The following is a 72,089-nucleotide window of genomic DNA, read 5'->3' as shown; positions in this document are numbered from 1 at the left end:
AGGACATCTCCCTTGCTATGACAACAAATAATAATCAATGAAAAGATGTTCTGCTTCATTTGTACAAGGAAGGGGTCAGACCAAATCTCGAATACCGTATGCAGGTTTTGGTCTTCCGTTCGTTTATTCAAAGTGGCTCAGAGAAGGTTTACAAGAATGAAACCTGGAATCAGTGGGTTGTCTGAGGAAGATGGATTGGGCAGGAAAGAGGGAAAAGGATTTGTCAGGAGCTGCTGATTAAAACAGGAAGCTGACGTGAGCCAGGATATACGGTGTATTGTATTTATAAGGTGAATTTATTCAAACTTGTGCCACAAACACGCGGAAGAGGTCTATAAGACTAGCTCAGAGACACTCTTCCATTTACAGCTACTCAGAAACAGCATATTAAGGCATTTCACGTCAGAATGGTTGCATGTAACATTGATATAAAATAAATTTCTATGTCAGTTACTTACTACAAAACAGGATGCAGTTCAGTTTCTGACAAAGTTCTGAGTCCTCTAATTTCAACAGGACTGCCACTTCCATACTATCTTCAGAGCTTCTCTACCCCACCATCAGCTCACAGCTGGGTGAGTAATACTTACAAGACTATCATAAGCTATACAGACAGTTTCAGAGCCCTAAGTAACTGTTGATGGTTCGCTGTTATGGACCTGCAGTTAAACTGTCTGTGAGATGTTAATGTGAAAACATCCCATTCATTTATATACTTCTATAAATTAAAGTCTTTTGTCTGCATTTGATTCCGACACAGAGACTTTAATTTATAGAAGTAAACTCTTACCTATCTACACATCGGTATGCAGACACTGCCCTGAAGCTTCCTGCCCAGCTAGGAATTCAGTGTAAAGCTTTTGTAACTCCTTTTCTTCTCACACATCGGTATGCAGACACTATCTTAAGCTTCCTGACTGAATTAAAATTAGAATCAAACTGTTTCACATAGGGGTCGGTGGGGAAATTTTCTAAAGGTGTGAAACCTCTGAAGCATGTAACTTCTGTCGCTGACAAAGGGGCCAGGGCACTGACTTGGTTCTAGCCAGACACACTGGCAACTTGAAATCAGAATCTGTCCTGGAAAACAATTCGAAATCGCCTCCTGCAATTAGCAGCTGCTTCACTAGCAATCGATTCTATATCCTGGTCTTTTATGTTGTTGATGTAATAATTGCTTGGTATCCTGTTTTTGTCTGTTGTAGTAATCGTTTTATGCATCATGTAATTGTAAGTTGTGAAATCGTTTTATGTATCATGTCTTTTGTAAAGTATAAAAAGCGGGAACTGTCCGCTGCTCGGGGAACAATACTTGCAAGATTCTGCACTCTGAGTACAGTGATTCTCCACAGCTTGTACTTGCTTGGTAATAAAGGGATTTGTGTTTTTCTAAACAGGTCAGTGTCTTATTATTGCAGCAAGTCCGTGAGGGTCTCCAAAAACGAACTTGACATTTGGCGCACGAGCAGGGTTCCAACATGTGCAGCAGTCTCACGTGGAGGGCTGAATAAGTGATCGCTCGAGTGTCGGTGGAGTGAGACGGATGGGCCCGCAAGGTACGATTCACCTTGGTCTCTCTCACTAACCTGCCATCCGTGCGACCCCTCGTCCCTGCGTGTCTCTGTACTGACGGAACCCGGGACAACTCACGGTCTTGAACACTGCTAAATCCTAACGGCTGAAGGTTCGAATCCCCAGGTGAGTAAAGAAATCCGGGAGGTTCGAGTCCCCTGGTGGCCGGGGTTAGAGTCCCCAGGTCAGATAACTGGTAATTTTTAAAATCCGGGAGGATAGATTTCATCCGGTGACCGAGGGTGAAATCCTGTGTCGGGCAATAGGGAAAAGGTAGGGCGTTTGGTGTAAGATCTAGGTACAGTGTAGTTACAGTGTCTGTCTGTTTCAACCATCCTGCCTTAGACCGGTTGTTAAGAGGGGAAATCCCCCATGCGAAGGTCAGGACCCTGAAGTGGGTGTTGAGACTAAGTACTCTGCAGTAGTATATAGGGATAGTAAAAAGTGAAAGCGCGAATAAGAAAAAACAGCAACGGGAAAAATGGAACAAATATTGGATAAATCAGGTGTCAGCACTCCTTTACATCGATTATGCCGGGACATTCCCGAAAATGAAGTACAGTACACACGTCTGTCAGCATGCTTAAACAACAGATTGGGAAATGTGAATTGGCCATTGGGGAGAACGCGGGATATAGATCTATGCACTAAAGCAGAAGAGGCACTGGAAAGGGTTAATGTCATTCTGGAGAAAGAGAGCTGAGGAGCTGACTGAAAAATCACAACTGGCCAGTTGGGTGGATAATGCACGTAGGAGAGGGATCAGTGCCTGTGATAACCAAAGACTTGGGAAGTTTTAAAACTGCAGTGTGAGGATCATGAGACGAATGAAAGGGAAATAGTTAACCAAGAAAGGCAGGAGAGAGAACAACGAGGCAAAGAACGGGGGCGAGAGCGGCAGGCCGCGTTGACAGAAAACAAAAAATCGGAGGTACATCCTGACATATCTGGCGTGCCGATGTTGTTCCAAATTAATGACACAGATGAGCAAGACCGAGGAGGACTGGGGAAGGCATCCCTCTGCCTCATCGGGACTGCTACCCACTCCAGAACCCTACCCGTCCTTGGCGAATCTACATCTGCAGGCAGCCCAACACTGCCATCAGTCCCAGCAACCGCCACCGTACGCTGACCAAACTGAACCTCCCATAGAATCTCCAAACCCTTCAGTCGTCAGCCCACATGGATCCCCTGGCAAGCCCACGGCTTGTACAGACCCTACCTCCTGTCATACCAGATCTGAAACAAAACAGGGAAACAGGAAACAGGACGCAGGCCAGACGGTTAGTGAACAAAAGGAGGGACGACAGGATCCTTTTAAAACCCATGAGAAGCCCAGGAAGACATAAGTCCTGTGTGCAGCCTACTTGACCCTCTAACAACTGTTTACTGTTTCCTGGCGACTCCACAAGTAGCGAAGAATATGATCATCCCAACTCACATGCAGAGGATAGTGAATGTGAGGACAGAGTTTGGAAGAGATCCTCGAATAGCCATCCCCTAAAGAAGGACCCTAATCATAAAAAAATCACCGGCAGTTCCCTAATCGCATGGTCCCTCACCTGAGCCCAAAACAAGGGGGTCAAAATGCAATGCAAGTCGATGCCCCTTGGAAGCCACAAAAGATGTGTTTAATTATGTCAAGGGCTCCTGATCGAGCCTGTGCTGGATCTTGCTGTGCTCTCCAGCCCTGGGGGTCATCCCCAGGAACTTGACCTCCCTCAACCCTATCTGTGCCGCCTTAGGGTTTAACTTGAACTCGCTCTTGCACAGGAGTTGTAACAACTCACTCAGGAGGGGGCCATGTTCCTCACTATTGTCTGTGAACAACAGCATGTCATCCACGTACTGTACAAGCCTGTGTGGCTCACTGAAATCTTTTAAACAGTCTGCCATACACTGCTGGAGGATGCTGGGGCTGTAATGGAAACCCTGTGGCAGACAACCCCACGTGTACTGTTGTCCTGTAAAAGTAAATGCGAATTTGTACTGGTCCTACCGAGCCGGGATAGACCAGAAACCATTCGAGATATCCAGCACTTTGAAATTCCACCCCCCTCCCCCCCGCTTTAAGGCAGGAGAGCACCTTTCCATCAATGGCACACGCCATTGTTTTGAAATTCACGCTCACTTCTCCAGGTCATGGACACCTCTTGAAACTTGCAGTTTCTCCCACGGCTGTAGCTCCGCAGGGTCCTCGGACCCACCTGCAACATTAATTCTTTTTTCCCCAAGAATTTCTTATTTTTGTGTCTGGTAAATTTGTTTTTTTTAGCATGTATAAATCCAACTCTTGCTTAGTAATTTTTTAAACGAACTGGAGTTTTCTTCCCCTCCTGCCACACTCTCTCTGGAGTTCAGGACACCATTGCAATGTTAGTGCCCATACTGTCTCCCTGGTTCAGTTTGGTAAATGGGATGTGGTGACACTGTGCCAATGAGACATGACACGGGGCAGAGATTCCTCCTGCGTGCTCACCCTGTTGCCCTTCCTCCTGACTGACAGCAATCATCATGCGGAGTGGGTACTGAAACTGCCCTACCCCGCGTGGCACTACATCACTTACACACGCACAGACATCATACTGAAACTGACAGGTTTACAATAGGCCCTTTAAACTTGAATTAAAACGACCAGTTGCCTACTACTCCACTCGCCTGGACAATGTATCTCAGTGATTACCCCCTTGTTCCCAGTTTCTCCCTGTGATTTGTTCCTTATCTCTTCCTGCTCCAGCATTAACCCAGTCACATTTCTGAGCGAACCCCAACATGACTGCCTGCTGAGGAACCAAGTTCTAACCTCTCCACGCCTGGCCCTTACTGATGCCCCACTCCCTTCTCCAAACCCAGTGTGGATTTTAAACATCCTCAGGTACACCCATCCAGGATTCCCTGTCTGTTGAAAACCTCAAGGCAATCCTCCTCCCTAAAGAGTTTCACACTTAAAACTAAACAATTGGCTATTATCAAATGCGCTGCCCATGCCTCTGATTCTATAGTTACTCGGGGCAGTGCTCAGGCTGATCTGGCTGCTACACAGGCTGCTGCAGACCAAATTTTTATTATACCCTCTATGAACAAGCAGGCAGTAAATCGCATGCATTCAGACAAGCCGGGCATGCCAGATATGGTCACTGTTCGGCACTTACAGAGGGACACCCCTGCTTCTGAAAAGAATATTTGGAAGGCGCATAGATGTTTGCATTCTGCATCCTCAGGCCTTTGGGTTACACCAATCGGCCAAGTGTGTGTCCCTGATACCTTGTTACCGATGCTTGTTGACTGTCTGCATTCTGACACCCACCTTGACAAGGAGGGAATGAGTGGTATTATGCTCCGTACCTGGTGGCAACCCTGAATGACTGAGGTAGCCCAGTCTCGTGTAGCATCTTGTCTCACATGCCAGCAAAACAGTGTGGGTCAGGGGGTGAGATGCTCACCAGGAAAATCACCCTTGCCAGGTGGGCCGTTTGAATGCATTCAGCTGGATTTTATTGAACTGCCATGCGTAAACTGTTACAAATATTGTCTTGTCATTGTAGATGTATTCAGTAGGTGGATAGAGGCTTTCCCAAAGACAAACAACAAAGCCTCAACAGTAGTAAAACTGTCATTAACCACAATAATACCAAGGTTTGGAGAACCGTCACAAATTAGTTCGGACGACGGCTCTCACTTTATAGGGAAAATTAACAAGGAACAGTGTGGTACATTACACATTCAACAATTCCACTGTCCCTGCCATCCTCGGGCAGCAGGGATACTAGAAAGAGCTAATGGAACACTGAAAACCAAACTAACCAAGTTGACATTAGAATCCGGCCTTAACTGGTTAAAGGTTTTGCCACTAGCCTTGTATCACATGTGAATAATACCCCACTCCACTACTGGACTCACAGCAGCGGAAATAGTCTATGGCTGACCCAGGAGAACACCATGGGATGCCAATACCAGCCCACCCACCAAAACTGACCTAAATGTGATGGGAGAAGAAATGCAAAGGTACTTCCGACAACTAACATCATCTTGAAAGTTTCTCCATTCGCAGGTGAAGTGCGCCTTCGGACCACCTCCGCAGACACCCCAAGCTTGGACCAAGGTGGAAAGGACCGTACCAAGTGTTTCTTCAGACTCCGACAGCTCTTTAAGTTAAAGGACAGAATCGCTGGATCCACTTAAGTGACTGTAAACAATGGATTTCCTCATCGGCGTGCAGTTAACCATTGGACTGAGTGTTATTCTGACCATGCATGGCCAGCAGGACAATTTGTTTTATAGAACACACATCCGGCTGCACGGGAATCGGACAGCATGTTACCCAGTTGCACGGTCCGTAGAAGCGTTATTTGTGGTGACACCTGCCTGGAATCCTAGTCAGCTTTATGAAATGGAGTATTCCGGTAAGCCTTGCCGAAGGGAGAGGGGAACTTGTACAGGGGTGTGCAGGGTGCATGTGTGAAACTGGTAGTTAGTGGTCTCTCTGGTTGTGTGGACTCTAGACCTGGGCGTGGGAAGGAAGGGGCTAGCTGTACAAATCCCAACAGCTATCCGTTTTGCTTTCATGGAACTGGGACTTGTTGTGTGCCTGCTCTCGTTACTAATCACCCCCAAAATGTTTCCTGGCCCCATCGGTGCGTAAAGAGAAATTGCTCCACGAAAGGCGGATTGTTGAACTGCCCCTGCTCGAAATCTAAGCCCATAACTGTGACCCCGGGCATACAGTAGAGTTGTGGGTATTGCAATAGCACCAATGTAAAAATAAAAAAAACGGACTATGGGTCATGTCCATTTAACTCTGCAAACTTCCATGCAAGAGTCAGTCCTCCTGGCACAGCTATCAAGAAATATGCGAGTCTGGTAACTGCTACCGGGCTAAAAAAGGGATTAGCTTTCCTCCTTAATGGGACCTTCACTACTGCCACTCCAACCCTGCTGGTGCTGTTTGCTGTTTGGACCATTGGCCCCTCACGGTCCCTTGTCCCCAACAAGCACGAATTCAATGGCGAATTTTCACACACTACCTGATCCGGGAGTTTTGCGCTGTATCGCAGAACCCAGTTGCCCTGGGCTCTTCCTTGGGATACGGCTTCGTGGGAACTGTCGGCTTGGGAGTGACCCCTGGGTTGGGGGCCACGAAAGAAAATTCGAAATTACCTTGTATGTGGACTCACCGCCCTGGGAAACAGCACAATGACGACATTGGAGGCAGTCAACCAAGAATTCGCCGAACTTCGGCTCTCTGCTCAGCAAACCCGGGATGCAGTGGACTATCAGCTGGCTCAGCAAGGAGGAGTATGCGCTATTATCGGGTGCATTACCTATGTCACCAACGAGTCCTATAACATTACCCAGGCTATCCAAGCCATACAGGGGCAGTTGGAACAGCACAGTGAGGGACCCCGGCCTGGACAGGGTTTGTTGGGATGGCTTATGGGCGGTTCTTGGGGCTCATATTTGCTGCATGGCTTCGTTGTTCTAGTGGTTGTCATAGCTACCTGCTGTACATTTATGGCATGCCTGAGCCCTTGCTGCAGATTTGTGATTGACAGGCTGGCAGCTCCCCTCTCGGCCCCGTTATAGGTTATCATGAAATGATAAAAGGAGGGAATGAGATGTTAATGTCATAACATCTCATTGATTTCCATACTTCTATAAATTAAAGTCATTTATCTGCATTTGATTCCTATACAGAGACTTTAATTTGTAGAAGTAAACTCTTATCTACCTACACATAGGTATGCATGCACTGCCCTGAAGCTTACTGCCCAGATAGGAATTCAGTGTAACGCTTTTGTAACTCCTTATCTTCTCACACATCGGTATGCAGACACTGTGTTAAGCTTCCTGACTGAATTAAAATCCGAATCAAACTGTTTCAAATAGGGGTAGGTGGGGAATATTTGTAAAGCTGTGAAACCTCTCAAGCATGTAACTTCTGTCACTGACAAAGGGGCCAGGGCACTGACTTTTTTCCAGCCAGGCACACTGGCCACTTGAAATCACTATCTGTCCCAGACAACAACTCGAATTCGCCTCCTACCATCAGCAGCCACTTCACGAGCAACCGATACTATATCCTTGTCTTTTATGTTGTTGATGTAATAACTGTTTGGTATCCTGTTTTTGTCTGTTGTCCTAATTGTTTTATGTATCATGTCTTTTGTAAAGTATAAAAAGTGGGGACTGTCTGCGGCTCAGGGAGAATTACTTGTGAGACTGTGCACTCTGTGCCGGGTTGAGTACAGTAATTCTTCACAGCTTGTACTTGCTTGGTAATAAAAGGATTTGTGTTTTTCCAAACAGATCAGTGTCTTGTTATTGCAGCAAGTCCGTGAGGGTCTCCGAAAACGACCTTGACAACATTACGGCTCCGGAACTCAAACCCTCTACCAATAAAACCTAACACACCGTAATCCGCCTTAACAGCACGATCAACCTGGGTGGCAACTTTCACGGATCTATGTAGATGGACACCAAGATCCCTCTGCACATCCACACTACCAATTTTTTTTTCCATTGACCCAGTATTCTGCCTTCCTATTATTCCTCCCAAAGTGAATCACCTCACATTTATCCGTATTAAACTCCATTTGCCACATTTCAGCCCAATTCTGCAGTTTATCTCAGTCTGCATGCAACCTGCAACATTCTTCCAAACTGTCCACCACTCCACCGACTTTAGTGTCATCTGCAAACTTACTCACCTATCCACCTATGCCGGCGGCCAAGTCATTTATCAAAATGACAAACAGCAATGGTCCCAAAACAGATCCTTGAGGCACACCACTCGTGACCTTACTCCAGGCTGAATATGGTTATGGGGAAGTCTGTGCTATGATGGAAGGATAAAATAACAGTAAAGTACATGAACGGAAAGCGATTGCAGAACATGGTGGTGCAGATGTATTTGAGTCCTGGCACGTGAATCCGAAAACTTTAGTCTGCGCATGTCGCCAGTGATGAAGAAAGTATATGGAATGGTGCTGTTTTATGCAAAAGCTGTCTGTGTAATCATTGGATTGTTGTACTACATCCGTACTGGGCTTTACTGAGACCACTCCCGATATATTCCGTGCAGTTACAATTCCCTAAACTGAAAACAAAATGCAATTGCTTCAGAAGCTGATCAAATTTATTTCACGTTACTCATTCCTGGAAGGAAAGCCTTGTTGAGCCGCAGAGTCATACAGTTTAGGAACACACCCTTTGATCCAACCCGTCCAAGCTGACCAGAATTTCCAAACTGATGTATTTCCACTTGCTAGCATTAGGCCCATAACCCTCTAAACCCTTCCTATTCATGTATCCATCGTGGTGCCTTTTAAATGTAGTGACTGTACCAGTCTCAACTACTTCCTCTGGCAGCTTATTGCTTACACACAGCACCCGCTGCATGCAACAGTTACCCTTCAGGTCTCTTTAAAATCTCCTCCATCTCTCAATAACTCTATGCGCTCTATTTTTGCACACCCTCACCTGAGAAAAAATGACCTTGGCTGTTCACTGTATCACACAATATTCAGAGAAAAATTGCCACCTCTCAGTCCCCGAAGGAGTCTGTGTACATGTGTGGGACGACAATTCAAACTTATGCTATTGAAGTGTCAGTAATATTCATTGAACCGTACATAACTATACACTGCTCATGTCCATGGTAATAATGGAGCAGTTTATCCAGCTCTTCACGCTGGTGTCATAGGAAGGGGATGAAGCCATTCAGCTCATCAAAACTATTGGGAAATAAGAGGCACAGCCCATTCACTCTCTACTGCCTATTACACAGGAAGACAAGGAGTCTCGTCAGCACATCGAGCTGTTCAACAGGTACCAGGGATCATCCAATCAGGTCCTTGAACCTTTTCCCTGGGACCAGGAGTCGGCCATTCCGACCCTCAAGCCACATAAACAGAAACAGAAAGATGTCATTGATGTTCCAACATGACAAAGCAATGAAGCAGAGAATGCACAGACAGACTGCTCCATGTGGTTTCTCCTGGTGCCATTGCTAATGGTACACACGTGGCTTTAACGACAGAACAAAAACAAGGTCACTGGAAAAACTCAGCAGTTCTGGCAGCATCTGCGAAGGAGAAAACAGAGTTAATGTTTCGGGTCCGGTGACCCTCCCTCAGAACGGTTACTTTAATGTCACGGCTGATGGTTAGGAGGGACAGTGGATGATAAGGGAACAGTGTAGGTTAGATGGGCTTCAGTTTGGTTTCACAGGTTGGTGCAACATCGAGGGCTGAAGGTTCTGTACTGCACTGTAATGTTCTGTGAATCATATCAGATCACATGGATCAGTTACAGCAGTAGCTGGAGGCAAAGAGGAATTTACAGGAGCGAGGGAATGTGATGAATATCTGTTCCGGGGTTAGAAATACTGCAGATACAGTGAGGTTGATGGGTTACTTGTAGGAAATGTAGGATGGGTAGACAGGCAACGCAGGAGTCTCCTGTGGCCATTTCCATCTCAAATGATTATGCTGTTTTGGGGAATTCGGGCGCGACAGACTCTCGGAGGAATAGAGCACTCAGAGCCAAGTTTCTGGCATCCATAGTGTCTCTACTGTAATGATGGTTACATCAGGTTCCAAGTGATTGATTTCAGGGAACTGTCAAGGCAGAAACACAGGCAGACGTTTCTGCAGCCAACTGCAAGACAGCAGGATAGTGTGTTGCCTACAGAGTGCGAGGGTTAAGGATGTCTTGGACAGGGTATATAATATTCTCAAAGGCTCGACAGACGAACAGGAGATTGTTGTACACTTTGGAACTAACAACATAGGACGAGAAAATGGATGAGATTTTGAGGGTAGCACATGGGAAATTAGGGAAGGACGTATGAATGTTGGTTGGTGAGTACAGTAATACCTGGATTACTTCTGGTGACACGAACTAGTGAGGTTTGGAATAGAGAAGATCGAGCAGATGGACTCGGAGCTGAGGAGCTGATGTGGGGGAAAGGATACACATTTCTGGATACTTGGAATCTCTTCCGGGTTGAAGTGAACTTTACAAGGAGGATGGATTGCAGTTGAATGGGAAGTGGCCTAATATTCTAGCAGTGAGAATTGTTATAGCCATCCAGGAGGATTTAAACTGGTAAGATGGTGAGGGTGGGATGCGGGGTTGGTGCAGATGGATATGCTGGAGGGATCAAGCGACATTGTGAGAAAAGGGACCAGTGTGAGTCTGGTGCAGGAGTTCTTTAAAAAAAAGCAAGTCAAATAGGCAAGGCAGGCTGGAGCAAAGCAGAGAATGAGGTAGGTCTGATAAGTTAAACTGCATTCATATCACTGCACGTGGTCTGACAGTATTGCAGATTAACTCAGGGCACGGTTGGTGACATGAGACTGGGATAACATAGCTATCAGAAATCTGGCTCCTGGATGGACAGTCATGGCAGCTTAACGTTCAAACAGATAGCTGCTATCAGACAGGTAGAAAAAGTTGCAAAGGAGGTGGGGAAGAAGGGCCATGGCATTTTTGATTTGGGATAACATTCTGGCTGTACTGAGGGAGGATATTCGTCTGAGTGTGATCAATGAAATTATTTGGGTGCAACTGAGAAATAAGAAAGTGTTGACCACCTTGTTGGAATTGTACTCCCCAACACAAAAATAAACAGTCAGTGGTTCAATTGAGAAGCAAATTTGTAAGGATATGACAGTTATCTGTAAAACTAATAAGGTGGCCACGGTAGGGGGTTTTAACTTTCCAAAAATAGACTGAGCCTACCATAGTGTGAAAGAATCGGATAGAAAGAGGGTTTTTTGTGTATGTTCATGATTTTTTTTTGTTCAGCACATGGATTTACCTCCAAGAGAAGGCTAAAGAAAGAATTAGACGTACTCTTGGGGAATAAGGCAGGGAAAGTAACTGAGTTGTCAATGGGGTAGCACTCTGGGGCAAAAAAAATCCATAATTTTATTCATTTTAAAATAAGTATGAAAAAGAATTGACCTGATCTAAAAGCTAAAGTTCTAAACTTCAGCAAGGTCATTTTGAACGATATTAGCCGTGAACTTTCAAAAGTTAATATGAGTGATATTAGCAAGTAAAGGGATGGCTTGCAATGGGAAATCGTCTCAAATTTATAACGAAATTCCAGAGACAGTACAATTGGTTAGGATGAAAGGCAAGGCTGATAGGTGTAGGGAATGCTGGATGACTCGAGAAATTGAGGTTCGGATCAAGAAAAAGAAGGCGGCATGTATCAGGTATCGACAGCGGGGATTGCATGAATCCCTACAGGATGCGAAGGGCAGTTGGACTATACTTAAGAAGGGAATCATGAGGGCAAAAAGTGGTCATGAGAGAGTTTCAGTAAATAGGGTTAGGGAGAAGTCAAAGGATTTATGCAAATACATTTTGGAGAAAAGAGTATATAAGGAGAGAATGGGGCCCCTTAAAATTCAGCAAGGTTGCCTATGTGTGGAACCGCAGGAGATGAGTGCGTTACTAAAATGAACAATTTGTATCTGTGCTTTCTGTTCAAAGCATACGAACCTGAGGGAACTCGGGGAAATAAACAGTAAGAAGTGTCCACGTTACGGAGGTAGTGGTGCTGGCACCTTAAAATGCATAAAGATGAATAAATCATCAGGATCTGATCAATTATATCCTCGGCATTTATGGGAACCGAGGGAACTGACTTATGGCCCCTTGCTGACATATTTGTATCATCGATAGCCACCGATGAGGTGATGGAAGGCCGAAAGTTGGCGGACATGTTCCCACTATTTAAGAAAGGTGATCAGGGAAAGCTAGGGAACTGTAGACTGGTGAGCATGGCATCAGTGATGGGCACATTTTTGGAGTGGATTTTCAGGACAGGATTTACATGTATTTGGAAAGGGAAGGGCTGAGTGAGGACAGTCAACATGGCTTTGCGCCTGGGAAATTGTGTCTCAATAACTTGATTAAATTTGAAGAAATGACGAGAAGGATTGATGGAGGCAGAGTGTTAGATGTTGTCGATATAGGTTTCAGTCAGGCATTCAACAAGGTTCCAAATGGTGGACTGGTTCGCAATGTCACATCACATGGAACACAGGGAGAACGAACAATTTGAATAAAAATTGGCTCAAAGGAAGAAGACAAAGCACAGTGACAGAGTGCTTTACGAAATGCAAACCTGTGACCAATGGTGTGCTACAAGGACCAGTGCTGGGCCATTGTTTTTGTCATTCTATAATGATTTCACTTTTAAAACAGGAGGTATAGTTGGTAAGTTTGCAGATGACACTAAACTTGGTGATGACATGAACAATGAAGCAAGTTATCTCAGAGTAAAATTTGATTTGAATTTCCCACTGTTCCTCATTTTCACTATTCACCATGTTCCCTGCAATTTCTGGAAGAGTTTCTGTTCCTCCCTTCATGGAAACAGAACATCACATTCACTACACCAGGCAGGGCTGGCGTGTGTCATGTCGTGAATATATTGGAGGTCGGCACTCTGGCACACGATGGGTAAGTCACCCACTGCTGCAAAGAAAGTTCTAGAATGAGATAACAATGTGCAGAGCTGGATGAAACGCCCAGACCCGAAACATGAGCTTTCCCGCTTCTCTGATGCTGCCTGGCCTACTGTGTTCATCCAGCTCTATACCTAATCTCATATTCCAGCATCGGCAGTTCCTACTATCTCTGAGTAAGTTCTAGAATGAAACCAGTTCACTTGATGCCCTTTGTCAGTAGTGCCGTCTCCCTGATACATATATCGTGTACTCTCTCAGTGTTGGAAATGCCTTCCTCTCCTTAGTTTATTTTCCTGGCTGATGAACAGTCATATCTCTACACAGTTGCAGTGGCCTGAAATATTAATGAGTCTGCTCTTAATAGAAGCAGTTGACAATGTAATTGCACAATTTTCTGTACCACAGTCGCGATAGCAGCAACACCACTATTGCTGCTGGAGGTGACTGGGGATGTTGGGATCGAGATGACCTTGTGGTGTTATTTCTAGTCTATTAATCCAAGGATCCAGGCAATGACCCACACCCTGATTCAAATCCCACCACGGCAAATTTTGGAATTTGAATTCAATGAACTACATGGAATGATGAAACTATTAGGCCATCGTTGATCATTGGGAAAAACCCACTTGGCTCACGAATGGCCTTCAAGGGAGGAAATCTGCCATCCTCACCTGGTCTGGCCCACATGTGACTCAAGACCAACAGCAAGGTGGTTACCTCTCAACCGTCTTTTGGAATGGCCAAGACAGCCACTCACTCGTATCAATCACCACAAAGTCTCAAAGAAATGACACAGGACAGACCTATATACCAGCAATGTACAGCACGTGGTCTGTAGTGATTCAAGAAAGCAGCTCACAGATACCTTCTCAAGGGCAACTCGGAAAGGGAAATAAATGCTGGCCCAGCCAGTCACACCCACAAACCATTAATGAACAAGTGAAGATGACCACACTCAGGGAAGACAGACTTAGGGGACATTACTTATTTCAGACAGGGACTTCGAAGTATATCTACATGGGCACGACATTCAGGAATATGGGAAAAGGTGAAAAATAAATGTAATTAATTTCACATTTTATTTCCATCCCAACTGATCATCAACAACCCCTTTCTTTGTTTCTTGTTTTCCTCTAGCTCTATCTTTCAGCATTTATTCAACTCATTCCTTCTCCCCTTCAAAACAAACATCCCTGTCAACAGAATAAATCACAATAGTTTACCAGCTGATTTCAGTTCTGATGTCTGTTCAGTGAACTTGAAATGCTAACTCTGTTTAAATTTCATTAAAACCTGTCAAACCTGTTCATTTCCCTCAGCACTTTGGTTCTTTTTGTTTCAGATCTCTGACATCTTTCTTTCTTGGATTTCAACGTTTTCTTTCATGGGATGTCAGAATTACTGGCAAGAGCAGCATTTGTGAACCATCGTTAATTACCTTTAACTGTGACCATTCCACAAGGCAGTTTGGAGCCCAACACATTGTTGTGGGTTTGAATTCACACTTAATCCAAGAGATCAGTGGAATGAGATCGGTTTTTTAGTCAAAATGCTGCTGCTTTTATGGTTATTACTGAAATTCACTTTTGTTACAATTCTTATCATTAGAATATAAGTTCTGACATCAACTGTGCTGTGATTTGAAACAGCATCTTTAGAGTAATAACCTGTGTCTCTGGAATTACCTTCTGAGTGACTTAACAGCTCTGACATGGTGTACCCATCGTTAATTACTTCAGAAACAAGAACATGGTGTGATCAAATTATTTACAACTTCGAAGACTGGTCAGAAAAGAGCTGGAACTATAAAGTCTGAATTTTACCACGTCATAGATAATGGTTTATTCAGTAACAGTACAGAGGCAGAGGGAGAGAGTGGGGATATTATGGAGCTGGTGTTGGACAGGTTTGGCGATGGAGACAATAGCGAAACATAAATCAATAAAGTCCCTCAATGATGTGAACAATTCTTGTTCTCAGATGCTTGTGAAGGATGAGTCTGAAATTCATGAACAATGAAGTGAGGTTTTAATTAAACTGAAGATAATAGATTCCATCTTTTCCAAATGTAGGCAACAGAAACAACAATAAAGTTGAATATACTTTATGGAAGTAATGACTGGATAGAGATAGAGAGACTTACCAGGAACACCAATAATAGCGAGAATGGGATAGTAACCAACTTGAATAACCCACAGTGCACCTCGTATCCGATCTGGTAATGTCGACCATTTGTTGGTAAGAAAGTAAAGACCCAAGGATAAACTTCTGTCCATTGTTGTAACATTCCTGTCTAGTGTTCTCAGACTCTGATCCATTGTTGTAACATCCCAGTCTATTGTTCTCAGATTCTGATCCATTGTTGTAACATTCCTGTCTATTGTTCTCAGATTCTGATCCATTGTTGTAACATTCCAGTCTATTGTTCTCATATTCTGATCCATTGTTGTAACATTTCAGTCTATTGTTCTCAGATTCTGATCCATTGTTGTAACATTCCAGTCTATTGTTCTCATATTCTGATCCATTGTTGTAACATTTCAGTCTATTGTTCTCAGATTCTGATCTCTCCGCCCCCTCTCTCTCCAGCTGTTGATCCCTGTTAATGCTGTCGCTGATATCGCACTTATACTATGGGATAACACACTGAATGGAACCCCTTAGTAATAGGAGAGGGAAAGCCTCCTGTGACACAATTCGAAACCATGGAGACTGACATCAATCACAGTCACCGAACAAACAGTTCCAGTTAACCCCTTTCAATACACCTTCAGTGAACCTTCAGTTCACAATTAAATCTGGCCTGGATTGCATGTTAATATCGTTGGCTATAGGTCTTATATACCATTAGCAATTGCTCTAACGACGTCTGTCGTGAGGGAGAATGATGGATCTTTTCATTTTTCAGGCTAAATGGCTCTGCCCTGTTGTCCATGTGCAATGCTGTAACCACCTGCACCAACACCCTCCCCTCAATAAAAAACACAATCAAAATGTTCTTACTGTGCTGATTACTCTGACACAACCAACAACAACAAAAAAAATTGCTGGGCATAGTCGGGCTGACCTTGCAGAGTAAGTGTGGTTTTCTCGCTGCTGTAATAAAACAACAATGTATCTTCAACATGCAAAGTTCTTCATTGCAGGTTATGTGTTTTAACGCAGTAACACTCACATTTCTTGATTCAATTGACCAAAACTAAAATCAAATGCAGCATGTACAATGACGTTGTTCATTCAAGAACATGGACTAAATAGTCAGGGACGGAATGAATGTGACAATGGTTCAGAGACAGAGAGGAATGGGGGCAGTGACCGGAGAGACTGGAGATGAGGACAGTGATATCCCAATGTCACCAGTATTTGACTAGCACTTATTCTGACAGACAGAATGAAATGCAAAGCAGAGCAAGTCAATAAGTTATACTTGGGAGATGGAGTGCCAAAGAACAATATGATCATAGTGTGATAACTTTAAATGTGATGTAGGAAATTATGTATTATGTATACTCTTTTTAATCATGAGGTACGCCCAGGATATTCAAAATTAAAAGCAGATCAAGATTTCAAAATGTTAGCTGTATCGCGAGATGACAGAATAATAATAGTAGGAATATAGTTCTTCACCAGCCAGTACAGAGATGATGGACTGAGTGACCTCAGCTTATGCGATGATATTCGCAATTTTTTTGGAACTTAGAAGAAGAAACAGACACTGGGGCATGATGAGTGTAATTGGCAGAATAACACTAATGGAAACAGGAATGGATGATATTGTCAAAATCTCACCAAGCTGGGCCAGTCCAGAAAAGCAAAATGCTGGATGTTATGGAAATTTGAAACAGAAACAGAAATTGGTGGAGAAACACAACAGATGAGGCAACATCTAGAGACACATTTTAAGTTAACATATCTACTCTGTTATGAACCTGTTCTGAAAAAGTCATATTACAGATGCTGCTGGACTGGATAAGTTACATTCCAGAGTTCCTTTTCTTTCTTTTGGACTGTTACAATTTGTCTGATCTGGATCAGAACAACAAAGCTGCCATTTGAGTTGACCTTCAAGTATTTGTGAATGATCATTAAATGAGACATTGCAATGTTTCTGTCTTAAAGATCCCTAACATTGATGCCATGTCGCATTGAGATAAATTGCCAAGAATGGTTTGAACTCAGTGGCACTGATTTCGCATGATCAGTCCTCTGATTGAAAATGATGAGGATCCTTACCACAATGTCATGCCATGCTCCTGATGTCGCTGGGCTTACACTCATTTGGCAAAGTCTTTCCTTCCAAGACTTTAGACTCAACTTTGAAACCATAAAGTATCTTGATATTCTTAATAAGACACATTCATCCATGGATTTTAGCAGGCACGAGCAAAGGCTATGTTTACTTTTCATCATCAAGAGCTCTAGAGAACGTAACATGAAGCTGCCTTCCTGAAACGCTTCCAATCCAGGTGGTGCAGAAGTACACACAGAGCTGTTTATAAGGGGCTCCAAGATTGTGCAGGATTGTCTCCAATTTGCATTGATCACATTTTTGCTTCGGGTCCATGATGCCATAATGAGTGGAGTAGCATGGTCAGCATGGGAAGTTACTCTGATCTCACTTCAAATGATATTGGAACACCAGCTGAAACAATAAAGAGCGAATGCACAGAACACTGTGCTCACTGTCCTCACAAAATTCCGAAGAATTTTCGGTATGGACTTCCAATTCTGTCAGGAGATGTTTGTCCTATTGTGATGAGGCTATTTGGTGTCTGAAATGCACTGCTTAGGAGGATGGCTGAGGCAGGTTACATGCCAAACTATAAAAAAAGCATTTGGATCAGCACCTGGTGTTGCAGTCTCAATGAGTCTTTTCTCAATTGTCTGATTCTATGTGGTAGCAGCCATGAAAGGTCTGATATATTCCGAAGTACTAGCCAATGGCACTTGTTTGTCTGTTCCATCAACTGTGCTCAGAAAGTTTTTCAAAACCGCATCTCTCATAAAGTATCAGCATTTACTCAACCTGGGACAGCCCAGCTATCTCTGAAAACATCCAGCTTTTTTCAAATGGTCAGTGCCAGATTATTCTAGCTGTTTATAACCATTATTTTAATGGAACTAATAAAATGGATACAGCTTTCCCTTCATTAGAATAATGTATTTTAGCTGTTATGGTGTCATTCCTCAAAAGAACAATAAACTCCTTCTTCCCATGTGCATATTTTGATGATGTATTTGTTTTCCTGCCAGTTCTAAAACTCCACTCCCTTCCAGTGCTGTTTCCATGATCTGGTTCCATGTTTGTGTCACTCGAATATGCATTGCCAAAGAGAATGTTTCTGTTTGAGCCAGGATTGTGAATGCTCACAAACTAACAGACCATATTGACAGGAGACTAAAACATCATCATCCCAACTGTATGGAGAACGAGGCCTCAGCACCGTTTCATGGTCCTCAGTTACTGCAGTCATCTATGTCATTATTCCAAAAGATGCGGGCACCGTTCAGGTTTAGCTGATGAATGGCTAACAAGAATAGTTTTTCAATGTTGTCCGGCAGGAATTATCTCCAACAGGAGGCAATCCAAAAGCCCTCCCTTGATATTCAATGTGATAATCAACTTCCAGCAACAAATATCCTGCCTGTAACTATTCATCAGAAATTCACCAAATCATAGTCATAAAGTTGTGAAGAATGGAAACAGAGGCTTCAGTTTCACCTCGTCCGTGCCAACTACATATCCCAAATAAATCTTGTCCCATTTGCGAGCATTTGGCCCATATCCCTCTCAACCCTTCCGAATCACATACCTTCCTCCCACCCCAAGCTGTACCTCCTTTTCCTACCTACTAACCTTATCCCACCTCCTTGACCTGTCTGTCTTCCCTGGACTGACATATCCCCTCCCTTCCTCCCCACCTGTACTCTCCTCTCCACCTATCTTCTTTTCTCCATCTTCGGTCCTCCTCCCCCTCTCTCCCTATTTATTTCTGAACCCTCTACCCATCCGGATCTCTGATGAAGGGTCTGGGCCAGAAACGTCAGCTTTTGTGCTCCTGAGATGCTGCTTGTCCTGCTGTGTTCATCCAGCTCCACACTTTATTATCTTGGATTCTCCAGCATCTGCAGTTCCCATTATCTCAGAGACTGTCAGACCTGCCCCACACAGAGACACACAGAAACACACACATATACACGGATACTTACACAAATAAGGGGAGCCTATCAGAATTTCTCTGGCTCTGTGGTTTGTCAATATTTAATTCATTCCATCTGGTGTGCGCCAGGATTTCTGTTATTCTGTGGACAGCATTTCATTCTTTGAGCCACTCCATGAGAGTACATCAGTATTTGCTCTCTCCAGTGAGTGTGACAGTGTTTCAGTTGTTCCATGGGGACTGTGCCTCTGTGAGATTTTCAATGCTTGATTATTGAAGATGTAGGGACAAGTTGGGAGACGAGTAAATATTACAGGTTAGTTTCAGTATCTGAGCTGTCTGAAGGAGGAGGTGTAGGAGGGAGACTCCGTGCTCCCTTCCTGGGAGCTGGTGGAGACGATGTGTTGTGAGCCCACCCTCCTGCCCACCGAGACCGTGGGGATTCCACTTGTACCGGCTCGATATAAAAGGGAGATGGCATCAGGGGCACCGTTTCTAAGCTGTGCCGGGTGGGAATGGAACTGACAGTGGGTTTAAAGTGCGAATTACCCTTCACTGAACATTGCTCCTTACTTGGTCGGTGGGACGTGTATATTTTGGAATCTCCACACGGGTCGTCCTGGTTCTCTCCGGCTCATTCCAGGCCCCTCCCCATGCGGCGGAGGAAGGTGGGTGAGGGAACTGATGTAGGGAACACCACCGCCCTGCTTGGCCCTTTCTGTCCTATTCCAGGCTGTTCCTCCTGGAATGAGGGAAAGGGAGGGAGGGAATGAAGGTGAATGTGCATGGCCCTGCTGTTAGTGATGGTGTAGGTGAGGGGGAAGTGGTGAGGCGTCCGGATTGAATCAGTCGACAGTGTTGGATCCATGCAGTGTTTTCAGTGTCGGGGAGTATGTCTACATGTCAGCATTCTAATGTTGTGAACACATCCTTCCATGACGCAGTCTCTCAATCTCCCCCTTTATGTGTATTTTCACAACCCATCCCATTTGTGTGTATTTAAACTGATTCCCCCCCCCCCCATCTCTCTCTAACATTGATTGTCACACCCATGGCACCCCATGCCATTCCACATTGGAGATATGGAGCTGTAAATGGATGGGAGCTCCACATCCTGTCACTTCCAGCATGGGCTGCAAGTTTCCCCAGGCTGGGCAGCGACTTGACACAGCGTTGCCGAGCACTGCACTGGGGTGGTCTGTACAAATCTACACACTGGGAGGGTAACTGCTCCGGGTTCACAGATCAGTTCAGTGGTGTTCACTTCACAGCCCCCCGTGCTGGAGAGATACCTGGTCCGGGTTTATCGATCAATGCACTGGTGTGGTCTGCACAGCTCCCCGTGCTGGACTGATATGTATTTGACTGGTGTGGCCTGCACAGTGTCCCTCTCTGGACAGATTGCCGGGTTGTATTGAGCAGGACACTAGCCTGGTCTGCACAGTGCTCCATGCTGAACAGATGTTTCATCTGGGTTTGTGGTGTCTGGGCTGGTTCTGTGAGGTGGATTGAGAATGTGAGATAACTGACCACTTCAGCTGATCTGGCAATGCCTTTAATTTGTGTTTGCCAGTTGTGTTGCGTTTGGGGAGAGATTTCCACCGCGAGGCTGAGTGGGTCTCACCAAAACTGATGGACTGAAGGGCCTTTGTGATGTGGATCTTCATGACTCCATCACATTCTGTTACCGACATTCCCCGGAACATTCTGTTACCGACATTCCCCGGAACATTCTGTATCCGACATTATTTGTGAATAGTTGGATGCCAGTTAATTGAACAAAAGACAAGATCCCGAGGGAAAAAATCCCATTCCAGAGAGAAGGAGACACTGTTTCAAATTCCCCTCAGGTAGTTAAAGGGGTGAATACATTTTCCCTGCGTTCATGTTTCTTCACAACCGAAAATTCACCACAATGTGGACGAAAAGACTGAAATTTCCATCCTCCGTTTGTCTTCAGGGAACTGGGAGAGAATCCTTCAGGAGAGCAACGTCATCACCCTCTACATCAGGAACTGTAAGGAAATGACCTGTGCCTGCTCTCGAGCGATTGAGTCTGTGGGAATGTTCTGGAAGCCATCTGTCCTTATGAATGTGTGTTTGTGTCTTTCAGGAGGGAGAGTTTCTTGTATTTTATGTCAGTTTTTTTTGTAAAATAAAACAAATTGAGACATTACTACGGGTTAATTCAGCTTTTTTTTCCAGTAAATCAGTGATACATTTGAAAATGTCACAGGAGCCTCAATCAAACTGGTAACTTTGCCTCCAGACTGATGTATAATTTGTTTGTTTTCCTTCCTCACAGTTAACGTCGTGACGATCTCTGTCCTGCTTTATAAAGATTGTGGATTGTCTCCATGTGTCAGACGTTACCTGGGGTCCATGGCAGTGGCGGATCTACTGGTCATTATCCTCGATCTGATCCTGAGGCACATTCCCATTGTTTATCGGGAACAGTTTTATTTCCTGTTCTACATCCCCGTCTGTAATATCCATGCCGTCCTGCTTTATGCAGCCACTGACTGTTCTGTCTGGTTCACCGTCACTTTCACCTTTGATCGATTTGTGGCCATTTGTTGCCAGAAGCTGAAAAGTAAATATTGCAGTGAGAAAACAGCGGCTGTGGTTCTGGGAACAGTGACTGTGCTGAGCTGTTTAAAGAACATTTTCTGGTATTTTATGCTCACAGCTCGCTATTGGCTGTGGAACGGCCCCTGGTTTTGTGAGGTAACACCCGTTGTTCAAATGTCTCGTGACTGGGTCACAATCGAGTTCCTCCACCACATTCTAACCCCGACTCTCTCATTTCCCCTGATTCTGCTGCTCAATGTTTTCACCGTCAGACACATTTTAGTGACCAGCAGAGCCCGCAGGAGACTCCGGTCTCACACCAATGGGGACGGTCAGTGTGACACAGAAATGCAAAATCGAAAAAAATCCATCATTTTACTGTTTGTGATCTCAGCCAATTTCATCCTGTTATGGTCAACACTAATGGTGTATTCGATACGGAACCGGATGTGGTGGTTTGGGTATGAATCTGTGTCTCTAGATCCCTTTGTGCAGGAACTGGGCTTCATGCTGCAGCTCCTCAGTTGCTGCACAAACACCGCGATTTATGCCGTGACCCAGACTAAGTTCAGGCAGCAGCTGAAGAATGTGCTGAAATATCCCTTTACCCGAATTCATCAATCAATCAAATTCACTCATTAATCAATCCATCCAGGATTTTCTCATTTCAGTTCAATGTTTCAGCAATGAAGTAGCCTGTCACTATGGTAACAGATCGAAGGTAGTGCTGGTTTATCCAACCTTATCCCACAGGGGGTTACAGGGAAACACGTCAATGTTTCTCTCAACTCACAGGCCAAAGAGAAAAGGCACCATTCCACTGACTGCATCCATAACTTCAATATGTAATTAACGTTCAGTAAAAAGTGCCAAGCAGCACAGCAAACTATATTGTTGTTTGTCTCTGTGTTGAGAGAAACAGGCTCCCACCCTGTCCGTCCAACCTTGTCTACCTCCCTGACCCTCCCTTTCCCTCTCCCTGTTCCTTCATCCCTTTCCCTCCTTCCCTGTTCTTTGCTCCCTCCCTGCCCCTCCCCCTCCTTGTCCTTCCCTGTCTCTCACTCCCTGCCACTTCCCCTCCCTGTCCCTCCACACCCCTCGCTCCTTCCCTGTCCCTCGCTCCATGTCTCTCGCTCCTTCCCTGTCCCTCGCTCCCTCCCCATCCTTCACTCCCTCCTCATCCCCGATCCCGTTGCGAGCTGTCTCCCCATGCTTCTCTCCTGTCCCTCTGTCCTTTGCTCCCGTCCCTTGCTCCAGTCCCTCCGTCACTCCCTCCCTGCCACTCGCTCCCTCTCTCACTCCCGTTATGTCACTCACTCCCTCCCAAGCTCACATCCCGTCCCTCGCTCCATCACTCCCTCTCTTTCTGTCCCTCACTCCTTTGCTCCCTTCCTTCCTGCCCTTTGCTCACTTGCTGACCCTCCCTCACCATCCCTCGCTCCGTCACTCATACCCTCCCCATCGCTTGCTTCCTCCCTCCCCATCTCTCGGTCCCTCCCTCCCGGTCCCTTGCTCCCTTGCTCTGACCCTCTCTCTTTTGCTCCATCCCTCTCTCCCTTGCTCAATTGCTTCCTCACTCCCTTTCCATTCTCATTCCCTGTTTGCATCCCCATCCATAGCTCCCTCACTCCCTCCCCATACCTCACTCCCTCACCATCCTTAACTCCCTCGCTCCCACTCTGTACCTCACTCTCTCCACATCCCTCGCTCCCTTGCTCATTCCCTCCCTGTCCCTCGCTCCCTTGCTGTCCCTTCTCGCTTCCTCCCCATCCCTCGCTCGATCCCTCGATCAGTCACAGCTCCCCACTTGCTCCCTCCTTGCTCCCCCCTCTACCTCCTTGCTCCCTCCCTCACTCCCTCCCCATCCCTCGCTACCTCTCTGTCCCTCACTAACTCCCACCCTGACCCTCATTCCCTTTCTCTCACTCCGTCCCTTGCTCCCTCCCTACCCCCGTCCCATGCTCTCTTCCTCCCCATGCCTCACTCCCTCGCTCACTGTCCCTTGCTCGCTTCTTTCCTCCCAGTCCCTCCGTGCTTCCCACCCTCCACCTGCGTCCCTCGCTCCCTACGCCCCTCCCTCTCTCCCTCCCACGTCCCAGTCCTTCCCTCCCTCGATCCCTCACCGTCACTCCCTCACTCGTCCCTCACTCCCAGCCTCCCACACATCCCTCACTCCCCATCCATCGCTCCCGCCCTTCAGTCCCTGAACATTTGTCCCTTGCTCCCAGGCCCTCCTATCCCGTCCCTGGCTCCCTCCCTCCCTATGCCTCACTCTCTCCCTGTCCCTGACTGCCTCGCTCATTCCCTTCCTATCCCTCTCTCCCTTGTATCCCTTCTCCCTCCCTCCCTCTGCCTCTCAGTCACTCGCTTCATCCGACATTCACTCGCTTCCTCTCTGTCCCTCGCTCCCTGCCCGTCCCTCACTCCTTCCCCAACCCTCACTCCATCCCTCGCTCCCTCTCTGTCCCTCGCTCCCTCCCTTGCTTCGTCCCCATCACTCGCTCCCTCCCTCCACGTTCTCCACTCCTTCCCACCCAATTCCTTGCTTCCTCCCTGTCCCTCCCTCGCTCACTCGCTCCCTCGCTGTCCCTCATTCCTGTTTCCTCGGTCCCTGTCACTCGTCTCCTTGTTTCACATCTCTCCATCTCTGTCTCTTGTTCCCTCACTCCCAGCCCGCCCTCACTCCCTCCCTATCCCTCGCTCGGTCCCTAAATCGGTCCGTTCCTCCCTCTTTGCTCCTTCCTTGCTCCCCGCTTGCTACCTCCTCGCTCCCTCCCTCACTCTGGCCCCGTCCCTAGTTCCTTCCTCGCTTCTGCCTTGCTTCCTCCCTCGCTCCGTTCTCACTCTTTCCCTCACTTGCTCATTCTCCCTCGCTCCCTCCCTCTGCCTCACCCCTCCCTTGCTCCTTCTCTGTTCCTCACTCCCTCTCCGTCCCAAGCTCCTTCCTCACTTCTGCCTTGTTTCCTCCCTCGCTCCATTCTCACTCTCTCCCTTTCCCTCTCTCCCTCCCCATGCCTCACTCCCTCCGTCGCTCCTTCTCTGTTCCTCGCTCCCTCCTTTTCTCCCACTCCGTCACTCGCTCCTTCCCTACCTGTCCATCCCTCCCTCACTCCCCCCTCCCCATCCCTCCCTCACTCCATTCCCCATTCCTTTCTCCCTACCTCCCCATGACACACCCACATCTCTTTCTCCCTCCGTCCCCATCCCGCGCTCCCTCGCTCGCTCCCTCCCTGTCCCTCATTCCCTCCTCGCCCAATGCTCAGTCCATCTATCGGCCCATCGCTCCCTGCTTGGCCCCTCCTTTCTCCCCTCTCCCTCCGTCCTCACTCCCTCCCTGCCCATCCCTCGGTCCTTCCTCGCTCCCTCCACATTCCTTCCATCCCCGTCCTTCAGTCCCACCCTCCCCGTCCCTTCCTCACTCCTTCCCCTCTCCCTCACTCACTGACCTTTCCCGTCCTTTCCTCCCAACCCCCACCCTGTTCCTCCCTCACTCCCTCCACATCCTGTGCTCCCCACTCCCGTCCCTCCCCCCGTCTCTCCCTCCCCTTCTCCCTTCCCGTCCTCACTTGATCCCTTCCAGTAACTTCCTCATCCCTTGCTCACAGACACCCCGTTCTTCACTCCCACCCTCGCTTCCCCATGTCCCCGTACCTCCCCTCCCTCACTCCCTCCCTAACCAGGTCCTTTGCTCCCTTCATCCCCATCCCTCACTGCCTCGCTGCCCGTCTCTCCCTCACTCCCACCCCGACCACTACCCTCCCTCTCACCCCCCTCCATCCCTCTCACCCTGTCCCCTCCCTCGCTCCCTCCCCATTCCTCCCTCGCTCCCACCCCGCTTCCTTGCTCCCTATTCACATCCCTTGCTCCCCTCCTCTCCATCCCTCACTCGATCACTCCCTGTCCCTCGCTCCCCGTCTCTCCCTCCCCATCCTTCACTCCCTCCCTTGATCCCTCTCCATCCCTCACTCCCAACATTACCATGTCCCTTGCTTCCTGCCTCCTCACCGTCCCTCATTCCCTCCCCCTCCCCATCCCTTGCTCCCTCCCCAACAATGCCTTGTCCTTTGCTCCCTGACTCCAAATCCTTTGCTCCCTCCCTACCCACATCCCTCACTCCCCGTCCCTCGATTCCTGGCTCCCCGTCTCTCACTCCCCAGCTCTCACTCACTCCCTTGACCCCTCTCTGTCACTCACTCCCACCCTTACCATGCCTCTTGCTCCCTCCCTCCTCCCTGTCCCTCCCCATCACTCCCACATCCCTGTCCCTCCCTCCATCACTCCCTCCCCATCGGTCCCTCCCTCATCCCTCAAACTCTGCCTCCCCGTCCCTTGCTCCCACACTCTCTCCCTCCTCCACGTTCCTCACTCCCTCCATCCCTGTCCCTCACATCCTCCCTCACTCGCTCCCTCCCCCGGTCCCTCGGTGTCTCGCACCCGTCCTTGGATCTTCTCCCTCAGTCCCTCAATCCTGGTCCCTCACTCACTCGATCCTGGTCCCCCACTCCCTCGATCCCCGTCACTCCCTCCCCCACTCGTCATCCCTCCCCTGCTACCCTCACTCCTTCCCTCCCCGTCCTTTTGCTCCCTTTGCGTCCCTCGGTCCCACTCTCCAAATCCCTCACTCCGTTGCTCCCTCCCTTCCTGCCCATTGCTCACTCCCTGTCACATTCTCCCTCCATCCCTCCCCATCCCTCACTCCCTCCCTTCCCCGTCCCTTGCTCCCTTCTTCCCCACGCCTCGCTCCCTGTCCACTGGTCCCTGTCCTTTTCTCCCTCACTTGTTCCCTCCTTCCCAGTGATGCCCCCTCACTCCCGCTCTCCCCCTCACTCCTTCACCACTCCCTCCCCCTCACCTTCCTTCTCTTGCTCCTTCCTCTCCTGCCCCTGCCTCGCTCCCTGCCCATCCCTCCCTCACTCCCTCCCCATCACTCCCTCACTGATCTAAATATTGTATTTGCTTATGAGTCATTGGCATTACTGTAGGCCCAGATTTATTGTCCATCGCTAACCGCCCTGGAGAGGATGTAGCTAGCTATGGTCCATGTATTGTTGATAGATCCACAGTGCTATTGAGGGAGACTTCCAGGAATGTGACCAAGCAACACAGAAGGAACATAATATATTCCCAGGCCAAAGTCAGATGACACATAACACCAGGTTCAAGTCCAACAGGTTTATTTGAAATCATAACCTTTCGGGGTGTTCCAACTTTGACAGATCAAGCGCCACTTTATGACTTTATTACACATCATGAGAAAGTGACAAAGTTGGGTGCAGCGTTCAGAAAGCTTGTGATTTCAAATAAACCTGTTGATCTATAATCTGGTGTCATCTGACTCCTGACTTTGTCCACCCCAATCCCACACCAGGATCTCCACGTTATATTTCCAGGTCAGCACAGTATGTGGCCTAGAGGGGATCTAGCAGGTGGTAGCGTTCCCATGTGGCTGCTGCCCCTGTCCTTCTGGATGTTGAAGACTGCAGATTCAGAAGGTGCTGTTGGAGGGGCCCTGCTGAGTCACTGCAGTGCATCTTGTAGACGGCTGCTGCCACTTTGCATCAGTGGTGATCTCCTTCTGAAGCGTACTCCAACTGCCCTTACACTCCTCTCAGGATTCACCCGATCCCTGTGTAAATCTCGACCCCCGGTGGGGTTTCTCGGTTCCCTGATCAGTCAATGAGCACTCACAATCGGTCTGGCTGTTTAAGACTTTACGCTTTATTTCATCATACGGCCGGGTACAGATCATCTGTAAAACGCAGAAGTTGAGGACTTCCGTATTCCTCGGAGGAGCTGCAACCAACAGGCTAATACAAAGACATTTCTCTACTTTTCTTAAAGCAGGGTACATGGTGTGATCGCACAGTGTATTCAAACAATCAATACATGATATTGCTTCATTGACAGTTACATAATCCGATAACATGAACTGGTAAACAACTTACATCACAACACATAGGTTACTTATTATCTCACCAATTAGCGCCACAACATTTGCAACTGAAGGGCAGCTAGAATGGTTAGTACTGCGTTATCTTATCATTCCTGCATTATTTATGTAGCTCTCGCAGAACTCACAGTTCCCAGGCGAAAAGAGCAGTTCTAGCAGAATTTACAGTTCCCAGGCTAGAAGCCATTTTGTTGATAACTTACACCAGCAGCATCTTGTGCCTGTGTCCAAATCTCACGTTCTCAGGAGTACAGGGATGTCGTTTGGGTGTAAATCAAGAGGGCTGTTTTGTGTTTGATTGGATTAAACCTGATGTAAGGCTTTTGAAATAAAAAAAACATTGTCACATTAAAATATCCACAAAGTGAAATATTGTTTTTGGACAATAAAAGTGTGGAGCTGGATGAACACAGCAGGCCAAGCAGCATCTCAGGAGCACAAAAGCTGACGTTTCGGGCACAGACCCTTCATTGGCATTCACCGTTGTACTTCCCCTGACTCTAAACCTAGTTGGAAACGAGATTCTGTTCTGTGTCAAGGAGCTGCGAGCCATGGAAGACAGTAGCTGGGACATATTTCTTCCACACAGCAGGATTAACCCACACCATGGCTTGGCTGACAATGCAGAGAGACGTGAAAGAGTAAAGTGCCATCTGACCCCCTCAGTGTGAGCCTGAAGGATTTGCCCCGACTGCAGCCCTGTTGCTCTGCACGATTCCCTCTACCCCCGACCCTGAGATTGTCCTTTCTGAGCTCCAGGTGCTGTTCAACCCTCAGGACAAATACAACAAGCTACAGTGATGTGCTTGAAGCAAAGCTGACTTATTGTACATTTCTCTCGGACACTAAACTCTCGTTTAATTTTAGGTTTATAGCCATCATCAGAAACAAACTGCAAATGTCAGAGCAAAAGTAACAGAAAATTACAGAGCAGAGCAAGGCCTTTTTTTCATTCATTTGTGTGATGTGCGTATTGTTGGCTGGCCAGCAGTATTCACCCTTGGCCCATCATGTGTGTGTTGGCTGGAATAGAATGAGCCAGGCTTTACAGCTTTCCGGCCTCATCATTGAGATCAACAATATCAGACTGTGAACTCTGCCCCAATTTGTTTACATTTCTTGTTTCAATTTGTGTCTGGGTCCACTGCACACCTGGCTCCAGGCACATCTTTTGTTTATTTGTTTATTTTCCAGCCCTAACTTCATTCCCTGCCGCCTTGAGGGACTAATAACATTTCTGCAATTTAATCTCTCCGGCCTTCCCCCCGTGACATGTGCCTTTTGCCCTTGTCTCACACCCACCTTGCTCAGAATCTGTTACATTTCTGGTCCCAGGCCTCGGTCAACTCACAGCGCCCCCAGGTCAGAGCTTTAAATTTGATTCCTCCAGAGAGAAACTGAAATCGTTGTGGCTGCAGCTTTCCCCAGATTTTAATTTTGGAAACAAAAACCATTAAATTGTTTCAATGTTGAGGTTTTTGAGCCTTAATCCACAATCTCGCTTCTTCAGAGCTAAACTGTGATTCTCCCACAGTTCAAAAATGCAAGTTAGGTGGATTGGCCGACTAAATTGTCCCCGAGTGTGCAGCTTAGGTGGTTGGGTTAGCTGCGGTAAATGCTGGGTGTATGGGAGTCGGGTGGGATAGAGAGCTAGTGCAGACGAGATGCATTGAATGGCCTCTTTCTGCACTGTCGGGATCCTGTGATCTTAACCATTTGTGATCATGGTCACATTTTCCTCATGACAGCCCACACATCATCATGTTCACTCAGCTCAAGCTTTCATGCTGCCTTTGTGTTTTGTGAAGCTCTGTTGTTGGAATGGGAGCTTTCTTTGATGTGGCCTCTCCTCATACTTCCGCCCACGTCCCAGTTTCCTGCGTTAATTCCAGCTTTCTCTCATTTTCCCAAATGGGGTTGTTGAAGAGCTCAAAAGGCGAGTGGACTGAAATTGAGAAATTAAAGAGTCAGAATGAAAGAGGAAGTGGAAATAATAAACAGGTTTGGTAAATCCCAGGGGAGTGAGGAAGGGTCACAGATGCTTCCAGACCTGCTGAGCTATTCCAGCAACTTTGTTTTTGTTCCAGGGAAATGAGACACCAGGATCCTCCTCTTCTGACTGTTCACACAGTATTTTTTTAATTAATGTGTGGGATGTGGGTGTCCCTGGCTGGGCCAGCATTTCTTGCCCATCAGTAGTTGCCCTTGGGAAGGTGGTGGTGAGCTGCCTTCCTGAACTGCTGCAGTCCTCCTGATGTGTGGTGACCCGCAATGCTATTAGGGAGGGAATTCCAGGATTTTGACCCAGCGAAATTGAAGGAACGGTGATACATTACCAAGTCAGGATGGTGAGTGACTTCAAGGTGTGAGAGATTAGAAATGTTGGTTCTGCAGATAAGGATGAATGGTGGGGTCTGGCAAAAGAAGAACATAGTCACAAGATGTTGTCGCAGACGTTTATCATTAACCAGAGATTAGGTTCTGAAAAGGTGGCAGTTAGCACGACCAGAAACATTCTTTCTGCAGACAAGGACGTGGTAGAGATAAGGGTGTTGTAGCAGAGGCTTATTTCTGCAAACCTGACGATTCTCACGTACAGAGATAATGGGAACTGCAGATGCTGGAGATTCCAAGATAATACAATGTGAGGCTGGATGAACACAGCAGGCCAAGCAGCATCTCAGGAGCACAAAAGCTGACGTTTCGGGCCTAGACCCTTCATCAGAGAGGGGGATGGGGGGAGGGAACTGGAATAAATAGGGAGAGAGGGGGAGGCGGACCGAAGATGGAGAGTAAAGAAGATAGGTGGAGAGAGTGTAGGTGGGGAGGTAGGGAGGGGATAGGTCAGTCCAGGGAAGACGGACAGGTCAAGGAGGTGGGATGAGGTTAGTAGGTAGCGGGGGGTGTGGCTTGGGGTGGGAGGAAGGGATGGGTGAGAGGAAGAACCGGTTAGGGAGGCAGAGACAGGTTGGACTGGTTTGGGATGCAGTGGGTGGGGGGGAAGAGCTGGGCTGGTTGTGTGGTGCAGTGGGGGGAGGGGACGAACTGGGCTGGTTGAGGGATGCAGTAGGGGAAGGGGAGATTTTGAAACTGGTGAAGTCCACATTGATACCATATGGCTGCAGGGTTCCCAGGCGGAATATGAGTTGCTGTTCCTGCAACCTTCGGGTGGCATCATTGTGGCAGTGCAGGAGGCCCATGATGGACATGTCATCAAGAGAATGGGAGGGGGAGTGGAAATGGTTTGCGACTGGGAGGTGCAGTTGTTTTTTGCGAACTGAGCGGAGGTGTTCTGCAAAGCGGTCCCCAAGCCTCCGCTTGGTTTCCCCAATGTAGAGGAAGCCGCACCGGGTACAGTGGATGCAGTATACCACATTGGTAGATGTGCAGGTGAACCTCTGCTTGATGTGGAATGTCATCTTGGGGCCTGGGATGGGGGTGACGGAGGAGGTGTGGGGGCAAGTGTAGCATTTCCTGCGGTTGCAGGGGAAGGTGCTGGGTGTGGTGGGGTTGGAGGGCAGTGTGGAGCGAACAAGGGAGTCACGGAGAGAGTGGTCTCTCCGGAAAGCAGACAGTGGAGGGGATGGAAAAATGTCTTGGGTGGTGTGGTCGGATTGTAAATGGCGGAAGTGTCGGAGGATAATGCGTTGTATCCGGAGGTTGGTAGGGTGGTGTGTGAGAACGAGGGGGATCCTCTTGGGGCGGTTGTGGCGGGGGCGGGGTGTGAGGGATGTGTCGCGGGAAATGCGGGAGACGCGGTCAAGGGCGTTCTCGATCACCGTGGGGGGAAAGTTGCGGTCCTTGAAGAACTTGGACATCTGGGATGTGCGGGAGTGGAATGTCTTGTCGTGGGAGCAGATGCGGCGGAGGCGGAGGAATTGGGAATAGGGGATGGAATTTTTGCAGGAGAGTGGGTGGGAGGAGGTGTATTCTAGGTAGCTGTGGGAGTCGGTGGGCTTGAAGTGGACATCAGTTACAAGCTGGTTGCCTGAGATGGAGACTGAGAGGTCCAGGAAGGTGAGGGATGTGCTGGAGATGGCCCAGGTGAACTGAAGGTTGGGGTGGAAGGTGTTGGTGAAGTGGATGAACTGTTCGAGCTCCTCTGGGGAGCAAGAGGCGGCGCCGATACAGTCATCAATGTACCGGAGAAAGAGGTGGGGTTTGGGGCCTGTGTAGGTGCGGAAGAGGGACTGTTCCACGTAACCTACAAAGAGGCAGGCATAGCTGGGGCCCATGCGAGTGCCCATGGCCACCCCCTTAGTCTGTAGGAAGTGGGAGGAGTCAAAAGAGAAGTTGTTGAGTGTGAGGACGAGTTCAGCTAGGCGGATGAGAGTGTCGGTGGAGGGGGACTGGTCGGGCCTGCGGGACAGGAAGAAGCGGAGGGCCTTGAGGCCATCTCCATGCGGAATGCAGGTGTACAGGGACTGGACGTCCATGGTGAATATGAGGTGTTGGGGGCCAGGGAATTGGAAGTCCTGGAGGAGGTGGAGGGCGTGGGTGGTGTCACGGACGTAGGTGGGGAGTTCCCGGACCAAAGGGGAGAAAATGGAGTCCAGATAGGTGGAGATGAGTTCGGTGGGGCAGGAGCAGGCTGAGACGATGGGTCGACCAGGGCAGGCAGGTTTGTGGATTTTGGGAAGGAGATAGAAACGGGCCGTGCGGGGTTGGGGAACAATGAGGTTGGAGGCTGTGGGTGGGAGGTCCCCTGAGGTGATGAGGTCGTGAATGGTTTTGGAGATGATGGTTTGGTGCTCGGGTGTGGGGTCATGATCGAGGAGGCGGTAGGAGGTGGTGTCGGAGAGTTGGCGTCTGGCCTCGGCAATGTAGAGGTCAGTGCGCCATACTACCACTGCGCCACCCTTGTCTGCGGGTTTGATGGTGAGGTTGGGGTTGGAGCGGAGGGAGCGGAGGGCTGCCCGTTCTGAGAGGGAGAGGTTGGAGTGGGTGAGATGGGTGGAGAGGTTGAGGCGGTTGATGTCTCGACGGCAGTTGGAGATGAAGAGGTCGAGGGAGGGTAGGAGGCCTGGGGGTGGTGTCCAGGAGGAGGACTTGTGTTGGAAGCGGGTGAAGGGGTCAGTGGAAGGAGGGTTGGGTTCCCGGTTGAAGAAGTAACTGATGTCCACTTCAAGCCCACCGACTCCCACAGCTACCTAGAATACACCTCCTCCCACCCACCCTCCTGCAAAAATTCCATCCCCTATTCCCAATTCCTCCGCCTCCGCCGCATCTGCTCCCACGACAAGACATTCCACTCCCGCACATCCCAGATGTCCAAGTTCCTCAAGGACCGCAACTTTCCCCCCACGGTGATCGAGAACGCCCTTGACCGCGTCTCCCGCATTTCCCGCGACACATCCCTCACACCCCGCCCCCGCCACAACCGCCCCAAGAGGATCCCCCTCGTTCTCACACACCACCCTACCAACCTCCGGATACAACGCATTATCCTCCGACACTTCCGCCATTTACAATCCGACCCCACCACCCAAGACATTTTTCCATCCCCTCCCCTGTCTGCTTTCCGGAGAGACCACTCTCTCCGTGACTCCCTTGTTCGCTCCACACTGCCCTCCAACCCCACCACACCCGGCACCTTCCCCTGCAACCGCAGGAAATGCTACACTTGCCCCCACACCTCCTCCGTCACCCCCATCCCAGGCCCCAAGATGACATTCCACATCAAGCAGAGGTTCACCTGCACATCTACCAATGTGGTATACTGCATCCACTGTACCCGGTGCGGCTTCCTCTACATTGGGGAAACCAAGCGGAGGCTTGGGGACCGCTTTGCAGAACACCTCCGCTCAGTTCGCAAAAAACAACTGCACCTCCCAGTCGCAAACCATTTCCACTCCCCCTCCCATTCTCTTGATGACATGTCCATCATGGGCCTCCTGCACTGCCACAATGATGCCACCCGAAGGTTGCAGGAACAGCAACTCATATTCCGCCTGGGAACCCTGCAGCCATATGGTATCAATGTGGACTTCACCAGTTTCAAAATCTCCCCTTCCCCTACTGCATCCCTCAACCAGCCCAGTTCGTCCCCTCCCCCCACTGCACCACACAACCAGCCCAGCTCTTCCCCCCCACCCACTGCATCCCAAAACCAGTCCAACCTGTCTCTGCCTCCCTAACCGGTTCTTCCTCTCACCCATCCCTTCCTCCCACCCCAAGCCGCACCCCCCGCTACCTACTAACCTCATCCCACCTCCTTGACCTGTCCGTCTTCCCTGGACTGACCTATCCCCTCCCTACCTCCCCACCTACACTCTCTCCACCTATCTTCTTTACTCTCCATCTTCGGTCCGCCTCCCCCTCTCTCCCTATTTATTCCAGTTCCCTCCCCCCATCCCCCTCTCTGATGAAGGGTCTAGGCCCGAAACGTCAGCTTTTGTGCTCCTGAGATGCTGCTTGGCCTGCTGTGTTCATCCAGCCTCACATTTTATTATCTTGGATTCTCACGTACAGCATGTCTAGCGCTCTTTAGGAGAGCAAATAAGGATTGCAGTAAACAAGGGAATGGGGCCTTCGGCCGGCAGAAAAGGGAACAATAAACAAGGGCTGTCCGACAGGACGGGGAATGATCGGATAAGACCAATGGGAGCAGGGAGGCGTGATTCTGCAACTTGTAAACTGGATAAGAATGTTTAACATGCTTTGTAGTGTGTGTCTGTCTAGCAAACACCCTTTCTTGCAAGATCGTACAGAATAAAATTGTCTTGTTTCCAAGGCTTTGTCTCAGGCTGAATTTGTGAGCTGGGACTGTTTCTCACAATTGGGAGCTCGTCTGGGATCCGACACTGACCGTTCGATACTCGTGGGACGATGGGGAAGGCGCGCCTCTCCGATTTTGGCGATCTCCAACTCCCTTGTTTGTCATTTGCAGTTTGGGCAAGTGCAATCCGGACTGGGAGACCCTGGAAACAAGATGGGTAGATGCGGCAGTTCCGGTCGGGTAACTCTTGTGCACAAGACCCGGGTCAGGAAAGGTCTTAAAGATCTGTCCGGGCGACCCGGGGAAGCAGCGGTATTTGCTGCAGGTATTGCCATGGGGAGGTACAGGAAGTACGGGGAAGAGTTGTAATGACCAGGTAAGGCCGTGCACGGACCAAGGTAAGAAAACTGACCTTTAAGTATAGCCTTGGTGGTCAGGGCGTATGGACAGGACGGCGAATTGGCGAAATATAAAAAGTATATAATTGGCCTGATTCATCGGACGAGTATGGTGTCAGTCTGATTTGAGCACCCAGCCTTAGGCCGGTTGTTCAGAGGGGAAATCCCCCACGCGAGGGTTAGGACCCTGAAGCAGGTGTGGAAGAAGGTGCCACTAGATCTCGATAAGATTAATTAAATTAGCAACAATGGGAGGCAAGGGGAGTTGCCTGAGTAGCGACCAATTGGCAAATATCGTCAAAGTGGAATATATTCCGCCTGACAGCCCTTTGGGGAGAATGTTGGGCAGTTGAGAATACGGCTCCCGGACGTGGGAGAAAGACAAGACTACAGTGATAAATTATTGTTGTTTTGTTTGATCTAGAGAAAGCATTAAGGTACCTGATATTTTTTGGCCCAAATATGGATCCGACGAAGATTGGCTGTGCCAATACCTATATATATGTACATCAAATGGAAAGAACCATCCAGTCAGAAAGAGTCAGATTATGCGGCTTGTTGGATAGGAGGTGCGAAGGTAGGACTATATCCTATGAGTGCAGAAGTATCGGGGGAGGACAGGGAAAGGATGAACAAGAAAAACCACAATGGGTATCAATGTGGATTTCACCAGCTTCAAAATCTCCCCTTCCCCCGCCTCATCCCAAAACCAGTCCGACCTGTCTCTGCCTCCCTAACCTGTTCTTCCTCTCACCCATCCCTTCCTCCCACCCCAAGCCGCACCTCCATCTCCTACCTACTAACCTCATCCCACCTCCTTGACCTGTCCGTCTTCCCTGTACTGACCTATCCCCTCCCTGTCTCCCCACCTATACTCTCTCCACCTATCTTCTTTTCTCTCCATCTTCGGTCCGCCTCCCCCTCTCTCCCGTTTTATTCCAGAACCCTCTCCCCATCCCCCTCTCTGATGAAGGGTCTAGGCCCGAAACGTCAACTTTTGTGCTCCTGAGATGCTGCTGTGCCTGCTGTGTTCATCCAGCCTCACATTTTATTATCTTGGATTCTCCAGCATCTGCAGTTCCCATTATCTCTCATACAATCTCACTTGTTTGACTTTCAAAATGGAATAAAGTTGTTAAACATGCCTGGCCACGGGGTGACCTTGGACTTACCTGCAACTGTCCTGTCTCCATCATGGGATGCCTTCTTCTGGATTGACCACGTTGATTTAATCAGATGATGCGATTTTTGTTTTAAGTGCATTGCTGAAACATGCTTAATGAAGGAACATTATTAAGCACTTTCCCAACTGACTGAAGTCATGTTAACTGGCTTTATTCCTTATTTTTGCTCCTCCTTCTTTCTTAAATAGCAGTGTTACAACTGCTAATTTCTACTGAACTCAGACTTTTCCAGAATCCAGGATGTTTTGGTAAATCAGAAACCAAAATATCTACGATGTGTGAAGCTGGGCTCCAGGGGTATTCAGTTACTTGGAAGGATGGACAAGGATGAGGAGGTAGGTCAGCTTTGCTGGTTACGGAATAAAATTAATATGGTAATGACAATGGATATTAGTTCTGGTGAAATGGAGTCTGGGTACAGTTTAGAAACATCAAGGGACAGAAATTGACAGTGGTCGATGTATATACACCCCAGTCAACTCGAGTGGTAATTTTAGCAGAAGGCACTACACAGGAGATTGAAGACACCAGCAGAAAGGGAGAGCTCTAACTGTGATAAATGGTCACTGATTCAACAGTCAGGTGACTTCAGTCTGCATAAAGATTGGGCAAAGCAAATCAGTTATCATTCCATCGAGGAGGAATTCCTCACGCACTTTTTAAATTCATTCACGGGATGAGGGCATCACTGGCTAGGCTAACATTTATTACCCATTCCTAAATGTCCAGACAGCAGTTAAGAGTCAACCACATTGCTGTGGGTCGGGAGTTACGTGTAAGCACAAATGGCAGATTACTTCCCTTAAAGGACAACGGATTCATGCTCATCATTAGACGCTTAATTCCAGGTTTGTATTGAATTCAAATTCTGCCGTCTGCTGCAACTGAATTCAAACACAAGTCCCCAAAATACTATCTGGGTCTCTGGATTAACTGTCCAGTGATAACAACCTCAGGCCATTGTCTCCCCAATGAAGTGTGTGCTGTGCGGGTTTCTGGATCAACACTTTGAGGAACCAACAAGCAAAACTGAAGTTTGAGGTGGGAAGACTGTGTTCATGCCCCCTCGGGGAAGTGACCCTCATTTTCACCCACAGAACGAAACTGACAAGGACACCTTCCACCGAGAGTGCCAGAGGCTTTCGGAGAGAGCAACCCCCAGAAAGCAGAGCGTCACTCACTTGGCTCTATTGTCCCATTCCAGACTCCAAAACGAGAACCTATTCACAGCAACAAATGGAAGTATTTGATGGATGCCCTGGGTTTGTGCTCCTCCCCCATTGCTCACCTGTAGTTTTCCTGCTTCACCTTGTACTTCCAGCCAAACATCACTGATGTCAGCTGCTTCCTGCCATTCCAAATGCTGCTCCTCAAGTGGAAGGACAAACAGCAATGTGGAAATTCACACATATTTCCGGCCTGTGGAGGAAATGATACTGTTATAATTTCAGATAATTTTTAAAGGGCTCTTTTTGCCCTTTGAAGCAGGGTGTGTACAAACACTATCACAGGCTCGAACTCACAACCACTTGTTTCTGAGACCAGTGCTCTGACCACTGAGCTGTGGGGCCAGGCACAAGACATGGAAAGAGAGTCTCATGTATTGGAAATGGCAAAAGAATAGATAACTGGAGACTATTATATATCAAGATGTAACAAATCCGAAACAGAGCAGAGGGGCATCATGTGCAGAAGGTTGGGAGAATGCAAGGTTGAATCAGACAGTGTCCTGAGTGCCATAAACTGCTCTTTCCTGCTGGTCCAGTGATTACGATTCAGTGCCGTCACTGTCGTAGCCTGTTCATGGTTATCATTTAAAGTAATAAATACAAAATATTGACTGATCTTGAGAAGCAGAATTATGTCATTGATCAGTCAACATCGATTCACTCCATGTTACAGTTCCACATCAGCAATGCCAGCTGTAACTGCCTGATGTGCAATCAGTTTAAAACAAGAATAGAGGGGAGGTCAGGAAAAGTGAAGGGCCATGGTAGTTTGTGAGAGGTGAGTAGAGGCCAAGTGGAGCCAGGTTCAATGTGGGTGCTGAAGACCAGTCTTCACTGTTACCCTGGCATATGGATCACATTGGATCAATCACACAAGGATCCTCCTTCGTGTGTTGTCCTTTGCACATCACAACTCGGGTCAGTGCCTCAAGGGGCTCGGATACTTTTAATTTGGCATCTAACTCAGGTCAGTTTTGCACAAACTAAGCTGTCGGGACACTATTTAAATGGGCCACCACTCGTTGCAATGACCAAGAACTATGCAGAAAGAGGAAGAACACCAATACAAAATCTTTGCTTTGAATGGATATCCCTGCAATTTCATCCGCAGGTGCTGACTAAACAGCAACACGAAGAGGACACATTATGCCCTAACACACTGGACACACTGCCACAATCAAGAACATATCAGAACTGACAACTCCTATGACCACTATGAATTACGGTAGCACACAAGCCCAAAGCCATGCTACGACAAACATTCTCAAGGATTAAAGACACCATACCCACAACATGCAGAACTGACATTGTTCACAAAATACCGTGCAATGATTGCCACAAACATTATATCAGACAGACAGGAAGGAAACTAGCCATCAGTATGCATGAACATCAGCTGGCAGCAAAATGACACGACAAACTTTCCCTAATATCAGTACAGCCGGACAATGAAGGCCATCAGTTTAACTGGGACAACATAACCGTAGTAGTGCAATCCAAACACAGACACACATGGGAATTCCTAGAGGCATGGTTCTCAATCCATAATGCAGTCGGCAAACATATAGAATTGGACACCATATGCAACCCATTCAAACAGAATGCGAAATGACGGAAGTTGCCGGAACAGACCGGGCAGTATAAATTCCAAGTGGAGGAGAACAACATCGCTTCTTCGGAAGTCTCACTCACGGCATTAATTCGCATGGTGACGAAAAGTCTGAACGAAAACAAGCCGACTGGGTGAGCAAGTTTACAACGTTACTTGTTAACTTTACCGTTTAATGTGTGGCTCAGTGTCAGTCTTTGTGGCATTATACACACACTGTTCTACCCGCCTCTCCTGCTGTACACAAGGTTTCCCGACAAAAGGCACCTTTATGTGGAACACAAGCAGTTTCTCCTGACAATGGGAACCGTTGGCATGAGCTGGGATATGAAATATACAATGAGCTGAAGTAGCCCCACACTCATGTTACTCATTTACCTTTCAATTTCAATTTTCAATTTACAAAACCCAGCAATCCATTCACTTCAGGTGCTGGGAACCTGACAAAAGCAGCGCTGGGCAGACAGTCCTCTTCGGGATGTCCGTCAATTTGCAAGGGTAGAAAAGCTGTCAACTTCACTCGAGCAAGAGAGGATACAATATTCCAATCTTCCAATCCAAATCAGATGCCGTAACAATTACACCACTGGCTCCACATGTCTTGCTGCAGCTTTCATCCTGTCGATTGCGATGTCATCAGGGATACTGGTGGAAAAAACCATTTGCAAGGTGAATATCCTGCAAAATAATCACCATCACTGCTGCACTTCAATGTTCCCCACTTTGTGAAGCGGTGAATGTCACTGGCAAACGAAACACATTAGCCCTCACATGCCTGCATCACTGTCACCTGTTTCTTTGCCACCTGTTTCTCTGCTGGAACTTGCCATTGTTTTATTCACAGTCATTGCAAAGTTCTGCCTCACATATCTTTTTTTATTATTTATCCTCGCAAATTAAAAACATCCCCTAGTCTTGAAATCTCCCATCCTTGGGAAATGACGACCACAATTCATACCATCTACATGTCTCATTATTTTATGAACTTCTAACAGGCCGCCTCTCAACCTCCTAAGCACCAACAAGAAATGTCAAAGTCAATCCGACCTTTCTCTACAAATCAAAGCTTCCATACCAGGCAACATCCTGGTAAACCTCTTCTTAACGCTCGCCAGCTTCATGTTATGCCTCCTGTAATTGTGTGACAGAAACCGCACATTGTATTCCAGAAGAGGTCTCATCAACATCCTGTGCAACCTTAATATGACTTCCCAACTCCTAAACTGAAACAAGCTCCTGAGATTGTGCTCCTGAGATGCTGCTTGGCCTGCTGTGTTCATCCAGCCTCACATTTTATTATCTTGGAATTCTCCAGCATCTGCAGTTCCCATTATCTCTGATACAATTGAGGAATGAAGGCTGCCTGCCAAAAAACTGTTTAACCACTGTCTGAATGGGATGTAAACTTCAAATAATCATGTACCTGGATCCCCTAAGTCCATGAGTAGGCACCTTAACAGTGAGAGAAAGTCTGTGGGAGGATGAGGAATAGTTTTGAATTTCTTTGACCTCACATCTGAAGAAATTTATTGTACACATGCAGCTGAATAAGTTCAACAATTCATTCTCCGTGAAGAACTATAAATTAACCTGAACATTTTTCAATTAAAAAGTAAAGTTAGACCCTCTCGAGTCAGAAGGAAGCCATCGCTGTTCTGTTTCTGAACTTCCCTTACCCAACAGGTTCTGCAACATGTCCATATGAAGATGGATAAGGGAGAACCAGTGGATGTAGTGAACCTGTACTTTCAGAAAGCCTTTGATAAAGTCCCACAAAGGAGAATGGTGAACAAAATTAGGGCACATGGTACTGGGGGCAAAATACTGAGTTGGATTGAAAATTGGCTGGCTGACAGGAAGCAAAGTGTAGTGATAAACGGGTCCCTTTCAGAATGGCAGGCAGTGACCAGTGGGGTACCACAAGGTTCAGTGCTGGGACCGCAGCTGTTTACGATATATATTAATGATATAGACGAAGGCATTAGAAGTAATATTAGCAAATTTGCTGATGACAAAAAATTGGGTGACAGTGTGAAGTGTGAGGAGGATGTTATGAGAACACAGGGTGAGTTGGACAAGCGAGGTGAGTGGACGGATACGTGGCAGATGCAGTTTAATGTGGATAAATGTGTGATTATACACTTTGGTGGCAAGAACAGGAAGGCAGATTACTATCTCAATGGAGTCAAGTTCGGTAAAGGGGAAGTACAACGAGATCTAGGTGTTCTTGGACATCAGTCAATGAAAGCAAGCATGCACGTACAGCAAGCAGTGAAGAAAGCTAATAGCATGCTGGCCTCATAACAAGAGGAATTGAGTACAGGAGCAAAGAGGTCCTTCTGCAGCTGTACAGGGCCCTGGTGAGACCGCACCTGGAGTATTGTGTGCTGCTTTGGTCTCCAAATTTGAGGAAGGACATTCTGGCTATTCAAGGAGTGCAGCGTAGGTTCCTGAGGTCAATTCCTGGAATGGCGGCCGGGACTATCATATGTTGAAAGATTGGAGCGACTGGCCTTGTATACACTTGAGTTTACAAGGATGAGAGGGGATCTGATTGAGGCGTATAAGATTATTAAGGGATTGGACACTCTGGAGGCAGGAAGCATGTTTCCGCTGATGGGTGAGTCCAGAACAGAAGACACAGTTTAAAAATAAGGGGTAGGCCATTTAGAGCAGAGTTGAGGAAAAACTTCTTCACCCAGAGAGCGGTGGATATATGGAATGCACTGCCCCAGAAGGCAGTGGAGGCCAACTCTCTGGATACTTTGAAGAAAGAGATAGATAGAGCTCTTAAAGATAGTGGAATCAAGGGTTATGAGGATAAGGCAGGAACAGGATACTGATTGTGGATGATCAGCCATGATTGTAATGAATGGTGGTGCTGGCTTGAAGGGTCGAATGGCCTATTCCAGCACCTATTGTCTATTCATTCACCATATCCAGATACATGAACGTTGGATCACTCTCCAAAGGTATCAGTAACTATTGCCAATCCTCAGTTACATCTGGAGAACTTGATGTTTGACCTTTCTGAACCAGTGCAGGTCATGTGGTGAAGTCGCACTTGCAATGATATTAGGTAGCGAGTTCCCAAATGGTCGTGAAGGATTAGTGATGTTTTCCAAAAGAACAATTTAAATGTTTTCACATTTTTGATTCAATCCAATGATCTGACATATTACACAAGGTTGTCACAAAACAATATTTGATACCAGGCACTTAATAGGACAAGTGACCCAAAACTGGCCAAAGAAGTAGGTTTCAAGGAACATCCTGAACAAACAAGGGGACTTTGAAAACCAGGGATGTTTAGGGAGTAAATTCAAGAGCTTATGGCCTTAGGAACTGAAAACATGAAAAAGGTGGGAGTTAAAACCAGAAACCCACAGGAGGTTGCAAGTCAGGGAGAACAAATGTCTTGAAGGAAAAAGCAAAAGAACAGTAGATGCTTGAAAGTTGTAACACAAGCAGAAATTGATGTAAAACTCAGCTTATCTGGCAGTGCTTGTGGAGAGAGAGCAGCATTACTGTTTTGTGTCCAGTGACCCTTCTTCAGATATATCTCAGAGGGGTTTGCAGCTGGAGGGACTATCAAACGAAAGAGGTGTGATGACAAAATTTCAAAATAAGGATATGAATTTCAAAACCTTGGTGCTTTGCCACTGAGAAAATGTTTATGTTAGTGAGCACAGAATGGCAAAACTTGAAGATGTTAAAATCGGTGAGAATAAACACATGGGCAGCAGATTTTTGGATCATTTCAAGATTTCAGGGAAGTAGTATTAAGAAGCCGGCCGGGAGCGTGTTTGGGGAGTTAAGTCGAGAGGGAGCAAAGGAATGGATGAGAGTTTCAGCAGCAGATGAACTGAGATGCTGTTGAGGTTGAAATTGTATGTGGCCTTTGTGATAATGAGCGTGGCGGTGAGTAATGTGGTTAGAAGCTCATCTTCGGGTGAAATATTGCACCCTGACTGTGACCAGTGTGTTACCTGCCAGTTACCAGGGGCAGGGATGGAGTCAGTGGCGAGGGAGTAGAATTTTGCTCCCAGCCTGGATTGACATTTTTCATTGTCTATTTAAATGTGATCTATACCCCTTTTCAAACAGGAACGGACTTGGCAGCAGAACTAATTGGTGAACCAACTGTCAGCTTTATTGAGACAAAGTGTGGAGTTTGTCTGTTATGAAGTAAACTACAGTGACAAACTCAGACAGCTATTTACAGTTGAATGTGGACTATACTGCTGAAGTCAATAACTAGGCAGTAGAGCAGTGAAACAACTTATTGGAGGTTTTGCAGCCTCGGTCTTCAAACTTTTTCTTCTGTCTTGAGCTTTTATCTTCTGATTCTCGTTGCTTTCCATTGCACAGACCTTTCTTGAGAATCTCTTTTCTGCTTGTTCTTTTTTGATTAACCTCCCTCTCTGCCCAATCACAGTTCATTAAAACAACACTCACCTCACTTCACCACGTGATGTTCTTCATATTCATAATTATTCTCTTTCCATCTTACCTGAGGACTGCTAGACCTGTATTTATTCCCCTTATTTCACCGCTATTTCTCTATTCGCTGACAGAGCGGTATCAAGAGTATCTTTAGCTTTGAGCTGCAGGAAGCCTTTTCAATCGCGACTTATTTCAAAATAACAAAAGAACTGGGATGTTGTAAATCAGGAACAAAAACAAAGTTGCTGGAAAAGCTCAGCAGGTCTGGCAGCATCTGTGAAGGTAAAAAAACAGAGTTAACGTTTCGGGTGCAGTGCCCCTTCCTCAGAGCGACTTATTAAAACCCCAGGATCGCTAATGTAACAATCTTTCTCATCCAGTTCTCAGTGTCATTTGTCTCAAAATGCAACATTGCGACGACGATCATTTGCTTCTGACAATAACACAAAGCACTGCGCATGCTCCAGCTCACCGTGAAGTCTGGCTGATTGATGTCAGTGCGCGACCAATAGGAGCACAGATGTGCCGTGCATGACCGGGCGGATGTCGCCCAATCGGAATGAAGGGAGGGCGGGATCAGTGAAAACCAAACCACGTGATCATCCACGACAGCGGTCCAGAGTCGCTGAGATAACCGGAACTGCAGATGCCGGAGAACCAAGATAACACGATGTGCAGCTGGATGTGCACAGCAGGCCAAGCAGCATCAGAGGGTCTAGATCCTTTGCTGAGACCAAGATTTGTGCAATTGAGGTAAGAGCAGGCCGCGGTAAAGAAAGCAAACCGGCAGAAAGCTGGAGGGAAGTGATATTCGTATGGGTTTGGAAGTTTTACAAACAGTTAGTGTACGTCGGAAAACACACGCATTTGAAACTCCCAGACTCACGTTTGCAGAAAACAAATCAACGCCTCAGATGGCGATAGGCCCGTGTGACCGTCACCATCTTTATTGGGGGCAATGATCCGCGGGGCGCACGCGCGAAAGCTTTGAAACTTTAAAAGGGCCGGGGTGAAGCTGGAGGAACACGACAGGACAGCCAGCATCAGAGAAACAGGAAAACTGACGTATTCGGGCCCACACCCTTCAGAAATGGGGGAGGGGAAGGCGATACTGAAATAAACAGGGAGAGACGGGGAGACAAGTGGAGAGGAAACAGACAAGTTAAAGAGGTGGGGATGGAGCAGGTAAAGGTGAGTGTAGGTGGGCAGGGGATGGGTCAGTCTATGGAGGACCAACAAGTCAAAGGGGTGGGATGAGGTTAGCAGGTAGGAAATGGGGGTGTGGCTTGAGATGGGAGGAGGGGATAGGTGAGAGGAAGAGCAGGTTAGGGAGGTGGGGATGAGCAATTGTTTATTGCAAACTGAGTGGAGGTGTTCTGTAAAGCGGTCCCTAAGCCTCTGCTTGGTTTCCCTGATGTAGTTGAGGCCACAATGGGAACAGCTGATGCAGTGTACCACATTAGCACCTGCATTCCCCATACAGATGGCCTAAAAGCCCTACGCTATTTCCTGTCCTGCAGGTCTGACCAGTTCCCCTCCACTGACCCCATTATGTGCTTCGGTGAACTTGTCCCACTGCCTACAGACAAAGGGGGTGGCCATGGGTACCTGCATGGGCCCAAGCTTTGCCTGCCTCTTTGGAACAATCCCTCTTCTGTACCTCCTCCTCCAGTACATGGATGACTGTATCGGCGCTGCCTCGTGCTCCTATGAGGAGCTCGAACAGTTCGCCCACTTCACCAACACCTTCCACCCCAACCTTAAGTTCACCTGGACCATCTCTAACCACCTCTCTCACCTTCCTGGTCCTCTGTTTCCATCTTGGGGAACAATCTCAAAACCGATATATATTTCAAGCCCACTGACTCCCATAGCTACCTAGAATACACCTCCTCCCACCTGTCAAGTTTGTTTTCGGAGACCCTCACGGACGTGCTGCAATAACAAGACACAGACCTGTTTAGAAAAACACCAATCATTTTCTTACCAAGCAAGTACAAGCTGTGAAGAATCACTGTACTCAACCCGGCACACAGTGCAGAGTCTCACAAGGAGTTCTCCCTGGACAGTCCCTGCTTTTTATACTTTACAAAAGACATGATACAGAAAATGATTTCACAATTTACAATGGCATCATACATAAAACAATTACTACAACAGACAAAAACAGGATACCAAGCAATTATTACATCAACAACATAAAAGACCAGGATATAGTTTTGATTGCTTGTGAAGTAGCTGCTAACGGCAGGAGGCGATTTTGAGTTGTTGTCTGGGACAGATTGTTTTTCAAGTTGCTAGTGTGTCTGGCTAGGACAAAGTCAGTGCCCTGGCCCCTTAGTCAGCGACAGAAGTTACATACTTTCGAGGTTTCACACCTTTACAAATTTTCCCCACCTAACCCTATTTGATACAGATTGATTCTAATTTCAGTTCAGTCAGGAAACTTAAGACAGTGTCTGCATACCGATGTGTGAGAAGAAAAGGAGTTACAAAAGCTTTACACTGAATTCCTAGCTGGGCAGGAAGCTTCAGGGCAGTGCCTGCATACCGATGTGAGTAGATAAAAGACTTTACTTCTATAAATCAAAGTCTCTGTATAGGAATCAAATGCAGATGAAAGACTTTGATTTCTCTACTTCTTTAAATTAATGGGATGTTATCACATTAACATCTCACACCCACCCTCCGTCCTGCAAAAATGCCATCTCCTATTCCCAATTGCTTCACCTCTGCCGCATCTGCTCCCAGGATTCCACTCCCGTACATCTATGATGTCCTTGTTTTTCAAGGACCGCAACTCCACTCCCCACCTCCCCACTGCAGTGGTCAAGAACACCCTTGACCGTGTCTCCTGCATTTTTCTACAACTCCTCCCTCGCACCCTGTCCCTGCAAAAACAACTGAAAAAGAATCCCCCTCATCCTCACATACCACTCCACCAATCTCCGGATCGAACACGTCATCCTCTGACACTTCCGCCATCAGCAATCCGACCTCACCATCAAAGACATTTTTCCCTCCCCACCCTTGCTTGCCTTCCGGAGAGACCAGTCTCTCCGTGACTCCCTTGTCCGCTCCACACTGCCCTCCAACCCCACCACTCCTGGCACCTTCCCCTGCAACCAAAGGAAGTGCTACACTTGCCTCCACACCTCCTCCCTCTTCTACCCCCCCCCCCCACCATCCCAGGCCCCAAGAAGACTTTCTACATCGAGCAGATGTTCACCTGCACATCTGCTAATGTGGTATACTGCATCCCCTGTACCCGTTGTGGCCTCCTCTACATTGCGGAAACCAAGCAGAGGCTTGGGGACTGCTTTGCAGAACACCTACGCTCAGCTCGCAAGAAACAACTGCACCTCCCAGTCGCGAACCATTTCAACTCCCTGTCCCATTCCTCAGATGACATGTCCATCCTGGGCCACCTGCAGTGCCACAACGATGCCACCCAAGGGTTGCAGAAACAGCAACGCATATTCTGCCTGGGAACCCTGCAGCCCAATGGTGTCAATGTGGATTTCAGAAGCTTCGAAATCTCCCCTCCCCCAACTGCATCCCAAAACTAGCCCAGCTTGTCCCTGCCTCCCTAACCTGTTCTTCCTCTCTCCTATCGCCTCCTCCCACCTCAAGCTGCACCCATATTTCCTGCTTACTAACTTCATCCCACCCCCTTGACCTGTCTGTCCTCCCTGGACTGACCTATCACCTCCCTACCTCCCCACCTATACTCATCTTTACCTGCTCCATGCCCGCCTCTTTAACTTGTCTGTCTCCTCTCCAAATATCTTTTCTCTCCATCTTTGATCTGTCTCTCCCTATTTAGTTCAGAATCCTCTTCCCCTCCCCCATTTCTGATGAAGTGTCCAGGCCCGAAATGTCAGCTTTCCTGCTCCTAAGATGCTCCTTGGCCTGCTGTGTTCATCCAGCTCCACACCTTGTTATCTTGGATTCTCCAGCATCTGCAGTTCCTATTATCTCTTATCCAAGAGAAATGTTTGTTTCTTATGGATTTCTTTCCCAGACTGTTGGATCATAGCAGCTCACACTGCTCTTGCTCACTTCTGTGCTCCCTGATCACCTTTGTCGGTGTCTAATCTCTTCAGTCTCTAATGATGGATAGATTTGATCTCTGTAGTATTTTACTGTAATTTCCTTGTACCTTTTTTGTAAATAAATTTTCCACTGCTGCCCACCCCCTGACCATGTGCTGCTCTCTTACCAGATTAATTTTTGAATGGTATCTTTCACAGTCAGGAAATATTTTCCCAGAAAGAGAGTGTATTTTTCTTCCATTTCAGACCCCAAATTCTACAGCGTTTTTATCTGTGTCATTCATTTTGCACTTCTGCAACATTTACTGTGTGTTTCTCCTTCCACAGATACCAGCGATCGTTGCCAAAGCCCTGTTCCCTGTGGGGAAGGTGATGTTTAACTTTCGTGTGCTGCTGCAGTTTGTATGATAAAGGTGCTCAAATGGAGCATTGTGAGAGAAGTTACAGATCATTCATCTAGCGATACCGAAGAGCTAATGGTGTATGTTCAAATCAACAAACTATTTGTATTTTTATCATCTTTTATAATTTCACAAAAATATTATCAACAAACTTTTGACGTAAGGCCATATTAGGTCAGGTGACCAAAAAGTCACCAAATCTACAGGTTTTCCTGACTCTCTCAAGGAAAGCAAACCTCAGAGGTTTATCAGGGGAATTCCAGATCACGTTTTCTGGCAACTTTACAAACAGCCTCCAATAGTGAAGGGATGATTAAACGCATTGTTGGAGTCTGGAACTAAATGAGTTGTTGAAGTCTTGAAGGTTGTTTGGTGCAGGGAGATAGGGCTCATCACAGCCAGGAATTAAATCAAGGGTGAGAATTTTAAATTGTTGTTTATAAATAGGAGCCTTTGTGGGTCAGGGAGCACAGCAGTGATGGTGAACAGGTCTTGGTACAAATGAACTTGTGTGCAGCAGAATTTTAGGTATTCTTGAGGTTGCAGGGATGTTGAATGTGGGAGGCCGACTGGCAGTGAGTTTGGGTAGTTAAGTCTAGAGATAACACAGGAATAGATGAGAGGTTCAGCAGATGAGCTGAAACTAAGGTGTCACTGTCAGTCATTGTCACTGAAGTGGAAGTAAGTGGTTTTTGTGCAGAGCTCCGCTGTTTACCCTCACCTCACCTCAGGAATTCAGCTGTTTGTGAATTTGCGGATCAAGTCTGTAATAAGATCAGGAACCGAGTGCCCACCATGGCCCAAGCTGGGTGTCACTGAGCAGGTTACTGCTGAGTAAGTGCTGCTTACGACCGCTGTCAATGACGCCTTCCATCACTTTACTGATGATAGAGAGTAGATTGCTTGAGGGGAAATTGGTCGGGTTCGATTTTCAATGTTTTTGTGCTGAACAGACCTGGGCAGTTTCCCAAATTGTTAGTAGATGCCAGCGCCGTAGCAGGACTGAAATAGTTTGGCTTGGATGCTCGCAAGCTCTAGAGCACTAGTCATCGCTACTGTTGCCAGAGTGTTGCCAGGGCCCATAACCTTTGCACTGTTCATTCATTTCTTTAATATCATGTGAAATGAATCAAATTGGATGAAAACTCACATCTCTGATGTTGGGGACCTCTGGAGAAGGCTGAGATGGATCATCCAGTTGGCACTTCTGGCTGAAGATTGCTGCAGACTTGTCTTTTGCATGGATAGGTTGGGCTCCTGTGTCGGGTAAAGATGGGGATTTTTGGCATGCTTCCTCCAGTGAGTTGTTTAATTGTCCATCACCGTTCACGACTGGGTGTGGCAGAACTGCGGAGCTTGCATCTGATCTATTGGTTATGGGGTGGCTTAACTCTAACTCTTGCTGCTTATGCTATTTGGCATGCAGATAGTCCTGTTTGGTGGTTTTACCAGGTTGGCACCTTATTTTTAGGTATGCCTGGTGCTGCCCTTGGCATGCCCTCCAATACTCTCCATTCAACCAGTGTTGGTCCCCTGGATCAATGGCAATGGCTGTCTGTAGGATATGCTGGGCAATGAGGTTACAGATTGTGCTGGAGAAGGTCTGCTACTGTTGCAGTCTCTCTCAAAGCCTCATAGATATCTGGTTTTGAGCTCCTGTGTCTGTTCCAAGTCTGTCCCTTTTAGCCGAAGTTAGTGCCACCCAACGCAATGGGGGGTATTATCAAGTTTAAGATGAGGCTTTGTCTCCACAGGACTGTGCGGTGGTTGCTGTTATCAATCCTGTCATGGACAGATGCCTCTGCAGCTGGGAAATTGGTGATGATGAGATCAGCTATATTTTCCCCGTTTGGTGCGTCAGCACCTGCTGCAGTCCCAGCCAAGCAGCTTTGTCCTTTAGGACTCGACTAGCCTGATTGGTAATCCTCCTACAAACTACTCCTGATGTGGACATTGAGTACATTTAGTGCTATTCACACTCGCAGTGTTTCCTCCAAGTGCTGTTCAACATGATAGAGTTTTTTGCTTCTTAAAATTCACTCTTGGGATGTGGAAATCGCTGGCTGGACCAGCGTTTATTACCTGGAAGGTAGTTAAGAGTGAAGCACATCACTATGGGTTTGGAGTCACATGTCATCCAGACCAGGTAAGGATGGCACATTTCCGGAAAGGACATAAGTGAACCAGATGGGTCTTTCCTGATAATTGGCAATGGTTTCATGGTCATCATTAGAATCTTAGTTCCAGATCATTATTTAATTCATGTTTCACCATCTGCCATGGCAAGATGCGAACCCAGGTCCCCAGAATGTTATCTGGGTCTCTGGATTAATAATCTAGCGATAATACTACTGCTGATTTATCAACCAAGGGAGGATGGTACATGGTAATCAGCAGGAGCCATGAGACTTCCAGGCGTCAGAGTCAATGTTGAGTACTCCCAGGTCAAATAATCTGGTCAGAATAGCACTGTGCTGTCACGTCTGCTGGGACAGGGCTTCACTAAGGACAATGATAGTGGTGTGTGTCATTGTTTGCCAGGTATGTTTCCATGAGTCTGACACTGTTCCTTGACTCGTCTTTGAAGCGGCTCTCCAAATTTTGCCACTAGCCCCCAGATATTATTAAGCAGGAGTTTGGGGGGTCGATAGGGCTGATTCTGCAGTTGTCTTTCCTAGTTCCCTGGTAGATGCCAAATGGGCCACCCAGCTTCATTCCTTTGTTGAAACTTTGCAGTGATTTGCAACTGAGTGGCTTGCTGAGGTTGGCAAATTTCTTTCCCCGAAGGACATTAGATTTTTTTTTTCTCTCTGTCATCAGCAATCGTTGCCATGGCAACCAGTTGATTCTTCCAGTTTTTTTATTGAATTCAAATTCCACCATCTGCTGAGATAGGATTTGAACCTGGACTTCTGTTGTACATTTTAACATTCTGGATAAAAGTTAGTCATCAGGTTTGTTCACTCATTTTTAAATATCACTAACACAGGCATGGTTTCTTTGCAAAACACTGTCCATCATCCTGTCTCCTCCATCCTCCCCTCCAACGGCAAGTGAAGGAGACACATGCCCTATTCTCACGAAACTACAAATATTCCAACTCTTATTTCTCCTCCTCCTCCCTGCCTCTTCCCCGATGCCAATTCACAGATATTGTTACTTGTTCTGTCTGTTTCTCTTTTCTGGTTATGTCCTTCTCACCCATTCTGTTTAAAACCAATGTTCGACCTCACCGTCATTTGAAAATCCCACTCCATCTCTCTTTCCTGTCTGAAATCCATGTAGTAAATGTCCCTCAAGGATCTATCCTTGGCCCATGCTGTTTCTCACCAACATACTTCCAGGAGGTGAGATCTTCGACAAGCACTGTGTTAACTTTCACATGTATTCTACAATGTTCAGATCTAACTCGTCTCCATCACTTTGCTCCACTGTTACTCAATTATAAAACTGCTTATCATGCTTCCACTACTTGATTAGCTGAAATTTCCTCCAATAACACTTTGTGATAGTAAAACACATTGCCTTCAGTTATTATTACAAATTATTTTTCCTTACTATTGTACTGAATCCATCCCTCTCATTGGGAACTGTCTGAGGCTGAACTGCACCCTTCTCAATAATGCTCTCATATCTGGTCTCAAGAAAAACATCTTACCGTACATTTCAATCACAAATGCCAGAAATTTCAATCTCTAAAATGCTCCTTCTCTCCACCTCACTCCAGCTCATTCGCGACTGAAACCCCTTACCCATGTCTGTGTTGCCTTAAGCTTGACAATTCCAAAAGAGAACCCTCTCTTCTCTGCCTTATCAAGAATCTGCTCCCACGATGAGAAATATTTCCTCTGCATTTATCCTGTCAACTCCCTTAAGAATCCTCTATTTTTAATTAGAACATCTCTCATTCTTCAAAAAAAATCTAGTTAGTATATTCCAGACCTGTTTAGTCTTAGCTTAAAACATAATCCCTCCAAACCAATGATCATCTTAGTTCATCTTCTTTGAAATGCCTCCAGTGAAGTTATATACTTGCTCGAATAAGTGGACCAAAAAAGCTGCTCGCATTCTTCCAGATGTGGTCTTGCCAGCAAGTTGTACATTTGTCCTAAGACATGTATTCCAAACTCTTCTACTGCAAACACCTTGACATAAGCATAACATCCCATGACCCTTCCCGATTACCTGTTGCAACTGTGTGCTCGCTTCATGCTTCCTGCACAATTATTCCTGAATCCCTTTTGTGTTGCAGTTTTCCACAGTTTTTACATTTTTAAATAACACTGTTCTTTGGTCATGTCCTCAAAAAATAGCAACTTCTCGTTTTCCCAAAATATACTCCATTTGCCGACTTGTCGCCCATTTATCAATATCTCTCCATAAACTCTAACCCTCATGGAACTTGACTGTTATCCCTTTTTTATGAGATCCTCCCTCATTCTTCTCATCTTTTTGTTGGGAGCACTGGGCAACATGACACATCTGTAATTGCTGCCTTTTTCAGGGGCGTTTTTTCAAATGACTGGGAGAAGCTTACTGCCCCTTTCTCAGAATCGAGACAACTTGTTCATCAAGTTGCATTGGGCCGGAAAAGCTGATGTCTCATTGTGGCAGTGCAGCAGCACAGAAGGAAAGAAAAGGAAGCAAATCCTGCTGCCTGCATCTCACTAAATCTTGGCCATTCTTTGCCTTGTGTCAAACACCTGTTGTTCTGTTCAGTGACATGAAGCCCCAATGTGGAAATTCCTAGAAACCCAAATAGAAATCCCTCGAATCAGCTGCTGACTCCCACAAGGAATAATGTGCAGCAGGAACAATGCACAGTTACCCTCGGCCAGGAGGAGGGGATGTTGTGGATTCCTACTCTGACAGTGATGGATTTTATGAATTTGTGTTACAGGATATTACAAGTGGACTTTCAGGTAGGAAGCTCAATAATTGTAACACCAAACTCTGACAGAATTACTCAATTCATCAGGACCTGGATATTCGCATTGTGTGTGAGTATTGTGTTCCTGCTCATTCCCATTTGCCATGTAAAATCTCTCTCTTATTACTCCATTCTCTCAATAGATCTTTCCTACAACTTTCAATATATGTCCTGTAGTCCTTTTTTATGGCCAGTTGAGTGTACATTTTACCATTCTAATGTTTATCTTTTGTAAACACCTCCTATCAAAGGTCCCCTCAAAATCCTTTGTAACAAGGAGATCAATCTCAGTTTCCCCAAGCGCCTGATTACCGAATGACAGTTTGCTTCTTGTGTGTAAGGCACTCATCCACTTTTCATTTCCACTTACCTGCATGAGTACAGCCCCAACAATATTAAAGGAAGTTAACATCCTCCAGATGAAGCAGTGTCGGAGTGGTGTCCCATCCACCACATTCAACATTCCCTTCTACACCACTGAGGCAAAGTGGCATCTCTGTGCCTAAGGTAAAGTCACCATTATCTTACCTGACCATCGGGCTGGTTTAACCTGAAGATTACCATACCCCAGGCAAGAGGAGAGGTTGTGAAGGAGAGTCCATCTATTGTCGATGGATATTCTCAATATGTCCCAGCAATACCTAAGTCACATGAAATTATAACTTTTAAAAAAAACCCTATCCATGCAACTAAAAACCCTCTTCCTACAAACCATTCTGTTAAATCTCCTCTGCCCCCTATCAGGGACCCTCCCGTCCTTCACGGTGTGTGGGGGATCTTTGGTTTGCACAGACTCAGCTCGTCTCTGTGATGTCATCATGCTGTGACAATGGCACTGAACCTCACTGTCTCTGAGGGTGGTAGGCACCGAGATCCTCATAGCGTTTAAGGCATATTTAGATGCCCACTTGTGATGCCAACGCAGACAGGTCTATAGGCCAAGTGCTGGAAAATTAGATTAGAATAGTTAGGGTGTGGTTTTTAACCAGCCCAGGCTGGATGGGCCACAAAGCCTTTTTCTGTACTGTAGTCCTCTGAGACTCTTCACATAGGAAGATGCCCAGCAATATTTCAAGTTATTTCAGAAAATGAGATATTAGAATAAATGACTCATGATTGGTCAGTGTTTTCGGGAGAAAAGTGAGGTAGAGAGGTAAAGCGGTTGACTTCAATTCTGGGGCCTGAAGCCCAGGAAATTGAAAGTACCGCCATCATGTGGATGAATAAAAATAAGGATTGTATTAGAGGAAAGAAATATCGTTCTTGTATCATTGATCTGTGAGGCTGGATGATATGTGAGACAAGAAGGGTTCTGAGACTGGAGAAGACTACAAAAATAGAGAAAAGTGAGCTTGGAGGAGATTACAGAAATGGGGAAGATTGTGAGGCTGTAGGAGACCAGACAAAGGGAGGTTTGTGACGGTAAAGACAATTATAGAGCTAAAGAAGTTTGTGGGCTGGAGGAGATGACAGATAAGGTGGTCTGTGAGACTGGAGGAATCTAGATAGATGGTGTGAGTTGAGGCTGGAGGGGGATTCCACAGATGTGAAGGGTGTTGAGGCTCGAGAACGATGCCTGCAACAATGCAGGTAGCGTGGCTTGAGGGCATGATCTGGAGGGTAGTGAGGTCTGAGGTATGATTCCTGCAGTAGGGAGGGTAGTGAGGCTCCAGGGTGGATTATCATCATAACAGCACAGTGGTGTACTTACAGCAGATGGAGTGCAGCAGTAATAGAAAGTACCACTTTCTCCAAATCGAATAAAAGTGGAAATCAATATTTGCCTGTGCAGCAAAGGCCACGTCCCACAAGTAAATTAAAATTGATGTGTCTCTGGTTTGGAGAGAGTGAACAGAAGCTCAGGTAATTCTCCATTGTAGCAATGTTTGGTAACTGTGGAGTACAACATTCAGATAATTGGCAAAAAATGCAGAGTGAAAATGTGAAGAGTGTTTGACTCCGCAAGTTCCCAGGATCTGGAACAGTCTGAATGGCAGCTGGATGCAGATTTAGCAGTTATTCTCAAGAGAGTTGGGATTTAACTTTTCAAGGAATGATGGGCAAATGGTTGGGGAATTGTTTCAGTTTTGCAGCACCTCCCAGAGTGAGAGTGAAGCCTTTGACATGATTCCACATGGTAGACTGATGCGTAAAGTTAGATCACATGTGATTCAGGAAGAGCTTGCTAATTGGAAGCGGAATTGGCTCAGTTGGAGGAGAGACCGTGGTGATGGAGGATTTTTCAGAGTGGAGTTCTGTGACCAGCATGTTCCACAGCATTTGGCACAGGGTCCACTTTTGTTTCTCATTTATATTAATGATTTGGATGAGAATTTAAGGGACAAGATTAGTAAGTTTGCAGATGATACTAGAATTAGTGGTATGAAATGTTGGTATAGTGGTCAGTGAAGGTTATCGAAGATGACAGCAAGATCTTGATCAATTATGTCAATGGGTTGAGGAGTGGAGGATGAAGTTCAATTTGAATAAATGTGAGACATTGTATTTCAGTAAAATGACCAGGGTAGGACTTGCACAATTGATGGTTGCACCCAGGGTAGTGTTGTGGAACAGAGAAATGCTGAGATTCAAGTGCATAATTCTTTGAAGTTTATGTAGACAAGTAGACAGAGTGATTAATAAGTTGTTCAGCTCACTTGCTTTCATTGCTCAGACCTTAGAGTCTCAGAGTTGGGATGTTATGTTGAGGTTGTACAGGACATTGTTTTGGCTTCATTTGAGGTATTGTGTGCAGCTCTGGTCGCCCTGTTACAGGAAGGACATTATTATTAAACTGGAGACAGTTCAGAATAGACTTAGAACATAGAACATAGAACAGTACAGCACAGAACAGGCCCTTCAGCCAACAATGTTGTGCCGACCATTGATCCTCATGGATGCACCCTCAAATTTCTGTGACCATATGCATGTCCAGCAGTCTCTTAAATGACCCCAATGACCTTGCTTCCACAACTGCTGCTGGCAACGCATTCCATGCTCTCACAACTCTCTGCGTAAAGAACCTGCCTCTGACATCCCCTCTATACTTTCCACCAACCAGCTTAAAACTATGACCCCTCGTGCTAGCCATTTCTACCCTGGGAAATAGTCTCTGGCTATCGACTCTATCTATGCCTCTCATTATCTTGTATACCTCAATTAGGTCCCCTCTCCTCCTCCTTTTCTCCAATGAAAAGAGACCGAGCTCAGTCAACCTCTCTTCATAAGATAAGCCCTCCAGTCCAGGCAGCATCCTGGTAAACCTCCTCTGAACCCTCTCCAAAGCATCCACATCTTTCCTATAATAGGGCGCCCAGAACTGGACGCAGTATTCCAAGTGCGGTCTAACCAAAGTTTTATAGAGCTGCAACAAGATCTCACGACTCTTAAACTCAATCCCCCTGTTAATGAAAGCCAAAACACCATATGCTTTCTTAACAACCCTGTCCACTTGGGTGGCCATTTTAAGGGATCTATGTATCTGCACACCAAGATCCCTCTGTTCCTCCACGCTGCCAAGAATCCTATCCTTAATCCTGTACTCAGCTTTCAAATTCGACCTTCCAAAATGCATCACCTCGCATTTATCCAGGTTGAACTCCATCTGCCACCTCTCAGCCCATCTCTGCATCCTGTCAATGTCCCGCTGCAGCCTACAACAGCCCTCTACACTGTCAACGACACCTCCGACCTTTGTGTCGTCTGCAAACTTGCTGACCCATCCTTCAATTCCCTCGTCCAAGTCATTAATAAAAATTACAAACAGTAGAGGCCCAAGGACAGAGCCCTGTGGAACCCCACTCACCACTGACTTCCAGGCAGAATATTTTCCTTCTACTACCACTCGCTGTCTTCTGTTGGCCAGCCAATTCTGTATCCAAGCAGCTAAGTTCCCCTGTATCCCATTCCTCCTGACCTTCTGAATGAGCCTTCCATGGGGAACCTTATCAAATGCCTTACTGAAGTCCATATACACCACATCCACAGCTTGACCCTCATCAACCTTACTAGTCACATCCTCAAAAAACTCGATAAGGTTTGTAAGGCATGACCTACCCCTCACAAAGCCGTGTTGACTGTATTTGATCAAGCCATGCTCTTCCAGATGGTCATAAATCTTATCCCTCAGAATCCTTTCTAACACCTTGCAGACGACAGACGTGAGACTTACCGGTCTATAATTGCCGGGGATTTCCCTATTTCCTTTCTTGAAGAGAGGAATTACATTTGCCTCGCTCCAGTCCTCAGGTACGACTCCAGTGGAGAGCGAGGATGCAAAGATCTTCGCAAGTGGCGAAGCAATTGCATTTCTCGCTTCCCAAAGCAGCCGAGGACAAATCTGATCCGGGCCTGGCGACTTGTCAATCTTAATGTTTGACAAAATTTTCAGTACATCAGCTTCCTCTATCTCTATCCATTCCAGCATGCACACCTGCTCTTCAAAGGTTTCATTCACTACACAGGTCGTTTCTTTCGTAAAGACAGAAGCAAAAAACTCATTTAGGGCTTCCCCTACCTCCTCAGGCTCCACACACAAGTTCCCTATGCTATCCCTGATCGGCCCTACTCTTTCTTTGACCATTCTCTTATTCCTCACGTAAGTGTAAAATGCCTTTGTGTTTTCCCGGATTCCTTCTGCCAAGCCTTTCTCGTGCCCCCTCCTGGCTCTCCTCAGACCATTTTTGAGCTCCTTCCTTGCCTGCATGTAATCCTCTCTAGCTGAACTTGACCCTAGCTTCCTCCACCTTATGTAAGCTACCTTCTTCCTTTTCACTAGAAGCTCCACCGCTCTCGTCATCCAAGGTTCCTTTATCTTACCCCGTCTTGCCTGTCTCAGAGGGACATATTTACTCATCACTCCCAACAACTGTTCCTTAAACAATCTCCACATGTCTATAGTTCCCTTACCATGGAACAACTGCTCCCAGTCCATGCTTCCTAACTCGTGTCCTAACTTGCTGGGATGTTGCCAGGAATGGAGGGCTTGATTATCAAATAGACGGCCAAAGCTGGCACTTTTCTCACTGCAGCATAATGGGTTAACGAGTGGCCTTAGAGGTTCATAAAATCATGAGGGCACAGATTATGCAAATAGCAAGGGTTTATTCCCGAGGTTGGCTGATTTCAAGACAAGCGGACATGTGTGTAAGGTGAGAGGAGAAAGACATATTTAAAAAGACATGAGGGAAACTTTTATTTTTACGGAGTTGTCCATGTGTGGAACAAACTTTCAGAGGAAGTGGCAGATACAGGTACAGTCACGTTGTTTAAAAGACATTTGAATTAGGACATAGACAAGAGAGGTTTAGAGGAGTATATGCCAGATGCAGGCAGATGTGATCAGTTTAAAATAAAACATATTTATTTAATATACATTTCAAAATTCTAAATTGGAGTAAGGCCAACTTTGACATTGTTGGGCAAGAACTTGCAAAAGATGATTGAGAGAGGTAATATGCAGGTCAAGGAATGCTTGGAAAGTGGGAGGTCTTCAAAACTAAAATAAGGAGAGCCCAGACACAATATGTTCCTGTTCATGTGAAGGGCAAGGCTGGTAAATGTAGGGGATACTGGCTGACTGGAGAAATTGAGGCTGTGGTCAAGAAAAAGGCGGCAGCACATGTCGGGTATTGACAGCAGGAATTGGGTCAATCCCTCGAAGTACAAGGGCAGTAGGAGTATACTCGAGAAATCAGGACGGCAAAAAGGAGACATGAGCTATCTTTGGCAAATCAAGTTAAGGGGAATCCCAAGAGATTCTGAAACTTCATTTGGGACAAAAAAGCAACTAGGGAGAAAATAGGGCCCCTTTAAAGATCAACGAGGCTGTCTGTGTGGAACTGCAGGCTGAGATAGTGAATGAGTATTTCACATTAGTATTTACTGCAGAGAAGGATATGGAAGCTAGAGAACATGGAGACATAAATAATGAGTCGTGAAAAGTGTCTACATTACAGAGATCTAGGTGCTGGATGTCTTAAAATGCATAAAGGTGGATAGGTTCCTGGCACCTGATCAGGTGTTACCCACAAACTCTGGGAGAAGCTGGGGAAGTAATTGCTGGCCCCTTGCTGAGGTATTTGTATCACTGACACTAGTGAAGTGCCAGAAGGCCGGGTGGCTAATGTGGTGCCATTCTTTCAGGAAAAGCCACGGGACCATCGACCGTTGAGCCTGATGTCAGTGGTGGGTAAGTTGCTGGTGGGGATTCTGAGGGACAGGATTTGCATGTGTTTAGAGAAGCAAAGACTGATTAGGGATAGTCAACATGGCTTTGTGAGTAGGAAATCTTGTCTCACTTAATTGATTGAGTTTTTTGAAGAAGTGACAAAGAAGATTGAAGAAGGCAAAGCAGTGGACATTGTCTATTATGGACTTCAGCAAGGCATTCACCAAAGCTCCACATGACAGATTGGTTAGCAAGATTAGATCAAATGGAACCCAGGGAGAGGTAGCTATTTGAAACAAAATTGGCTTGAAGGTAGGAGACAAGATTATGGTCAGCCAGGGGGGAGCGGATTCAGTCTAGATGACTATGAACAGCAGTGTGCTGCAAGGATCGGTGCTGGGTCCACTGCTTTTTTAATCATTGATGCAAATCATGTGGAATGAATATTGGAGGAATGGTTAGTAAGTTTGCAGATGACACTAAAATTGTTGTTGTAGTAGACAGCAAAGGCGTTTACTTCCCAAGCACAATGGGAACGTAATCACATGGGTTGATGGGCCAAGGAGTGATAGAAATAAGTTTAGTTCAGCTAAATGTGAGCGATTGCATTATGGTAATGCAAATCAGCGCAGGACTTAAACAGTTAATGATGAGGCCCTGGGGACTGTTATGCAACAGGGACTCCTTGGGGTGCATGTGCACAGTTCCTTGAAGGTGGATTGCAGGTTCAGAAGGTAGTGAAGATGATATTTGCTGTGCTTGCATTTATTGGTCAGTGCATTGAGTGTAGGAGTTGGGAGGTCAATGTTATAGGCTGAACAAGGCATTGATGATGCTGCGTTTGGAATACTGTGTTCAGTTCTGGTCTCCCTGCTATAGGAATGATGCTGTTGAACTTGGCAGGGTGCAGAAAAGATTTACAAGGATGTTGCAAGTGGTGGAAGTTTTGAGCTGTAGGGAGAAGTTGAATATGCTGGGTCTATTTTCCCTGGAGCATTGAAGGCTGACTGGTGACCTTATCGAGGTTGTTAAAATTATGGTGGGCGTAGGGTGAATGGCCAAGATTGTTTTCCCAGGTTAGGGGAGACGAGAACTAATAACATTGGCTTAAGCTGAGAGGGAAAGTCTTAAAAGGGAACCAAAAGAACTGCAGATGCCTTAAATCTTAAAAAAAAACAAATTTGCTGGAAAAGCTCAGCAGGTTTGGCAGCATCTGTGGAGGAGAGAAGAGTTTCGGGTTCTGAGGAAGGGTCACCGGTCCTGAAATGTTAACTTTTTTTTTCCTCCTTAACAGATGCTACAGGCCTGCTGAGCTTTTCCAGTGAATTTGTTTTTTTTTTAAAAGGGAAAGTGGGTGGTGCCTGTGTAGAATGAGCTGCCAGAGGAACTGGTGGAAGCTGGTAGAGTTACCCATCCAGATACCTCTTAAATGTCCTATGTGAATAGGAAGGGTGTAGCAGAATATAGGTCAAATGCTTGCAAATGGGATTAGATTAATTTGGGATATCTAGTCAGCATGGAAAACTGGGACCAAAGGGATTGTTTTGTGCTGTACAACGCTGACGAAGCATTTTTTGTTTTCATTTCAGATTTCCACAATTTTACTTCTGCACTATTCTTAGTCTTTCAGAGGGATCGAAAGGTTGAGTTACAGATCTATACAATGACTGTCCTTCCTCGCTGGCTTCCCCCACCTCTCTCTTTTGGTAGTTTTATGCAAACACTGACTGGATCCCTTACCTGGAGGATATTTATGAATGAATTTGTTCTAATGGTGATCCAGCATTTTCCCCAAGTATCGCTCCACACATGCCCAGAGAATTTCTCAGTTTCACAATCTGTGTCCTTCTGGTTTCTTACTCGCTCCACTTAACTTTCTGTTTGAAAGTATAGTCTGCAGTTGGAGAATTTAAACAGGTCCACATCCAGGTCTGACGGTCACTTTGTTTATCACAACCCAATTATCTCAGGATTTTGAACAATGAAGGAAAAAGCAGCACTCACATTGGGGAGAAATGCACATGGCGTGTGTGTTGAAGAGTCTGTGAAGATTCATCTGAAATGTCCGAACACCAGTGCAGTGACGCTGGGAGACAGAGTGTGGAAATGTGCAGATTGCAGGAAGGAATTTCTTCATCCATCCCAGCGAGAAACTGACCACCAGAGTCACACTGGAGAGAGACCATTGACCTGTTCTGCATGAGGGAAAGGCTTTGCTGATTCGAATTCCCCGCTGATACACCAGCGAGTTCACTCTGGGGAGAGACCTTTCATGAGCTCTGAGTGTGGGAAGGGATTCATTGTCAGCCAAACTGTTAACACACCAGTGAGTTCACAGACAACCACAGTTGAAGAACTTTGCTGTCACTCTCACTATCAAATGAACCATGGTTTTGGGCTGTTTGTACAGATGTTACCGATCCCTGCTCAATTAAAGGTGCTGGTATTGTGAATAAAATGTCACACTAACAGTTGTGTAAGGTAGAGCTTGGAAATAGTCACGTTGTCACAACACGTCGACACATTCGCACTGACTAAAGACTATCCACCTGCACAATATGTGAAAAGGGATTTCCTGGTTCATCAGGACTGGTTAACTACCAGCAAATTTCTGAATAAGTTGATTGGTTTGAATATAGCTAACAGTAGAATCAAAAATAGTATCAGTGATAATGGGAACTGCAGATGCTGGAGAATCCAAGATGACAATGTGTGGAGCTGGATGAACACAGCAGTCCAAGCAGCATCTCAGGAGCACAAAAGCTGACTTTTCGGGCCTAGAGAAGGTTCAAGGCCTGAAACGTCAGCTTTTGTGCTCCTGAGATGCTGCTTGACCTGTTGTGTTCATCCAGCTCCACACATTGTTATAGTAGATTCAAAAACCATGTGTTTTGGGCTTGTTGCTGGAGATCATAGAATCCCTCCAGTGTGGGAGCAGACCATTTAGCCCATCATGTCCGCTCTGACCTGACAAAGAGTGTCTTACCCAGACACTGTCTGCGTGAGTTTCCTCCAGATGCTCTGGTTTCCTCCCACAGTCCAAAACTGTGCAAATTATGTAGATTGACTATGCTAAATTGCCCATCGTATCTTGTGTGCAAAATGCAGGCATAGGGTAGGGTGTGAGACTGGGTGGGATGCTCTTTGCAGGGTTGATATTGACTGAATGGCCATCTTCCACACTAGGAATTCTGTGATGATCTCGATGGCCCTTTATTTGTTAGATAGGTCTGCACACCTTTACAATGACGGATTCTGTTGCTCTCCACAGACATTTGTTTATTGGAAACAATGTAATCTTTCATTTTGTGGATAAAAATCAAAGGAATGTTTGGATTTAAAACTTAGGTTTGGGATGAGTCATGTCCTATAATCCCTGATTACATTTTCCCTGTCGGCTATGAAACCTGGTGACCGCTGTGACTCTGCCTGGGGGCATTGCAGTCTCTTCAGCTCTTTACCTGGTGTCCGTAGCAGCGATGGATCTCATGATGGAAACATAAACCAAGACGTTGTATGATTTCTAGTACATATTTTCTATTTAGTCTTCTGTCCATCACTTCCCTAGAGGCTGAGATACTGGTCTGGGGACCTAGGTGTGAATCCATCTGGAAATAAGAATTTGATGATGACTGTGAATCCATTGTCTTTGTTGGGAAAAACCCATCTGTTCACCGATGACCTTTAGGGAAGGAAACTGCCATTCTTATCCAGTGATGTGATCATCCCATTATTGATTTTTTTTTAAAAATGTAAAAAAAAAACTCCTGCAAATACGTTTAACTCTGTCTTAATTTATTTGACAGCTGATGGTTCAAACTGCTTGATGGTCACTTTCTCTTTTGATCAAGTTGTGGCCATTTCGTGGTTGAAACCGTAGTAATTCTCGTACAAATAGTGCAAGCTCTGACATGCCACTTATGAACCAGACATCCACGTTGACCATATCCTGAGGCTGTGTACCATGAAAGTGAAATTTTTCACCATCTTATCTTCTTGTGCTGCTGTTTCAGGGAGCTATGGACTTGAACCTCCCAAACTCCTGAAAACCTTGAGCATTTCATCAAACTGACTTCCAATGGCAGGAATGGACAGGGTCAGCTTGGATTGATGAACATAATTCAGGCTCAACAAGTCTGTTGCAGCATTTTGAGAATGTAATTAGTAGTGAGTGTGGCCACCTCTCTGTACTGTAGTGATACAGATTCCCTGATCCTGATTGCCCTAATGGCTGACTGACACTGTCAAAGTCCCTGGGCTGATACCAAATGATTCCTTGGACATGCGGTGTCAGGATCCCCTGACTGAATCCTGTCTCCCTTGCCCTGACTGAGAACTGTTTCCCTGAGACTTGTAGACATGACCATTTGGTTGAAAAAAATGCATTAGTTGCCACAGCTGCTGACCAGCCCTTGACTGACTGCTGGTAATAACGATGCGAAGCTGCCTGACTTATGCCTGTGATAAGCAACCAGGCAAGACAGGAGCACTGTGGGACATTAGGTTCCAGTTGAGACATCAACGTGCAAAAATGCCAGGGAAAGGCAGAGATATTGTGCCAGGCCCTGAGCAGAACATGCCTCAGGTGCTGAAAAGCATGTAGAGTTCTGACAGCAACAATGTACTTTGTGGGCAGGCAATTCTGCATCTTGACGTAGCATTTTTATTTCACTCTGGCTCATTTTGCTAGATCCGCAAATATCTATTGGTCTGGCTAATGTGAGAAATGGCTTTCGGCGTAATATGCCACTGACTTGGTCATTCACAGTTGTGTCCCACATCAGTGAGTCAGTAATCTGATTAAACTCACAGGCCTCGACTTGCGAAAAATAAAGCAGCCACATGCACATCTGTTTGATTGGTTGCTTTTGCACTCAAATGAAAAATGTGCATTGTATACACCATATCCTTTCCTGGCTCACAGTGTTCCCAAAATCTCTCATTCAATACATCCAAGTCATCATCATCAAATTCAAAATTAGAGAATACTTCGATAGCATTTTTTTCTGAAATGCTATTTGTAATGAGGTAGTGTTGGCAGGTGATTTTCTTTTACTTCTGATGCCATGTGTGAATATTCAGGGATGGTGTTGGTGGGAAGGTGCAGCATGTACCAGGGATGAGGCAATAATATTCGGAGCAAGTGCTGAACATGCAGAAAAGGAGAGATTAACGTTTACCTTGGAACAAGCATATTTAGAGAAAGTTGGGTGAAAGTACTGAGAGAAAGCATTTCAGTGGCACGGTGGCTCAGTGGTTAGCACTGCTGCCTCACAGCACTCGGACCCGGGTTCGATTCCAGCCTTGGGCGACTGCCTGTGTGGAGTTTGCACATTCTCCCCATGTCTGTGTGAGTTTACTCCCACAGTCCAAAGATGTGCAGGTTAGGTGGATTGGCTGTGCTAAATTGCCTGTTGTATTGAGGGAGGGGTACATTAGGAGGGTTATAGATCTGGCTGGTATGCTGTGAGGTTTGGTGTGGACTTGTTGGGCTGAAGGGCCTGTTTCCACACTCTAGGAATTCCATGATTATGGTTCCAGAGCATTGAGCATATCCCAGCATATAGTTCTTCAAGGATAGCAGGAACTTCAAATGCTGGCGAATCTGAGATGACAAGGTGTTTAGACCTAGAATTTTTCAAGTTTTGATCAGTATGCTTTTAAAATTGGTTTAATAAGACTTCATCATTCCTGGGAACACTGCAATACCACAATAATGCATGGAGAAAGCTCGTATTCCAACTCCCTGCTCCAAAAATCAGTTTAATATAGGGTCCTTAGGCAAAGGACATATCAGATATTAAAGCTGATAGGGACAAATGCTTTTTCTGTGGTCTTGTCTTCACACCAAAACCACGAAAACCAAGGCCATGTTTCCACACATGAGATAGCCACCAACTGTGAACACTTGGTATAATCAACACTTGATCCTATTTTCCACCAGCCTGACTGTGTGCAAAGACTTGTAAATCACTGCTGACAGTTTTTACTGTTGTTCCCAAACTCCTGGGCTTCTTAACCAGAGCAAAGAAGTCAGTTTGCACCAGTGCTTTTTCATCACTTTTCTAGAAAACATCTTCGTAGTGAATGTAGATCATCGAAAATGTACCAATCAGATGAGGTAGGGCAGAGCTGACGTCACCAACAAGCCTCATCAACCAGCTCCATGACGAGCAGCGGTCATTGAGATTGCAGCAACAATCGGCAGAGAACCGCACACTCAGAGAATGTCCCAGCACAGAGGAAGGTGCTTCAGCCTGTCACTCTCTGCATCAGCTGTCTGTACGGGTAACTTCACCAGTCCCTCCCGATGCCCTGTAAATCTCATCATTCAACTCTCTCCTGAGGGCCATGAATAATTCTGTTTCCAGCGCCCTCTCAGGCAGTGCACAGCCGGCAGGAACCACTCGCTGAAGATAGTGGGTCCACCTCCCTTGATAAATGTGACTCTTTGTTACAAAAAAAAGGCGAATCACTATCCCCTGCCCTCCAAATCCATCCCACCCCGTGTTTCTTTTGAATGCGTAACTGCCTGCAGTGTCAATGTGCCTGCAGTTGCTAAAAGGGTCTGATTTTTGTGCCGTTCTATTCTGTGCAATAAGCAAACTGGACTGTTGGCAATGCATAAAAATGCCTGCCTCTTCCCAAATCAAATCAAATACTTGAAACAAATTCTAATTCTGATCAAGTAATATCCCTGTCAGGAAGTACTGGGTCACAGTTACAAACAGAATTTCTTAGACTAATCCATCTGACCTGGAATATATGAACTCTGGTCCCCCAAACCACTCCAACATCCCTAACGTCACTCCCCGCCCTTCATGGAAATGAGCAGCGTGATGCTGGATATTAAGTTCAGTACATTGAAAAGTCACAAATGGTTTGGCTTCGACTCCAAACATTCCAATTACAATCTGGTAATTTCGAATTGCAATTTAAGATCCAAGAGCTGTAGAGATATAAAGGATGGAAACAGACTTTTTGCTGCAACTTGTCTATTCGAACCAGATATCCTAAGTTATTTTAGTCCCATTTGCCAACATTTGGCCCATATCCCTCTGTCCCCTTCCTATTCATTTCCCAATCCTGATGCTGTTTAAAAGCTGGGATTGTATCACCTCCTCCATACATGCAGCATTCTCTACATGTAAAACTGTCCCTCAGGTCCCTTTTAAACCTTTCGCCTCTCAACTTAAACCATGCTCTCAGGTTTGGATTCCTTTCCTTGAGAAAAAGATATTGACAATTCACCCCATCCAAGCCCCTCATGATTTTATAAACCTCTGTAAGGTCACGCTTCAGCCTATGACGTTACAGGGAACCAGCTCCGGCCTATTCAGCCACCTCTTCCTGTCGCTCAAACTATTCAATCCAAGCACCACTCTTGTAAATGTTTTTTTTTTCTGAAACCTTTCAGTTAAACAATTTTCCTGTAGCGGGGATATTGTAACTGAATGCAGTATTCGAAAAGTGGCAATGTTCTGTACACCTGCATTATAACGTCCAAACTCCGATACTCATTACATTGATCAAGAAAAGCAAGCATGCCAAATGCCTTCTTCACCACCCTGTCTAACTGTGGCTCCGCTTTCAAGGAATTTTGCATCTGCACCCCAATGTCTCTGTTTGGTGATACTCCCCAAGGCCTGACCATTAACTTGTAAGTCCTGCCCTAGTTTGCCTTACCAAATCGCATCACATCACATTTATCTGAACTCTATCTGTCACTCATAGGCCCATTTGATCAAGGTCCCGTTGTACTCTGAGATAACATTCTTCACTGTCCCCAACAACATGAATTTTGGGGCCATCAGCAAACTTACCAACCATCCCTCCTGTGCTTCCATCTAAATCATTTATATAAAGTTATGGCTAAGCAGTGTCCCAGCACTGATTCTTGTGACACACCACAGGTCACAGGTCTCCAGTCCGAAATATAATACTCCGCCATCACTCTGTGCCTCCTGCCTTCAAGCCAGTCTTGGATCCAAACCACTAGCTTCCACTGGATTCCATGTGATCTAACCAGTCTACCATGAGGAACCTTTTCAAACACCTTTCCGAAGTGCATCCAAACAATGTTTACCCTCTCTGTCTTCACTAACCTTCTTTGTCACCTCTGCAAAATCCTCATGTTAGTGGGACATGATTTACATCACACCAACACCAGAGTCAGATGACTGGGAACAGTATGTGAAGCAAAATGTGTACATGAGATAACAAAATGTGGAGCTGGATGAATACAGCAGGCCAAACAGCCCAGAGCCTCCACAGCCAGCAGCCCCAGAGGAGACAACCACGCTGAGCCCTGCTGAATTTTCACCATCCCCCAGACCTCCCACTGACTGAGGTCAAACGGTTAGTCCTCAGTAAGGGGCTCACCTTTGTCCTCATTTACCCACACATCCACGAATGGCAGTCACGTTAGGACATTGAGCAGTTTTTCTGCCACCTTTGCCTCTCCAGCTATCTTCTCCTCAATCCATCTTTGATCCGCCTCTCCCTCACTCCCTATTTATATCAGAACCCTCTCCCCATTCCGCTTTTCTGATGAAGGGTCTAAGCCCGAAACGTCAGCTTTTGTGCTCCTAAGATGTTGCTTCGCCTGCTGTGTTCATCCAGCTCCACACTTTGTTATCTCGGATTCTCCAGCATCTGCAGTTCCTATTATCTCTGCTACAAAATGTGTACATTACTGGTTGAAAACAATGAAATAATTTCATTGTCTTCAACTTTAAAATCAAATGCTGGAGTCTGCAGCTCAAAAGATATCAGAACCACTGGAATCAGAGGAAACCCACAGTTCATGAAATGCCCAGGATTCAGGCTGATGTCACTGAGCAATTGCCCGCGTGTGATAACATCACCCACTTGAACACAGAGCATTCTGGTCTGCACAAACAGGTGGTGTGCACAAAGGATGTGAGGGTCTGTGGAGTGATTGAAAGGAGATTGATCAGAATGATTCAGGAACTAAGGGATATTAATTGTAAGGTCAGGTTGGTGAAACTGAAGATGTTCTGCACAAAGCGAAGGAGACTGATGATCTTTGACAAAGATGTCTCGGTCTATGATACTCCCAAACATCCCAGATGTCCTCTTTTTGCAAAAACCGCAACTTCCCCTCCACAGTGATCAAAAATACCCTCGACCATGTCTCCCACATTTCCCGCAACTCAACCCTCACACCCCCTATTCGCAATAATAACCAAAATTGAATACCCATTGTCCTTACATACCACATGACCAACCTCCAAATCCAACGCATCTTCGTCTGACATGTCTGCCATCTGCAATCCGACCCCACCACCAAAGACATTTTTCCGTTCCTACCCTTATCTGCTTTCCGGAAGGACCACTCTCTCTGTGACTCCCTTGTCCACTCCACACTCCCCTCCAGCCCCACCACCCCGGGCATGTTTCCCTGCAACTGAAGCAAGTGCCATGCCTGCCCCTATATCTCCCCCTTCACCCCCATCCCAGGCCCGAGGAAGACTTTTCACATCAAACAGATGTTCACCTGCACATCTGTCAATGTTATACACTGTATCCGCTGTTCCCGTTGTGGCCTCCTCTACATTGAGGAAACTATACGGAGTCTTGGGGACCGCTTTGTGGAACACCTATCGTCTGTTCGCAACAAACAACTACACCTCCCAGTTGCGAACCATTTCAATTTCCACCCCCCCCCACAGTCCTCGGATGGCATGTCCATCCTGGGCCTCCTGCATTGCCACAATGATGCCACCCGAAAGATGCAGGAACAGCATCTCATATTTCGCTTGGGAACCCTGCAGCCCAAGGGTATCAATGTGGATTTCACAAGCTTCAAAATCTCCCTTCCCTCGACCACATGCCAAAACCAGCCCAGCTAGTCCCTGCCTCCCTAACCATTCCTCCCATCTCAAGCCCCACCCCCATCCCCTATCCACTATCCTCACGCAACACCCTCCCGACCTATCCATCCTCCCTGGACTGACCTATCTCCCCTTAGCTCCACACCTACAGTCACCTTCACTGGTTTGAACCCCAACTCTTTGACCTGTCTGTCTCCTTTCACCCTATCTTCTCCTTTATCCATCTTCTATCCGCCTCCCTGTCTCCCTATTTATTTCAGAATCCCCTTCCTCTCACCCATTTTTGAATAAGGGTCCCGATCTGAAACGTCAAAATTTCCTGCTCCCCTGAATCTGCTTGGCCTGCTGTGTTCATCCAGCTTCACACCGTGTTATCTCGGACGCTTGGAGACTGCTTTGTGGAGCACCTACACTACCCCCTCACTGGCCAACCCCCACGCCTGCTTCCCACCTACACTAACCTCACCTCTACTCGTCTCATTCCTGCCTCCTCGACCTGTCCGTCTTCCCTCCCACTACTCGCCCCTCCCTCCTCACTGACCAACCCCCGTCAAATCTCCCTAGCTACCTCACCTTTACTGGCTTTATCCCCAACTCCTTGACATGTCCACCCTCTCTCCACCTATCTGCTCCACTATCTACCTTCTATCACTGCCTCCCCCTCTCTCTATTTCAGAGCTCTGTTACCCTACTTCTTTTCTGAAGAAGGGTCCAGACCTGAAACATCAGCTTTCCTGCTCCTCTGATGCTGCCTGGCCTGCTGTGTTCATCCAACTCCACAGCTTGTTATCTCAGCCTTCAGCATCAGCAGTTCCTGCTGCCCCCATCACCATTCATGACTGGTTGTAGCAGGATAGTTGCAATCCTTCCACCCTGTCTGTAATGCGTTAGTTCTGCTGTTTGTAATGCAAGCAGTTGATTGCAGTAGCTATAATGGGTTGGCATCAGTTTCAGGTACGCATGGTTCTGACCCCGGCACGTTTGCCTGCACTCGTCACTGAACCATTGATCAGCTTCATGGGAATCATAGACTGAAGGATTATCCGGGACAAAGGGTCACAGATTCTGGTGGAATACAATTCTGCTTCTGCTGCTGCTGCTGTGGTTTCCATCACGACATGGATGCCCAGTTTTGAGCTGCAATAAGTGCAATGTAATGTTGCCCAGTTCAGACTGAGTCCCCATTGCCCTTGTACGCAGTGACCTACTCTATTTTCTGATGTGGTAACACTTACATTTTAATATTCTCATTCTACTGACAGTCTCTCCATGGTGTCACATCTCCAACTTGGCACATTGCTCAAAACCCTTTAACATATTCATCTGAACCTTTTCCTTTCCAGTAGGAACATCTTTGGGTGGCACAGTGGCTCAGTGGTTAACACTGCTGCCTCACAGCCCCTGTGATGTCGGCTCAATTCTACCCTCAGATGACTGTGTGGAGTTTGCATGTTCTCCCGTGTTTGTGTGGGCTTCCTCCAGGTGGTCCACTTTCCACCCACAGACCTAAGCTGTGCAGGCTCGGTGAATTGCCCATGCTAAAGTGCCCATTGTGTGGATTAGGTGAGTAATAGGGGGCTGGGTCTGGATGGCATGCTGTGAGGGTCGGTGTGGATTTGTTAGGCTGGCGGGCTTGTTTCCACACTGTAGGAAGGTTTTTAAAGTGAATGTTCCTCTCCCTTACCATGATTAAGAGCTCTGTACTGTCAGTGGGGCTAGAGTTATGTAGTTTCAGAACCAAGTAATTTTTTCACCTTGCACTGTCACTCAATTCTCAGTGTTTGGTGATCCATGTTGGACAGGGTGTTTGAGCAACTTTGACACACGTTTTTGGGATTTATTCAAAAACACAATTTGCTGAAGAAACTCAGCAGGTCTGGCAGCGTCTGTAGAGTGAAAGCAAAGTTAAGCTGTTGGACCCAGTGATGCCTTTTCAAAGCTTCCAGTTTCTGCGGCAATTTTTCATTTTTCAGATTTCCAGCATGCACGGTTCTTTGTTTTGCTGAAAATTCAGTCAGTGCTGATTCATTTCTGGAGAAATTCAGCAGGTCGAGATGCATCTGTGGAGACGGAGAAACAGGGTAAAGGCTTTAAGTCCAGCAAGACCCTTCTTCAGAACTGAACAGGTTCGGGAAATGGCCTTTTTAATACCTTACGAGAGGTGGAGGAGGGCTAACAGAAAACAGAGGGTGTTGGGGTGCGGTGCAAAATACAAATCGGCTTTTAATTGTGTTGAAAGAGAAGCAGATGTACAATGGGAGTAAATAAAGTTATGAATGGGGAAGATGGGTTCCCTCAACTGAATGCAATGTTAACAAGACACAAACAAGACAAGGTCACATCGTCTGTGCCATATTGTGTTCATCATATCTTCATTAATAACCCTGAATGTGTTGAGCATATGTGAACAATCTTATATGTCTCCACACATACGCTGATTAAACAGTGTATATAAAATCATTTCTCCTCCGTTCCGTTGCAACCTATCATGTTTTGTTCACCTTGTCAGTCGCCATTCCTTCAGCCAAATTTATTCTGTCTCTTTCTCTGCATTTTATTTTATTCCGTCTTAGAAGAAAAAATTGCCTACTGGGCGATATCAAGTTCATCCTGTCCAGACTGCACAGCCACTGTCCCCTCTTCCTTACTGTTTCTTTATCAATCACATAGATATTGTCTCTGACCCTTTCCTCCCAATAAGCAAAGCTATTGGAAATGTAATGTTTACTTTTGGGCTCAGGCGAAAAAATTTGGTCAGGAAAGGCTGTATAAACTGCAAAAAAAATGTTTGCAACTTTAGGAGCAAATTATTGAAAATATTGTGTTAAAGATAAAATGTTGCTTTATTAGGGCAGTGAGAGGAAAGTTCAGCAAAACCCACATTTCCTGTCTTTCTCCAGGTTGTTGTGGCCAGAGATGTGTTTAGATTGGCAGTTGTTGTGGTGGAGGAGACTTCGGTGAAATACCAACCTCTCATTTGGCTCTCAGGAAAATGGTTACATACGTCATCACATGTGGATAACACAGCAGAATCATCGAGCCTGTGCAGAGAAAGTATCAACTTTCTCCTCTGTCTCTATCATTGTGAGATGAATTGGAGATGGGCATTGAGTCCAACAGTAGGCAATGTCACCCAAACCAGGTATTGTTGTTACATTAAAAGTGTCAGAGTGGAAGGGGTTAACGGGAGCTGTTTGTTCAGTGACTCGAATTAATGCCAGTCTCCATGGATACTAACTGTGTCACTGGAGGGTTTCCCTCTTCTATTAATAAGGGGTTTCTCCCAATGCGTTATCCCACAGTATCTGTGGCTGTGGCATAATCAACACAATTGGGATCAGCAGCTCTAG

The 72,089-nt window shown here is 46.4% G+C and overlaps 1 long non-coding RNA gene and 1 other non-coding gene across 2 annotated transcripts; one reads left to right on the top strand and one right to left on the bottom strand.

Annotated features, from left to right (window-relative positions):
- The first annotated feature begins 43,927 nt into the window (after positions 1 to 43,927).
- LOC132207731 (uncharacterized) lies at positions 43,928 to 61,351 on the top strand. Its single transcript, XR_009443759.1, has 4 exons — positions 43,928 to 44,080; positions 47,710 to 47,863; positions 52,684 to 52,783; positions 60,472 to 61,351. It is a non-coding gene; the product is annotated as an uncharacterized LOC132207731 (long non-coding RNA).
- A 3,206-nt stretch (positions 61,352 to 64,557) lies between these two features.
- LOC132207736 (U2 spliceosomal RNA) lies at positions 64,558 to 64,749 on the bottom strand. Its single transcript, XR_009443764.1, has one exon. It is a non-coding gene; the product is annotated as a U2 spliceosomal RNA (small nuclear RNA).
- Between the last annotated feature and the right edge of the window lie 7,340 nt (positions 64,750 to 72,089).

This window comes from Stegostoma tigrinum, unplaced genomic scaffold (assembly GCF_030684315.1).
Source record: "Stegostoma tigrinum isolate sSteTig4 unplaced genomic scaffold, sSteTig4.hap1 scaffold_140, whole genome shotgun sequence".
In the NCBI taxonomy this organism is placed as follows: Eukaryota; Metazoa; Chordata; class Chondrichthyes; order Orectolobiformes; family Stegostomatidae; genus Stegostoma; species Stegostoma tigrinum.
Note: the sequence above shows the minus strand (reverse complement) of the source record. Positions and strands in the feature narration are given on the sequence as shown.